Below are 72,089 nucleotides of genomic sequence, written 5' to 3' on the forward strand. Positions count from 1 at the left end.
TAGACAAAACAAACTTTTACCGGCACTGACCCTGTACATAGCTTCCTCGCTTATTTCTTATTTCTCGTGTTTATAAAGTACGAGTTACACTTGTTTGACATTGAAGTACTACACTGTTGGGTTGAGCTCGCAAGTTAAGCATTTCACTCTACTTGTGCTACGTGACAAATACAAGGTGAACTTGAGTTGTAGAGGAGGTTTCTGGACGCTGGAACGTGGCGTGGGGAAGGTGTGTAAGACTTGGTGACAGGGAGAGAGAGGGGACAATGGTCTTGCTGTGTAAGAATAGGAGCATGGTTGGGGACTCAAGGGTGGTAAAAGAGGATTTGGCTCAGATTGGCTCAGATTGACATGTCTGCAGTAACGTTCCAGGCTTAAGAAAGCTACAGCAAAGTTGATACTGTGAAATTTCAAAACGTTTCAAACCCACGACTAGAGAGACTGTCAACGAACACAGCATGGAGCTGCTGTTTTTATGACTGAGTTCACGTCTAAATTCTTACTCAACACAGTCAACACTTTGTATTCAACACTTTTATAAGGCATAAAATGCGCGTTTCCTATTTCCACTCAGCGCTACAACAAGCACTGCAGCAGTAATGAATGAGGAGGAAAGTGTAGCTATAGACTTGCGTTGTTGTTATTATTAGCAGGTTGGGGTGTTTTTTCATATCGGGGGAATATTTCCCTTTCTCTGTTCATCGGAGTAACCACATGAATTAGAGCATGAGACAGGGATAATGCGAGGGATAATGTCTCTCTCTCTCACTCCCTCTCTCTGTCCCTGTCATTCTGTCTCTCTCTCCCACTCTCTCACTCCTTCTCTCTGTCCCTGTCATTCTGTCTCTCTCTCTCTCTCTCTCTCTCTCTCTCTCTCCCTCTCCGTCTCTCACTCCCTCTCTCTGTCCCTGTCATTCTGTCTCTCTCTCTGTCTCTCTCTCTCTCTCTCTCTCCCTCTCTCACTCCCTCTCTCTGTCCCTGTCATTCTGTCTCTCTCTCTGTCTTTCTCTCTCTCTCTCTCTCCCTCTCTCACTCCCTCTCTCTGTCCCTGCCATTCTGTGTCCCTCTCCCTCACAAAGAGGAAAATACATTATAAAAAGAAAAGGAGAATGTGAGAAATTAACTGGTTTGGAAACGGCATAGTGGAGAGATAAAAGAGAGATAAAATAAATTGAGGAGAGACTATCCCTCTGTCTGCATCCTCTGGGAGCTGTTCTGTCTTGCCTTTTGTAAAAATCAGAGATATTCTTTTCCATTTCTCCCTAACTTTCTTCCCGCTGATGCTATTCTAGGAGCACGGCCAGAGGTTGGCGTTCTTCCGATCCCCTTCTCTATCCCTCTGTCTTCTCTCCTCTCCACAACCCCTCTCTCTCCTTCTCCTCCCCCAATATGTGGGTCTCTCAGAGAGACTAGCCAGGTCAGGAGACTCCAAGTCCAAATGCTATTTTTGCCAAATTAGATTGTGATGGCTGTCCATGATATTTAGGATCCAGCTCTCTAGTTATGGGACAGTGCTATAGTGTCTTGTGAGTTGATAGAGGGAAGACGTCACTCCTCTTCAGTTGTATGAAGGTGTCAACAATAACCCAGCATTGACGGGGTTAAACACAATTAAAGGACCATTAGAATATGGACACCAATTCAATATGTCCAACTAGTTTGAGTCGGGGGTTATAATGCATTGTGGGAACACGAGAGGGAGAGAGAGAGAGAGAGAGAGAGACAGAGAGAGAGAGAGAGAGAGAGAGAGAGAGAGAGAGAGAGAGAGAGAGAGAGAGATCATTCATTGATAAAGGGAGAGAGAGAGAGAGAGAGAGAGGAGGGAAGGGGGAGGTAAGACTTAAGTGTGTTTCATGGAGGAGTATATATTAAAAGCGTCATCTTTTAATCCCGTAGCTGGAATGCAGTCAGTCAGTGTGCACTGTTAAAAACTCCCTAAACCCCGGCTCCACTTCATTCTCTCAGCACCGGACTGCACACAGCACAAAGAAACCTTTGTTCTTTACTTTCCCTCCTCCATCCTCTCTCTCTCTCTCTCTCTCTCTCTCTATCTCTGTCTATCAGCTTCCTTATACTCTCTCATGCCCCCCCTCTCTCGCCCCCCCTCTCTCTATCTCTGTCTATCAGCTTCCCTTATACTCTCTCATGTTCCCTCTCCCCCTCTCTCGCCCCCCTCTCTCTATCTCTGTCTATCAGCTTCCCTTATACTCTCTCATGTTCCCTCTCCCCCTCTCTCGTCCCCCCCTCTCTCTCTCTCTCTCTCTATCTCTGTCTATCAGCTTCCCTTATACTCTCTCATGTTCCCCCTCCCCCTCTCTCGCCCCCCCCCTCTCTCTCTCTCTCTCTCTATCTCTGTCTATCAGCTTCCCTTATACTCTCTCATGTTCCCCCTCCCCTCTCTCGCCCCCCCTCTCTCTCGTCCCCCTCTCTCTCTCTCTATCTCTGTCTATCAGCTTCCTTATACTCTCTCATGTTCCCTCTCCCCCTCTCTCGTCCCCCCCTCTCTCGTCCACCCCCTCTCTCGTCCCCCTCTCTCTCTCTCTCTCTCTCTCTCTATCTCTGTTTATCAGCTTCCCTTATACTCTCTCATGTTCCCTCTCCCCATCTCTCGTCCCCCTCTCTCTATCTCTGTCTATCAGCTTCCCTTATACTCTCTCATGTTCCCCCTCCCCCTCTCTCGCCCCCCCCCTCTCTCTCTCTCTCTCTCTCTCTCTGTCTCTGTCTATCAGCTTCCCTTATACTCTCTCATGTCCCCCCTCTCTCTCTCTCTCTCTCTCTCTCTCTGTCTCTGTCTATCTGCTTCCCTTATACTCTCTCATGTTCCCTCTCCCCCTCTCTCGTCCTCCCCCCTCTCTCTCTGTCTCTGTCTATCTGCTTCCCTTATACTCTCTCATGTTCCCTTCCCCCCTCTCCCCCTCTCTCTATCTCTGTCTATCTGCTTCCCTTATACTCTCTCATGTTCCCTCTCCCCCTCTCTCTCTCTCTCTCTCTCTGTCTATCTGCTCTATCTGCTTCCCTTATACTCTCTCATGTTCCCCCCCCTCTCTCTCTCTGTCTATCTGCTTCCCTTATACTCTCTCATGTCCCCCCTCTCTCTCTGTCTATCTGCTTCCCTTATACTCTCTCATGTTCCCTCTCCCCCTCTCTCATCCTCCCCCCTCTCTCCCTATCTCTGTCTATCTGCTTCCCTTATACTCTCTCATGTCCCCCCCTCTCTCGTCCTCCCCCTCTCTCTTTCTCTCATTCGTACACGTAAAACATGCACACAATGATACATGGAAGGATATATTTTCAGTCCAGCAACACGAATACATCATCTTAATAATACCAATCTTACTGTCAGACCTGTATGGGTAACAAGGCAGCCAAAAGATGAGTCTAAACACCTCCACAAAATCCACAGCTCTACTACCCTCCATGCAGGGGTGCAATGTTCACTGGGGATGGGGGTTATGCCCCCCACCCCCCACACATTCTGAAATTGCACTTTTGTCCACCCCCAATTTTATAATTGCAATGTGATGCAAAAAGCGTCAACATTGTGCTTTAGGACCATGCAGACACCACAGAGCGAGCGGACAGGCTGTGCGAAAGGCAAAGCTTCTGGAAGGCTGGCTGGACCAGCACGGGAGACTTGAACAGAGGCAGCTGCTGGCAGTGTGTTGCACTCTTTCTCTGAGTTGTAAAAGCAAGCAGAGTAGAAACTGTCTACACTTCAATTGACTGATGTAGCTGGCAAGGTAACTGCTGTTTAACTTAACAGAAAAAAACGAAACTAGTGTTTATTCTCAGTACTGAGATATTAGCTAGTGTAACTGACATGTGACGTTAGCTAATGTTTCATCCCCTGTCGACTTAGGTTAATGAATTAGCTAGCTAGTGGCTAACTTACCATAAGCCAACTCAGCTCTAGCCTCTAACTACCTGTCATATAGCGATATGAGGTGGCTATTGTTACTATCTAACAGCTGATGTTAGTTATGAAAATGTTTTGTAGCCTTAGTTTTGTCCCGTTTCAACAGAAGTCAATTAACATGGCTAGCTTTTGCCAGTTGATGTACCGTTAGAGAGAGAGAGCGGGCCAAAAGTTGGCTAACGTTAGCTATTCTTTTTGACTCAGTCACACTGGACCTGAATCAAATTATGAAAACAGCGGCCAAATGATTGAAGACCAATATTGAGACTTTTTTTCAGAGCAATGAGAGTTTTAATAGTCAGTATAGCAATGTAACATTATCTGGGATTTTCCCTAGCGAATTCCCTACTTTCCACACAGTAATAAACAGCTCTACACTATGCTCATCATGTCTTAGCAGGATCAGATGGTGACGGGTGTCCCAGCAGGGCCAGACAGCCAGGGAAGACCAATCTAAGGAGCTCGGGTGAATTTTGCAGTATAATAACAATATAAGTGAATGATACAAGTTCCATCTTGAGTTGATGGATAGACCTACAGAAGCTACAAATCAAATCAAGTCAAATCCCAGACTGTACAGGACAGTAGCTTAAGTTTAAAGCTACAGTCTGGGATCTGGGAATAATGGCCATTTCAATTACTGAACCATTTGATATATGGCATTTTATTAGGATTCCCATTAGCTGTTGAAAAAACAGCAGCTACTCTTCCTGGTGTCCACACAAAACAGGAAACATTACATAATACCAAACATCATTAGACAAGAACAGCTCAAGGACAGAACTACATACATTTTTTTTTTTAAATATGCACAAGTAGCCTACATATCAATGCATACACACAAACTATCTAGGTCAAATAGGGGAGAGGCGTTGTGCCGCGAGGTGTTGCTTGATCTGTTTTTTTTTAAACCAGGTTTGCTGTTTATTTGAGCAATATGAGATGCAACAGAGTTCCATGTAATAATGGCTCTATATAATACTGTACGCTTTCTTGAATTTGTTCTGGACTTGTGGACAATGAAAATACCCCTGGTGACATGTCTGGTGAGGTAAGTGTGTGTGTCAGAGTTGTGTGTAAGTTGCCTATGCAAACCATTTGGGATTTTCAACTCATGAATGTTTCTTATAAAAAGAAGAAGTGATGCAGTCAGCCTCCTCAACTCCTAGCCAAGAGAGACTGGTATGCATAGTATTTATATCAGCCCTCTGATTACAATGAAGAGCAAGACGTGCCGCTCTGTTCTGGGCCAGCTGCAAGCTTTCCTTGCAGCACTGGACCACTCGATAATCAAGATTAGACTAAACTAGAGTCTGCAGGACTTGCTTTGTGAAGTGTGGTGTCAAAAAAGCAGAGCATCTCTTTATTAAGGACAGACCTCTCCCCATCTTTACAACCATTGAAACTATATGTTTTGACCAGGACAGTTTACAATCTAAGGTAACACCAAGTAATTTAATCTCTTCAACTTGTTCCACAGCCACACCATTCATTACCAGCTGAGGCCTAGAACTTAAGGAATGATTTGTACCAATTACAATGCTCTTAGTTTTAGAGATGTTCAGAACCATTACTGGCCACCCATTCCAAAACAGACTGCAGCTCTTGGTTAAGGGTTTCAGTGACTTTATTAGCTGTAGTTTCTGATGCGTATATCGTTGAATCATCAGCATACATGGACACACATGCTTTCTTTAATGCCAGTGGCAGGTCATTGGTAAAAATAGAAAAGAGTATAGGGCCTAGACAGCTGCCCTGCGGTACACCACACTTTACATGTTTGACATTAGACAAGAATCCTCTAAAGAAAACCCTTTGAGTTCTATTAGATAGATATCTCTGAATCCACAATATGGCAGAGGTTGAAAAGCCATAACATAAATGTTTTTTCAACAGCAGGTTAGGGCTCCCGGGTGGCGCAGCGGTCTAAGGCACTGTATCTAAGTGATAGAGGTGTCACTACAGACCCTGGTTTGATTCCAGACTGCATCACAACCTGCTGTGATTAGGAGTTCAAGGGCGGTGCACAATTGGCCCAGCGTCGTTAGGGTTTGGCCGGGGTAGGCCGTCATTGTAAATAAGAATTTTTCTTAAGTGACTTGCCTAATAAAATAAAAAATAAAATGTTCAATAATATCAATGGCTGGACTAAAATTGAACAGTACAGCTCCCACAATCTTCTTATTATCAATGTCTTTCAACCAATCATCAGTCATTTGTGTCAGTGCAGTACATGTTGAGTGCCCTTCTCTACAAGCATGCTGATAGTCTGTTGTTAATTTGTTTACAGAGAAATAGCATTGTATTTGGTCAAACACCATTTTTCCAACAGTTTGCTAAGAGCTGGCGGCAAGCTCATAGGTCTGCTGTTAGAACCAGTAATGGCTGCTTTACCACTCTTGGGCAGCGGAATTACTTTGGCTTCCCTCCAGGCCTGAGGACAAAGACTTTCCTCTAGGCTCAGATTAAAGATATTTTATTTTATTTTATTTAACCTTTATTTAACTAGGCAAGTCAGTTAAGAATAAATCATTTTTTACAATGACGGCCTGCCAAAAGGCAAAAGGCCTCCTGTGGGGACAGGGGCTGGGATTCAAAATAAACAAGGTAAAAATATTGGACAAAACACACATCACAACAAGAGAGACAACAAAACACTACATAAAGAGAGACCTAAGACAACAACATGACATGGCAGCAACACATGACAACACAGCACGGTAGCAACACAACATGACATCAACATGATAGCAGCACAACATGGTAGCAGCACAAAACATGGTAGCAACACAACATGGTAGCAACACAACATGGTAGCAGCACAAAACAGGGTATAAACATTATTGGGCACAGACAACAGCACAAAGGGCAAGAAGGTAGAGACAACAATACATCACGCAAAGCAGCCACAACTGTCAGTAAGAGTGTCCGTGATTGAGTCTTTGAATGAAGAGATTGAGATAAAACTGTCCAGTGAATGTGTTTTGCAGCTTGAAGGTGTAACACAATATGTATTATTGAATTACCTTTGATCTAGTTTTGTCTTATCAATCACTTAAACATATTTAATAATGACATCTTACTTAGCTTGATGACTGTGAGAATATTTGTTCTAAATAGACACAACATATTTGATTGTGTAGAAATGCAGGAAATTAGTTTTGTTTGGCCAAATAAGTCCTCCCCCAGACCCCCCGCCAGGTTACGCCCCCACACTTCTAAAACCAAAGTTGCGCCCCTGCCTTCATGTCTCCTCTCCTCTCTCTCTCTCTCACACACACACACGCACGCACACACGCACACGCACACACACACACACACACACACACACGGACAGAGATATTGTACACTCACAGATACTACATTCAGGATTACAATGGGTTCTGATGCAACACACCCGATCATGCTGATGCATGCCTGCTGCTCACTCACATATGTTCACCCAATGTTCGCACAAACTTCCCACAACCTTAGAGCAACCTTTCCCATGTTGGGTTTCAGACAGCTCCAGGCCTGTAGAAGCCTGTCTGAAACTGATCTGGCTGCTTTTTTTTACCAATAACATCTTCTGTCTCCTGTGTCAATAACAGTAACAGACACATAAGAGGGAGACCCTATCTATAACAACAAGAGATAGATGACCAACTGCTCCTGTCTCCTGTGTGTAACAGTAGCAGGTAGATCAGAGGTGTACCGGGTGAATGGAGACACTGGTTTGAGATGGTACTGATCTGAGATGTTTGAGTCTATTACCCTTGTTGTTCTAGACAGGTGGAAAGGTAAAATGCCCTGCAAACATATGTTGAACTCCCAGCCACTCCCAGTCCTATCCCATTGGGGCGGCAGGGTAGCCTAGTGGTTAGAGCGTTGGGCTAGTAACTGAAAGGTTGCAAGTTCATGTCCCCGAGCTGACAAGGTACAAATCTGTCGTTCTGCCCCTGAACAGGCAGTTAACCCACTGTTCCTAGGCCGTCATTGAAAATAAGAATTTGTTCTTAACTGACCTGCCTAGTTAAATAAAGGTAAAATAAAAAAATATATTTAAAAAATTCACAGGTCAGAGGTTTATGAGGTTGTACTGTGCGTACCGTGCGTTGTACAATGTATGCAGGTCACCCATGATACAAGTCAGTATACGACGTCCATCCATGTCTGAGGTCGTTGGGAGATGATGTGGAAATGGGCCACTAGGGGCAACAGTGTGCACTGTTACCTTCAAGTAGGTTTGGTATTGGTTAGGGCGTTGTTTGTTTTAAGCCTATCCCAAACCTTAACCTTTAACTGAACCATTCTGAATTAATGCTAAACCTTAAGAATTCAGAGTTAATGCCTAACCTTAACCCTTACCTTAACAATTCTGTGATAATGCCTAAACTTAACCTTAAACACTGAAAAATGGATTTACTGCTAATTCTGACATGAGACTGTGAGAGCTTGTAGGTACAATGAACGTGGTGTGTGTGTGTGTGTGTGTGTGTGTGCGTGCGTGCGTGCGTGCGTGCGTGCGTGCGTGCGTGCGCGCGCGCGCTTGTGTGTGTGCTTGTGTGTGTGCTTAGATAAAATACTTGTAGTTTTTTAAATTATTTTGCCATGGAACAAATTTGAACTTTACAACAACACAATGCATACGATCTTAGGTCATTTCTCAGTGCTGTATCAACAAATAGTAGTTATGTTACGAGGTCTAAAGGCTGAATTGCCAGTGAAAGAAGGAGGATATGAACTGAGCATAATACTAAATACTATTTGAAATCTTTTAAATACTTGGAGTGTTTGCTTTAGGTTGCCTGGAGTGCTAGGTGGGTGGGGTTTACACTTTTGGGACTTTTCTATTGGCAACAGACAAGCTCAATCGAACACAACAAAAGTGTAAAATGATTACAAGTAGTATTTGAACCCAGGTCTGATTGGGAAAACAACAGTCTACTCACCTGGTCTATGTAGTACAGGAGTTACGCAAGTATTGTGTGGTATTACGCAACACTCCATAGGAGTCTTGGTATCAAATCAGATCAAATCAAATTGTATTTGTGACATGCGCCGAACACAACCAGTGTAGACCTTACCGTGAAATGCTTACTTACAAGCCCTTAACCAACAGTGCAGTTCAAGAAAGTGTTAAGAAAATATTGACCAAATGAATTAAAGTAAAAAAGAATAACAAAGTAACACAATAACAATAACGAGGCTATATACAGGAGATACCGGTACCGAGTCAGTGTGCAGGGCTACAGGTTAGTCGAGGTAAATTGTACATGTAGGAAGGGGTGAAGTTACTATGCATAGATAATAAACAGCGAGTAGCAGCAGTGTACAAAACCAATGGAGGGGGAGGGGGGGTCAATGTAAATAGTCCAATGGCCATTTGATTAATTGTTCAGCAGTCTTATAGCTTGGGGGTAGAAGCTGTTAAGGAGTATTTTGGACCTAGACTTGGCACTCTGGTACCGCTTTCCATGCGGTAGCAGAGAAAACAGTATATGACTTGGGTGACTGGAGTCTCTGACAATTTTATGGGCTTTCCTCTGACATTGCCTATTATATAGGTCCTGGATGGCAGGAAGCTTGGCCCCAGTGATGTACTGGGGTGTACGCACTACCCTCTGTAGCGCCTTATGGTCAGATGCGGAGCAGTTGCCATACCAGGCGGTGATGCAACCTTTCAGGATGCTCTCGATGGTGCATCTGTAGAACTTTTTGAGGATCTGGGGGCCCATGTCAAATCTATTCCATCTCCTGAAGGGGGAAAAGGTTTTGTCGTGCCCTATTCACGACTGACTTGGTGTGTTTGGGCCATGATAGTTTGTTGGTGATGTGGACACCAAGAAACCTGAAACTCTCGACCCGCTCCACTACAGCCCCATCGATGTTAATGGGGGTCTGTTCGGCCCACCTTTTCCTGTAGTCCACGATCATAACTGAATGATGGTGCTGGAGTCGTGTTTGGCCACGCAGTAGTGGGTAAACAGGGTGTACAGGAGGGGACTAAGTACACACCCCTGAGGGACCCTAGTGTTGAGGATCAGTGTGTTGTTGCCCACCCTTACCACCTGGGGATGCCCGTCAGGAAGTCCAGGATCCAGTTGCAGAGGGAATTTAGTCTCAGTCCTTAGCTTAGTGATGAGCTTCGCGGTCACAATGGTGTTGAACCCTGAGCTGTAGTCAATGAACAGCATTCTCACATAGGTATTCCTTTTGTCCATATGGGAAAGGGCAGTGTGGAGTGCGTTTTCAGTTTGCGTCGTCTGTGGATCTGTTGGGGCGGTATGCAAATTGGAGTGGGTCTAGGGTATCCGGGAGGAAGCTGTTGATGTGAGCCATGACCAGCCCACTTCATGGCTACCAATGTGAGTGCTATGTGACGGTAATCATTTAGGCAGGTTACCTTCGCTTCCTTGGGCACAGGGACTATGGTGGTCTGCTTGGCTCAAACACATTAAGAAGGAAAGGTACTCCACAAATGAACTTTTAAGAAGGCACAACTGTTAATTGAAATGCATTCCAGGTGACTACCTCATGAAGCTGGTTGAGAGAATGCCAAGCGTGCGCAAATTTGTCATCAAGGCAAAGGGTGGCTACTTTGAAGAATCTAAAATATTAAATATATTTTGATTTGTTTGAAACTTTTTGGGTTACTACATGATTCCATATGTGTTATTTCATAGTTTTGATGTCTTCGCTATTATTCTACAATGTTAAAAAAATAAAGTAAAACCCTCGAAAGAGTAGGTGTGCCCAAACTATTGACCGGTACTGTATGTTAATATAGTTTTTTAACCTTCGTGCTGAGAATAGTTCGACCAACAATTTACTTTGTTTGGCTTCTTTTTGAAGGTCTTTTTGAAGGTCAGTTTGAGAGTTAAACTAATCAGGTTACCATTTTCCATCATTAATCTAGTTCAGGAGGCAGCTCTTGCAGGGTGGTCACTAGCTGGCACAGCCACAAAGCCATAACATCTGATAGAAACCTAACCCTAACCTTAACCTTAACCTTAACCATAACCGTAACCACACTGCTAACTCCAATAAGTAACCGTAACCTTAGATTAAGACCAAAAACTACACTTTAGTTTTCATAAATGTTTACAATATAGCCAATTTTGACTCTGCAGCTGGCCTATCTAAAAGGAAACCGCTCAGTTCTGCTTCCAGGACAAGACTCATGACAATAAATGTCAATACACTAATGCATTTCCCCATACTGAACAAACTTTAAGTGGTTAATTAAATATAATAACTTATTTGATTATTTGCATACAGGATTTGTTTTCCTTGATCTTTCATTTTAAGAGTTTGTCCTGAAAATATAGTGCTTCGACAATATGTTGAGCCCAACCCTGGAATAAAGGAGTACCTCCGTGTGTGTGTGTGTGTGTGTGTGTGTGTGTGTGTGTGTGTGTGTGTGTGTGTATGTGTATGTGTGTGTGTGTGTGTGTGTGTGTGTGTGTGTGTGTGTGTGTGTGTGTGTGTGTGTGTGTGTGTGTGTGTGTGTGTGTGTGTGTGTGTGTGTGTGTGTGTGGAGAGACAGAGAGAGAGAGAGAGAGAGAGAGAGAGAGAGAGAGAGAGAGAGAGAGAGAGAGAAAGTGTTTAAGAGAGAGAGATTTGATACAATGGCCTACATTGTTCCATTCCCCTATAATCAAAGCAGACACTGAACTTGGCCTAAAGAGAGACACAGCTGCTGCCGGAACTGGCCTTCATAGTCACACTCCCTGGGATTGGGAAATGGCGGAAGTTGGAGCTGCATGGGGACTGAGGCTGGAGGTGTAGCTGGGTGTACCTGGGGATCAAGGGTGGAATAAGCGTTCAACCACATCACAGCAATGCAGTAAAACCACTGCCTTTCACACATTTCTCAACACCATCTCAACATTTACAAGCAAAATGATCACAGTGACTACACCTCCTTGAAGTCAAGTGAAACAGGTTGTTACGTTATAGACTCATTGTAAAATCTTTTCCTCATCAATCTACACACGACACCCCATAACGACAAAGCAAAAACGGGTTTTTAGAAATATTTACAAATAAATACCTTATTTACATAGGTACTCAGACCCTTTGCTATGAAACTCACAATTAAGCTCAGGTGCATCCTGTTTCCATTGATCATCCTTGAGATGTTTCTGCAACTTGATTGGAGTCCACCTGTGGTAAATTCAATTGATTGGTCACTCTGATAGATCTCCAGAGTTCCTCTGTGAAGATGGGAGAACCTTCCAGAAGGACAACCATCTCAGCAGCACTCCACCAATCAGGCCTTTATGGTAGAGTTACCAGACGGAAACCACTCCTCAGTAAAAGGCACATGACAGCCCACTTGGAGTTTGCCAGAAGGCACCTAAATGACTCTCAGACCATGAGAAACAAGATTCTCTGGTCTGATGAAACTAAGATTGAAATCTTTGGCCTGAATGCCAAACGTCACTTCTGGAGGAAACCTAGCACCATCCCTACGATGAAGCATGGTGGTGGCAGCAGCATCATATTGTGGAGATGTTTCTCAGCGGCAGGGACTGGGAGACTAGTCAGCAATGAGGGAAAGATGAATGGAGCAAAGTACAGAGAGATCCTTGATGAAAACCTGCTCCAGAGAGCTCAGGTCCTGGACTTCCCGACGGCTGCCCCCAGGTGATGGTGAAGGTTGGAAACAACATCTCCACTTCGCTGATCCTCAACACTGGCTCCCCACAACGGTTCGTTCTCAGCCCCCTCCAGTACTCCCTGTTCACTCATGACTGCGTGGCCATGCACGCCTCCAACTCAATCATCAAGTGTGCGGACGACACAACAGTAGTAAGCTTGATCACCAACAATGACGATACAGCCTATAAGGAGGAGGTGAGGGCACTCGGAGTGTAGTAACAGGAAAACAACCTCTCACTCAACGTCAACAAAACAAAGGAGATGATCATGAACTTCAGGAAACAGCAGAGGGAGCACCCCTCTATCCACATCGACAGGACAGCAGTGGAGAAGGTGGAAAGTTTTAAGTTCCTCAGCGTACACATCATTGTCAAACTGAAATGGTCCACCCACACAGACAGTGTGGTGAAGAAGGCGCAACAATGCCTCTTCAACCTCAGGAGGCTGAAAAAATGTTGCTTGTCACCTCAAACCCTCACAAACTTTTACAGATGCACAATTGAGAGCGTCCTGTCAGGCTGTATCACCGCCTGGTAGAGGCAACTGCACCGCCCACAATCTCAGGGCTCTCCAGAGGGTGGGGCAGTCTGCACAACGCATCACCGGGGGCAGACTACCCGCCCTCCAGGACATTTCCAGCACCCGTTGTCACAGGAAGGCCAAAAAGATCATCAAGGACAACAACCACCCGAAACACTGCCTATTCACCCCGCTACCATCCAGAAGGCGAGGTCAGTACAGGTGCATCAAAGCTGGGACCGAGAGACTGAAAAATAGCTTCTATCTCAAGGCCATCAGACTGTTAAACAGCCGTCACCAACACATTAGAGGCTGATGCCTACATACAGACTTGAAATCATTAGCCACTTTAATAAATAGATCACTAGTCACTTTAATAATGCCACCTTAATAATGTTTACATATCTTGCATTACTCATCTCATATGTATATACTGTATTTTATACCATCTATTGCATCTTGCCTATGCCGCTCGGCCATCGCTCATCCATATATTTATATGTATATATTCTTATTCCATCTCTTTACTTAGATTTGTGTGTATTAGGTAGTTGTTGTGGAATTGTTAGATTACTTGTTAGATATTACTGCACTGTCGGAACTAGAAGCCCAAGCATTTAGCTACACTCCCAATAACATCTGCTAACCATGTGTATGTGACCAATACATTTTGTTTAATTTGATTTAACCTCAGAATGGTGCGAAGATTCACCTTCCAACAGGACAACGACCATAAGCACACAGCCAAGACAACACAGGAGTGGCTTCGAGATAAGTCTCTGAACGTCCTTGAGTGGCCCAGCCAGAGCCCGGACTTGAACCCCATCGAACATCTCTGCAGAGACCTGAAAATAGCTGTGCAGCGACGCTCCCCATCCAACTTGACAAAGCTTTAGAGGATCTGCAGAGGAGAATGGGAGAAACTCTCCAAATACAGGTGTGCCAAGCCTGTAGCGCCATACCCAAGAAGACTCGAGGCTGTAATCGCTTCCAAAGGTGCTGAATAAAGGGTCTGAATACTTATGTAAATGTGATATATTCCGTAGTTTTTTTTATATACATTTGTCATTATGGGGTATTAACGTAGGCAGTAACGTAACAAAAAGTGGAAAAAGTCAAGAGGTCTGAATACTTTCCAAATGCGTTGTACCTCTGGCTGTCCCCTCAGATGGAGTCTCAGAACAGTCTGGAGATCAACAATGGAAAAACACAGGCAAGGAGGGGGTGTTTGGAACTACCAGAGTTTTAGAAGCTTACAGCTACCTCCAAGAGGCTATTGGGTTTGGCCCAGTGACACAGCAGCCATGTTTATAATAAAAGCCCTTTTAATCAGTCAGCTGGGATGTCTAGAGTGTTTTGGAAGAGATAGAGACCCGCACACTGTCTGGTGCATCGTCATCAGCAGCACATACAAATACAACCCGTCAGCTGAGTGTGTGTGTGTGTGTGTGTGTGTGTGTGTGTGTGTGTGTGTGTGTGTGTGTGTGTGTGTGTGTGTGTGTGTGTGTGTGTGTGTGTGTGTGTGTGTGTGTGTGTGTGTGTGTGTGTGTGTGTGTGTGTGTTTGAGGGATAGAGCTAAAAGCAGCTAGTAGCCTAGGAACTATAGGACCATTGGCTGCATGGTGACTCAGTGTTCCTACACAGCATACAGACCTGGCACACAACACCTCCAATACATTACACCACGCCACTCCAGAGGGAGAGAGTTTGTGTGTGTGGGAGTAGGAGGTTGTGTGTGTGTGTGTGTGTGTGTGTGTGTCATTTTATAGCCCTGTTATGGGGCAGTGGTCTATATGCTCTCTCTATACTTTCAAATTGAGGCATGTCAGAGCCATGTTGAATTCTAATATTTGCACCGCAACTTCTCAAATTGATTTGATTCTGTGCAGTGTTTATGTTGGCTGGTGTCTGCTCTCTGTGGTTGTGGGCTGAGTGGAGGAGAGCCAGGGGAGTGCAGAGTGGGGGAACTGGGGAGGTGTGTGCATGTGTCTCTGGTGGGTGTGTGTGACTGAGAGAGGGTGGAGGTAACCAACTGATCAGGATCTAATTGAATCAGGTCTCCGGTATCAGTATCCAACTTTGATTTTCCTTCCATGGCAGACGAGAGGAGGGAACAGGATCAGAGAGACGGAGGGAGACGGTCTTGAAATGAACACCTTGGTGAAACCTGTTGCTGTATAACGTATCAGAGGTGGGCCTCTCCCTGGAGCAGTGCCAAGTCCTCACTACGATTGCATCCCTTTTGACCAGTGCCCTATAAGACATAGGAGGCCATTTGGGATGCAGCCATCCATTAATAACAGCCAGGTCACTTGAGATCCAAGGCGATATTCGACCTCCGTCCAGGTCCCAGGACGTCGGGAGATGAATTTGAAAACCGTCCACTAGCGGCAACGGTGAGCACCATTACCATCAAGTAGCCTCACATGATCTATCCCCGGGCTAGGCACTCATCTTTGTTTTGTTGTCATTTTCTTTTTTTTACCTTATCCCAAACCTTCCGTACCATAACCATTCAGAATGAATAACTAAAAGTAAAAGTAGGGTGAAGGGGAGGGAGGGGTTAGGGTGCAGGGTGAAGGGGAGGGGAGGGGTTAGGGTGCAGGGTGCAGGGGGGGAGGGGTTAGGGTGCAGGGTGAAGGGGAGGGGAGGGGTTAGGGTGCAGGGTGCAGGGGAGGGGAGGGGTTAGGGTGCAGGGTGCAGGGGAGGGGAGGGGAACAATACATTACCTGACAATTACAGAGTGCGAAAGTAGGGAGAAGGAGGTGGGGCGGAGAGGTGGGGAAATGCAGACCATATGGGAAGCTATGTGAGAGGCCACCTGGCCCAAGGGGCCTACAACTCTCACATCAACACTCTGAGGTAGACTGGGCCTGTTTCTAGTCTTACAACACACACACACACACGCACACACACACACACACACACACACACACACACACACACACACACACACACACACACACACACACACACACACACTTCTCCAGAACCCCTACCCACCTCTCCCTTTTCTTTCTCCCCTGGCTCTCCTCCACTCAGCCCACAACCACAGAAAGCAGACCTCAACCAACATAAGACGCTGTACAGAATCAAATCAATTTGAGAAGTTGTGGTGCAAATATTAGAGTTCAACATGGCTCTGACAGGTCTCTAGAGACAACTCACCGTGAGGGTAGAGAGAGAATGTGTAAACACACACACACACACACACACACTACAACCCCCTCTTCATCCCGTCTCTTCTCTTCATAACGGTGTCCACGAGGGCCACGATCCTGATTTAGGAATTTATGCCAATGCTTTTCCGCATTTCTCAATATTTGGTGAAGCACTCTGCAGGTGTGGCTACCTTGCCCGCCCTGAATAAATGTCATTCAACTGCTGAAAACTGTCCCACTTGCTGCCCAACAGATTTCCATTCGGTGGGGTTTTCATTCAACTGGGTTTCAGTACATGTCTTCAGCCATCCCTTTAAATACCGTGCACCTTTCAGCTAGAATGTTTTGGTTCAGCACCAATTGGTAGATTTAAAAATACCCTGACCTTGTAGATTATTTAGGTTTAGGAAAGTATTTATGAATTTAAAAAAAACAGGCTTGGAGAGCCTTTTACGGACGAAAGACAGAAAACGGTGGTTTGATTCATTCAGAAAATTGCACGTTCAGTTCTTCAGAGCATAGTAATGTTGTAAGATTAGTGTACATGTCATTATAATAGGGATAATAGTGTACAATAGTGGGCTATAACCTCGTATATTGCCTGCACTAACCATGGAACTGTGTGATGACACGGCCGAGTATTCAAACTATTACGGCTTTGGTCTGCGCTCCGTAACGATAGACTGTTAGTCATTATCCTCAGCAACAACCAAACGGCTGAGGCAGCGTTTACACAAACAAAAGAAGGTGAAACGAAACAATGTAAATAAATGGAACAGTGACGTAGGCTACTCCAACTGAAGGGGAACTATATTCAATTGACAGTTGAACACGTGTGGTTACTAGGCATGCCGATACCGTTACTTAACATGATCGAAATAGAAGACAGAGAAAGTCAGGGAGCCTATAACGAAGATATTCGAGAGGGCCCGCCCCTGCAATTTTAAAGGCCATGCCATTTTAAATTGTGCATAATGGCACAGCATTTCCTCAACTTTACTGTGGGAAAGATGATATGTTGATATGCTTCGGTTTGCTGCCCTATGACTGGTTCCACGTTCGTCTCCAGCGATCATAAAGGACAAATATACCGAAAACAAGTGCCATTTTTTGATTTACAATCAGCCCCTTTATCCAAACGGATGACTCATTTACCTAGCTCTTATCAATGGAGTTGATCAAGTTGTAAATGACAGTGCGGCGAGAATGGTGTAAAGTAGATGCCTTTTTCCCACCTGGAACCTGTAAGCATGCTAGATCTTAATCACGGTTTCCTCACATGTAAAAGTGGCAGAATTATTAGGGATTTAACCCTCCTGCTGTGTTCTGGTCGAATTGGACCGATTTACAAGTTTTCACTCTGAAAGACGTTAGTTCATTTAATCTGATTGTCATAAGGTTCCATAACTTTGTCCACACAGGGCATCTGAAACAAACAAAATACATTTGGATGATTTTCATTACATTTCTGGGTGTTTTATTTCACTTTTGTACACCTGTGGTGTTCCGGGTCAAAAATGACCGGTCATTAGAAATGAACCGGTGAGACTACAATAAGTGTATAAAATTAAGTTCAGGCACATGCCCATTCATCAGACAGACACACTTCCCCTTCCAGACCCCCTCATGCATGTGTGTTTGAGCACAGACACACACACACCTCACCCCTTCTTGGCTTCCATGTCAAACCCCACGGGAACCTTTCCCCAATAGAATCTTTCTCCCACGGGAACCACACCTGTTGATATTCTCACAAACAATCGCAACATTGTCTCAATAATATATAGAACTTTTCTAGCAGCTCTGGTATACAAAGCTTTTTTTAAGCCTTTCTCAAAAGGAATTATGTTCCATTTACACACACTTAACTCGGGTCTGAATTCCCCCCTAACTGAATAACCATACTGTCTGTACTGGTCTGGACATATGTTTATGATCAAGCTGTTCTCAGATCACATCACAAACTGTTTATACATCGAATCATGTTCAAAACCAGATGCTTCCCTAAAACGTACACCCCATTTAGCCATTGCTTCTTCATGTACCCTGTGGGTTGCAGTATATTAGCAGCAGTGTGCTGTCAGCACATATAAACGTGTACTGCTTGTGAACGTTCTATGAAATCCTTGTTGGCTTCCTTCAAATGAAGAGCTACAAACGAAAACAACAGGCTTCAGTCCCTTCTAAACCCAGTAGTGTCTTCTTCACTAGCTGTCTTTCCATCCTCCAGACAGAGTGAGGCAGACTGAGATGGTTACGGTGTCCTGGCTGAGCCTGGCTCTAGTGTAGCACATGGAAGAGCAATTACATAACTTTGACTTTCATTAGGCTGCTCTCAGCTCCCAGTGCTCAATTTCACTGGCATCTCTGCTGGGAGACTTCCAGATGTGACTCCTCGATGTGAGCTTCTCTTCCCTTACTGCTCTCCTCTCACTGTAGCCTCCTCGCTCTCTTTCTGCTCTCCTCCTCTCTGTCTATCTCCCCTCCCTCCCCGCAGCAAGAGAGGTTGGGGTAGAGGGAGAGATGATAGGCAAGAAGAGAGGGAGAAAAAGAGGAAACGAGAGAGACTTCTTACAGTTTTTTACAATCACTTTGGCGCTAATTTCGGAACCTTGATGACGTTTTTCAAAACTCTGGACACAAAACTCACAACCAACGATCAAAATGCACATTTTTCAAAACTCTAACACTTTTTCCAATTGCTTGGATACAAGACACATAAAGCTAAGATCATTTGTTCATTGAACTAAAATCACCTGTTCAAAATGACACAACTTAACATCAAAGTATTACCATTTCAAAATGCTTTTCACACATTACTTCTGAGATGACTGTCTATTCATTTCATTACAAGGATCTAACTATCAACTGATACAACTGCTCAAAACGATAAGTAGCTGTTTTATGGAAACAATATGGAAACTATATTCCATGTTTAGATCATGAAAGTTTCAGGATAATGAGATCCATTGACACCGATTACTGTGGAACATAAACCAACTGGACTACATTATCTATGGATGTAATGTTTCATCATCATTCTTTATCAGACACTGTTTCTATGGTCCCATGTACCACTTTTCCAGACCATGTTTTCAGATTTGACATTAACGTACACTCACCGGCCACTTTATTAGGTACACCTATCTAGTACTGGGTAGGACCCCCTTTTGCCTCCACAACAGCCTGAATTATTCACGGTGTTGTACGTTAAGAGATGTCCTTCTGCACACCACTGTTTAAACAGCTGTTATTTGAGCATTTGTGGCCTTTCTGTTAGCTTGAATGAGTCTGGACATTGTCCTCTGACCTCTCCCCTTAACAAGGTGTTTTTGATCACAGAACTGCCGCTCACTGAATGTGTTTTGTTTATTGCACCATTCTCTGTAAACTCTAGAGACTGTAGTGAGTATAAATCCCAAGAAGGCAGCTGTTTCTGAGATGCTGGAATCACCATGTGTGGCATCAACAATCATACCATGGTCAAAGTTGCTTAGATTACGCATCTTGCCCGTTCTAATGTTAGGTCGAACAACATCTAAAGGTCTCTACTCTATATACTCTATATATTGAGTTGTTGGCAGCCACACGATTCGCTGTTCGAATGTGACCTTCCTTGATGAGCTAAATCAGGTCTGTAGAGCTGATGGCGTGACCTATGTCATTGTGTGGGATAATGTCAGCATCCACCATGCTCAAATGGTGCAAGCATGGTTTCAGGCCCATCCACAATTTACCACCCTGTACTTACCCCCATACTCTCCTTTCCTTAACCCGATTGAGGAATTTTTCTCCTCACGAGCAAGCCACCCTTCTCCAGGCCATGGGTGACGCATGCAATGACATCACGGCAGACCAGTGTCAGGCCTGGATCCGCCATGCCCTGAAGATTCTTCCCAAGATGTTTGGCTAATGAAAGAATTCATTGTGATGTGGATGAGAACCTGAGGGAAATATAGAAGTACGGTAATCAACCTAAGTTTAGCTTTTTACAGTAAGCCAGGTGAGGAACACTGCAGTGATGTTTTACAGTAAGCCAGGTGAGGAACACTGCAGTGATGTTTTACAGTAAGCCAGATGAGGAACACTGCAGTGATGTTTTACAGTAAGCCAGGTGAGGACCGCTGCAGTTGATGTTTTACAGTAAGCCAAGTGAGGAACACTGCAGTGATGTTTTACAGTAAGCCAGGTGAGGAACGCTGCAGTTGATGTTTTACAGTAAGCCAGGTGAGGAACACTGCAGTTGATGTTTTACAGTAAGCCAGGTGAGGAACACTGCAGTTGATGTTTTACAGTAAGCCAGGTGAGGAACACTGCAGTTGATGTTTTACAGTAAGCCAGGTGAGGAACACTGCAGTTGATGTTTTACAGTAAGCCAGGTGAGGAACACTGCAGTTGATGTTTTACAGTAAGCCAGGTGAGGAACACTGCAGTTGATGTTTTACAGTAAGCCAGGTGAGGAACACTGCAGTTGACGTTTTACTGTAGTTTTTTTCTTTTTTTGTAGCTAATTATTTTTGCTTTGATTCAGAGAAACCTATGTTGTGATTTTATTGTATTTCATCAATAAATGTCAGATTTTGTTCAATGATTCCACTGTCTCTCTACTAGTCCTTTTACAGTGATCTATTTACGTGTAGTACCATAATGAAACATGTATCACATCATTTGTATTACAATATTTAATGATTGTTTGAACAACTTCATCGTGAAACTATCGGTATCTTGTGTGTGGCGGATCTAAATGAATGTTCCTATGGTATTTCATGATACATTAGTTATTTGAACCTATGATTCTGCAAGTGCAAGGTTTCTTTAACGATATGAATGCACAATGCAATGTTTTGAGCATTGGACAGCCTGTGTTAGAAGTAATGACTGTTTTGAGTTTTGTGTCTAGAGTTTTGAAAAATAACCACAAGGTTCTGAAATTAGTGCCAAAGTGATTGTTAAAAACTGTAATAAAAGCCATTAACATCCATCACCCCAAGCCCCAGCCCAGTCCCAACTCTATCCTCCCCAGTTCCAGCACCACACCCCCAATCCCCGCTGATCCCATAGGGTGTGTAAAGCAGGCCACTAAGTATTTTACCATGTGGGCCCCTGTGAGGCTGCGATTGGGCTAGGCTGGGCTGACTAGGTGTGTGTGTGTGTGTGTGTGTGTGTGTGTGTGTGTGTGTGTGTGTGTGTGTGTGTGTGTGTGTGTGTGTGTGTGTGTGTGTGTGTGTGTGTGTGTGTGTGTGTGTGTGTGTGTGTGTGTGTGTGTGTGTGTGTGTGTGTGTGTGTGTGTGTGTGTGTGTGTGTGCTGCTCCAGGCAGGGGAAGGGGCAGGAAGTGGAGCGGGCCAGGAGAGATGACGCTTTCTGAGAGCCTGTCCAAGTAAACAACCCCCTAACACACACACACGCGCGAGCACACACACACACACACACACACACACACACACACACACACACACACACACACACACCCATGCTGCTTGATCCCACAGTCTTGCCTCTTGTTTATTGTTTTGCTCCTTTGCACCCCAGTATCTCTACTTGCACATTCACCTTCTACACATCTATCACTCCAGTCTCTATCACTCCAGTGTTTATTGCTAAATTGTAATTATTTTGTCACTGTGGCCTATTTATTGCCTTACCTCCCTTATCTTACCTCATTTGCGCACAACTTTATATAGACTTTTTTTTCTATTGTGTTATTGACTGTATGTTTTCTTAATTCCTTGTGTAACTCTGTGTTGTTGTTTGTGTCGCACTGCTTTGCTTTATCTTGGCCAGGTCGCAGTTGTAAATGAGTGTGTGTGTGTGTGTGTGTGTGTGTGTGTGTGTGTGTGTGTGTGTGTTTATGCCTGTGTCTGTGTGTCTGAGCAAGTCCTTACCTGCGTGCCTGCGTAGGTGTGTGCTTATGCGTGTGTATGCAGGTATAGTAACGGCAGGATGAGGCCTTGCTGATCCCAGCCAGGTTGTGGTGTGTGCGTCAGAGAGTCTCCTGGTAGACCAAGTGTTTCTGGGAAGCTAGCGGTGTAACAGACACAGGTGGGGAATCAGTTAGCTTCTCTAGTCTGATTTACAGATACCTCCTCTTCTGCCTCCCATTGTGTTGCCTTCCTCTGGGATCTCCTCTCTCTCTCTCTCTCTCTCTCTCTCTCACACACACACACACACACACACACACACACACACACACACACACACACACACACACACACCACTGACTGGATACTTCTCCATCTGCTGTTATTCTCTCTCTGCATGCTGCTGGATAACAACGATGCCTGATTTTGTATTGTCTCCTTATTGTACATATCGTCATGAATTTTACTTGTCATTTCAACTTACAGAATGCCATTGTACCTAGTGTTGATCGAGACTGTGATACTATAAACTCCCACAGACAACAAATGGATGTGCCACTCAGTTCGACCTGAGGTGCATTGGAAAACAGTTGACAGTTGAATTTACTTATCCTTCCCTTCGGGGCCAGAGCGGGGATTATTAGAGTTCAACATCTCACCACAGTAAAAAAAAACACAACTGAGATTGTTTTGTAAATGTGTGCTCAGATTTCTCACAGAGGCCTTCCATCTAGGTAAAGGCCGTACCTGGAACCTGTCTGTCAGGCCTGTTCCTGTCCTTCTACACTAACCCTCATGGTTAACCTGCTAACCTGCTGAGACACGCACACACACCCACACACACACCGCATGTGTGTGGGTGTGAGATCTTTGTTTTCTCAGGCTCAGTCCTTATCTCTCCTCTCAGGGTCTGAGTGCCAACAGAGATCATTGTGAAACTCAGACAGAACGCCCTTTAGCTATTCCTCTATCCCCCAGGTCATATCTGTCTGTTTCCAACTCAAACACACCAATGATACAGTTTTGTTTATACTTGATAGAGAGAGAGGGGGGGGACAGAGAGACAGAGAGAGAGCGCGAAAGAGAGAGACAGAGAGAGAGCGCGAAAGAGAGAGACAGAGAGAGAGAGAGAAAGAGAGAGACAGACAGACAGACAGACAGACAGACAGACAGAGAGAGAGAGAGAGACAGACAGACAGACAGACAGACAGACAGACAGACAGACAGACAGACAGACAGACAGACAGACAGACAGACAGACAGACAGACAGACAGACAGAGAGAGAGAGAGAGAGACAGACAGAGACAGACAGACAGACAGACAGACAGACAGACAGACAGACAGACAGACAGACAGACAGACAGACAGACAGACAGACAGACAGACAGACAGACAGACAGACAGACAGACAGACAGACAGACAGACAGACAGACAGACAGACAGACAGACAGACAGACAGACAGACAGACAGACAGACAGACAGACAGAGGGAGAGGGAGAGGGAGTTTTACTGCTTTCATTCATCCTCATCATTTTCTATCTTTTGGTTTATCATTTACAGTGGTGGAAAAAATACTAAATTGTCATACTTGAGTAAAAGCAAAGATATCTTAATATAAAATGACTCAAGTAAAAGTTACCCAGTAAAATACTACTTGAGTAAAAGTCTAAAAGTATAAATAATTTCAAATTCCTTATATTAAGCCAGACGGCACAACTTTCTTTCCTTTTGCCAGAGGCACACTCCTGAACTCAGATAAAATTTACAAACAAAGCATTTGTGTCTAGTGAGTCTGCCAGATCAGCAGTAGGGATGACCAGGGATGTTCTCTTCATAAGTGTGTGAATTTGACAATTTTCCTGTCAAAACGTAACGAGTACTTTTGGGTGTCAGGGAAAACAAACGGAGTAAAAAGTATATTATTTTCATTCGGAATGTAGTAAAGTAAAAGTAAAAGTTGCCAAAAAAATATAAATAGTATAGTACAGATACCCCCCCCAAAAAAAATACTTAAGTAGTACTTTAAAGTATTTTTAACTGAAGTACTTTACACCACTGATCATTTATCATTAGCTTTTTGAACTGCGTATATTTCTATGACAACTGGTATCTACAACCATGAGAATTTATTCTCTCTTTATGTCCCGATCTGGAAACAGTCATCTGTTTCTCATCTCTAAATATAAACATGATCTGTAGGCTACTTGTCAGAGGTTCTGCTCTAGTAGTAAGTTAGTAAGACAGAGGCTGAGCCTGAAATGGAACCCCCAATTCCCTGCATAGTGCACTACTTTTGACCAGAGCGATATGGACCCTGGTCAAAAAGTAGTGCACTATGTAGGGAACAGGGCGCCATTTGGGACTCAGGCAGTCACATCTTCTCTGGGCTTCCTCTTTGAAGTTTGAACTTCGTCGGTGATGTCATCCTCCACAGTATCGGTTGTTTGTATCAAAAGTCATTTTTTACTACTTTACTCGGGTCCCGTGTGTGTTTGTGTGTGTGTGTGTGTGTGTGTGTGTGTGTGTGTGTGTGTGTGTGTGTGTGTGTGTGTGTATGTGCCCGGGTATATAAATAATTGCCCCAATTACACCTTTCCCTACGTGTTGTCTCTCTGCACCGATGCCGTCAGGAAACAGATGCAACCAAACCCAAATGAGAAATCTCAGAAAGGACTCAGTGATGGAATGAAACCAATCTAATTTGCTGTTACTTCATATCAGCTATTTGACTGGCTACCGCATCTTATTCTTCATCATTTCCCATCCATCCATTGACCCAGGCTTAGTGCTTTGTGACAGAATCATCACCCAACCATTAGGGAAGAACTCAACCCCAGAGCTCAATGAGAGGCAAGTGTTGGGTGTTTGTTTTGTGTCACTAGGTAGAGTTGCTGGGTCTGTTTCCACCAGAGGAGGCTGGTGGGAGGAGCTATGCGAGGACAGACTCATTGCAGTGGCCGGGATAGAATTTTTGGAACCGAGTTAAACACGTAGTTCCCATATGTTTGATGTGTTTGATATCGTTCCATATATTCATTTCCAGGCATTATAATGTCCTCCTATAGCTCCTCCCATCAGCCTCCGTTGGTTTCCCTGTGAGACGGACATCTATCTCTTACTCAGCGCCCAGGGAAGCTTCCTCATCTCTGCCTCTCCCTTCCAGACCTGGGTTCAATAACAATTACAAAATATGTCAAATACTTTATCTGTGCTTGATTGAGCTTGCCTGTTGCAATGGAACTGATAGATAAGCCCCAGACAAACCCAACCTACCTGGCTCTCTGGGCAGGCTAAAGCAAATGCTGAAAAGTATCTGCAAGAGTTCAAATACTATTTGAATCCAGGTCTTCTCTCCTACCCAACGTGTTTTCTCTCTCTCCTTTTTAGGTCAAGGGTAGACACTTGAAAAATCATGTGACACTGGATACTGTCAGCTAATGTGCATGACTAAAGTCAGCATGGTGTCACAGTCATAGGCCTGCTGCTGCATAATAGGTGTGTGTGTGTGTGTGTGTGTGCGTGTGTGTGTGTGTGTGTGTGTGTGTGTGTGTGTGTGTGTGTGTGTGTGTGTGTGCGTGTGTGTGTGTGTGTGTGTGTGTGTGCGTGCGTGCGTGCGTGCGTGCGTGTTCGTGTGCTTGTGCGAGCAACAGGAGTGTCTAGGTTACGTAAACAGCATCAATCAGTTGTCTTATTGACCTGCTATCCGTCTAACTCTTACCACCACAGAGCTACAGAGTTTAGGAGATAAAGAACCAGGCCGTGTCTCTGGTTCTCATAGTCCTATTCCCTGGCAAAGTAGCCTAGCTCTAGCTTGAGTAACATTGTGTCCTCCAGAGGCATGCTATGCAAGCAGTGAGAACGCTAAGAGTTCAACAGTTTGTTTGTCTGATCTCTACACTCTGGACTCGGATTGTTTCCGATTGTGTCCTTGACGTTTTACCCAGTTTGAAAAAACTGATGAAATACCCACAAGGCTCTGGCTCTGGCACAGTCCTCTGGACAGCCCTTAACCTTACCCTTCATTCATTCTTCATCTGACCCATGTAATGTGGGTACACACACTTGCATACATCCATGCGGCACGTACATGTAACAGTGTAACTTTCGTCCAAGGTCTCAGAGCGAGTGACGTGACCGATTGAAACGCTATGAGCGCGCACCACCGCTAACTAGCTAGCCATTTCACATCAGTTACACACACACACACACACACACACACACACACACACACACACACACACACACACACACACACACACACACACACACACACACACACACACACACACCAAGGAGAGGCTGCTGAGGGGAGGACGGCTCATAGTAATGGCTGGAATGGAGTCAATGGAATGGTATCAACCACACGAGAACCACTTTTGATACCATTCCATTGACTCTGTTCCAGCCATTGTTATGAGCCGTCCTCCCCTTAGCAGCCTGCCCTGACACACATAACCACACTCCAGTTACCCTTACACTCTCGCTCAGCTGTGACCAGAGATAAGGGGAAAATAGTGTTAGCACATTCAGCTCTCTCTCTGTTTGCTCCCTCTCCTTTCTCAAACAGAGAGGGAGAACCAACCACTGATATGACCATTACAAAGTTGTACCCAGAGCAGGACTGGCTGTGGCACAACTTAAGCCTGGCATCAGCCTAGCTATTTTGAGCTCGGTCGGTTTTCCAGACAGATTCTACTGTCAAATAAATACTCTCCTACTGTACGTGTTGGCTGCCACCGCGTCAGCATAATGGAAAGTCAACTGCAGAGGTGGTGTCATTATGGAAGGCGTCAGCATGTTTCAAAGGGTTGTTGCACCCCCGAGCAGAGCGCCCCCCTCAACTTCGTCCTTCTTGAGGTTTTAAGTGTGCATGCGTGCGTATGTACGACCACTTCCTGTGCACGTACGTGATGCCGCTACAGTCTATGTAGGCAAATTACCAGCTCATAAACAGGATGCTCTTGTATCACACATACAGTATGCAGATTCATTTCCCTTGAAAGGCCGCAAACGGAAGGAAAGCATGGATGGTGAGCACAAGCTGTTCTCACCTGGGCTGGCTTGAGTAGAGGGAGATGGAGAGAGAGGTAGAGTTTTCGGTCACAAAAGTCTGCAGGTGTAATGCATTATGATGTACGCACGGGCGGCTGGTGGCACTTTAATTGGGGAGGACGGGCTCATAGTAATGGCTGGAAAGGAATTCATGCAATGGTGTCGAACACATCAAACACGTGGTTTCCGTCGGTTAGAGACTATTCCAGTCACCCCACTCCAGCCGTCCTCCCCACACCAGCCTCCTGTGATTGTAAGACATGTCATGAGCATGTATAATGTATAGTTTTCTACTACTTTGTTCTATGGAGAAGTTAAGAGCGTTCACTTTGTTTCTTAAACTGCTGCTCTGTTCTTGAGGGATTCTTAGGGTTGACTGCCAAAATAAAGTAAACACTTGAGTAAATGAGGGATACAACGTTTTGTACATTGACAGCAGGTGCTTCCCACACAGGTGTGGTTCCTGACTGAATTAAGCCATTAAAACATCCCATCCTGCTTATAAAAATGGCCAGTCGCCTATAATTGTGGCTACTCTGGCTTGAAGGAGAAGTCTCAGTGACTTTGAAAGACGGGTCTCAGATGAGCATAGGGCGTTTCAGGGGTGCGTGTGCGCGTGCGTGTGTGTGCGCCCAGTCACCAAATCTCGATCTAACTGAACACTTACGGAAGATTTTGGAGCTGCGCATGAGACAGCGTTTTCCACCCCAAACAACAAAACACCAGATTAGGGAATTCATCATGGAGGAATGGTGTCGCATTCCTCCAATAGAGTTCCAGACACTTGTAGAATCTATGCCACGGTGCATTGAAGCTGTGCTGGCGGTTTGTGTTGGCCCCAACGCCCTGTTAAGATACTTTATTTGGGTGTTTCCTTTATTTGAGCAGTTACTTGTACATTTCCTTGGGGCTACACAGCCTGGTCTCATTGATTAGACCCATAGTAAATGTAAATCTGGGACACTCAAATGATATGTTACATTTGGTATAACATGAACGTCTAACAACCCAAAGGTTGCGTGTTCGAATCTCATCATGGACAACTTTCGCATTTGAGCTAATTAGCAACTGTGCAACTGCATGCTACTTTTTAGCTACTTTGCAACTATTTAGCATGTTAGCTAACCATTCCCCCTAACCCTTCCAGCTAACTCTTCCCCTAACCCTTTAACATAAGTCCTAACCTTAACCTTCACCCTAATACCTAGCCAATGTTAATGTTAGCCACAATAAATTGGAATTCGTAACACATAAGTTTCGCAAATTCATAACATATTGTACGTTTTGCAAATCCGTAACGTCATATGAATTGTAATCCGCAACATATACGAAATGGATGATGGACATCCACAAATGAATACATACCATGTGAAACTTAACATACCATCCTAAATAAATGGAATGTCTCGAATTTACGCACAGAACAATACGAAATGATCTGAGGCCAGGTTGCTTTACAACACTGAGGTAAAGGCTACATGGCACCCAAAGATGTTTAAGCAAACCTTGTTTGCACAGGTGGGCAGTCTCATCTGTCTACCTGTCATGATTTGAAAGAGGGGGAGGTAGAGGCCTGGGCCTAAAGTAGTACCAGGTCCACAACAGGTGCTCCCTCTCCCCTGGCCTGTTCAGGGCAACACAAAGGAACAAGATAATCTATCAGAAGCAACAACCTGAACTGAGGAAACAGGAAGGGGCTTATGGGTCAACTGACTGGGGCAGCACTCGGCATGGTAAAAGTTAGTTCCATTAGGAGTTAGTTCCTGATCTTCTCTGGACTTCTCTGTCATCTAATACAAAACTGAGGGTAGAGGTGTCTGCCTGGTGCAATCAGAACAAATAAAGTAGTCCGGTAGTCATGAAACAGGAGAAAATGTTTTTTTTTTTTACGATGGGTGAATTGAAGCGGTAGGTAGACCAACTATCTGTAGTCCAATAAGAAATGCTCATTTTAATTTGGGATTTCGTAACATTTTTGTGCCCTACTGAACATGACCCGTACCATCGTCACTACACCCATCTCTATGTTTCTTCTCGCTGACTGACTGGCTCGCCATATCAGCCTCTCATAACCTTAATGACCTGATCGACATTTCCAGGTAAAACAGAGCATGGTTTCAGTCTGTGTAATCAAACCAGCTCATTCAGAGTTTGATCACCCTGGGACAATCTCCTAACAGGTCTGTCTAGTCCACCAATCACCAGGCTGCTCCCTCTCCTGTCTACCAATCTGCTCTCTCTCATGTCCACCAATCATCAGCTGGCTCATTGAAACTCCCTCCACCCCACATACGGTACGCACTGATCTCTTCCTGTGCCATGTAATGTTTAACTAATGGAATCAATAAACGATACCGTTTTCAGCTATTTATTGGTATTGAGTATGTATTAACGTGTCGTAAATGTAACAGGCTGTCTGTGCTTGGTAAGGTTAAATCAGTGTCCACATCTGTCACCAAAAGATAAGCTGTCTGCGGGACATTTTGTTATGGGACGTGCTGCAACAGGAATCTCTTTTCATAAATGGTCATTTTCCCCTCAGCAACAAATAGTCTGACATATGGCATCAAAGTCTACTGGTGCAGCAAGGTAAACATTGTGTACGAGCTCTGTTAAATGTCCTGTCAATCAAGATGTCTTCTAATCAGTTCACTAGTGGGTGAATGAATGAGTACACAACTATTGCTTCAAAAATACAGGGTTTATTGGTTAACTGCAATCAATAGTTACAAAAAGAGAAATCAGTTTTTAATATAAACTCACATAGAAATGACTGTAGTGAAAAACCATGGCTGGAAAAATACATTCAACAGTTGTACTTTCTTTGTGTCAATAATCCGGTTTAACCTTGCTCAAAACTTTAAGGAAACACGGAACTAAAACAATTTCACCATCTTCCATCGTTTAATATAAAAGTCCTTAGTTTTGCTACCTGGAATGTATTCAAAAGTAGGCCCTTTATAACAGTTGCAAGTGAATCAAACATCCAATCAAAAACACAGATGTCTTCTCCTCAACCCATTTGGTCACTGCTATTGCTTGTAATACAAACAGTATTTTCCCTCTAAATCCTTGGTTAAGTGTATTACATAACATTCAGCCATAACCTTCCTTTAAACCCTACACTTAAATCAGGATGTGAGAGTGAACATGGGGATACTCATCATTATGTGTTGTAACTCTTGGTTTTACCACTTTAGTCATAATTATGAACGAGAATCCTGATTGGTCTCCATATGGAACCAAGCTGGTGTGATTTAATAGAATATACAAACAGCTGAACAAAGTAGGAACAGTAAAGTACTGTTACGGTCAGAGAAAACGTTCTAAAGAGTAAGGGAGGATAGGACAGTCACGGGATGATAATGCAACAGGTATTATTTTGCTAGAATTGCAGTCCAATAAGGGGCAAAACAAAATAAATAATCAAAATGCTAAAAAAAAGAAAGAAAATCCTGTATTTTTTTTGTTGCTTTAAATTAAGTTTTATTTTAAACAAAGTGTAGTTACAAATATTGTTGCAGTCATTGTAGTACAATATATTAAACTGTGGGAGAAGAAGAAAAAAGGAAACTGACAAAAACATCTTCACAATCTTTAGATTAATACCGAAGATCATAATTTAACATAAAAAGAAAATATATTCTATTGTTCATTATCCAGATAAATACAAAAATTAACAAAACAAAAAACTAAATGCATATGATCACCAATAAATATGTTTCGATAAGTTAAATAAGCAGTGACAAGCACCAATGCTTGGAAAGTTTTAAAACAAACAATAACTATAATAATAACAATAAAAAATGATACATCAAAAACCATAGAAGGGAGCAGGGAGATGTCAACAGTTGCTCCTCAGAGCCAGATTCTGATTCTATAGGGGAAAAGGAAAAATAAGATAGCTTAGAGATCCCATCTCAAGTTGCAGGAAGTGGAAGAACTGCACCATGGGAATGCTGGAATTCCCTGCTGCCTGCAGAACAGCATGGACGGAGGCGGGCTGGGGAGGAGAGAGGGAGCGGGACAGAAACCAAATCGTCGTCAAGGTTTAATAACCAGTTAGACATTAAAGACATCCTTCATTCCCAGAAACACAACTGCCAGTGACCAGCAACACTTCCTGTGTCTGTCAGTCACTTCCTGCTCCGGTCCTGCTCCGCTATTACATCAAATGAGACTCAACAAAGAATGCTTGAGAAGAACTATGACGGGACAAGTCGACGTTGAATCAAAAACTCTGACAGTAGTCCATCCATCCATCCATCCAATCAACTCTCGCACATGCTACGCACGAACCAACTGCCCCTGGCACTTTGTTTTAAAACTATTCATATCATTTCAGTTTATGTATTTTTTGTTGTTGCTCAAAGTCTGTAGTAAAAACAGCTGTGGTTGATCTGAGGGCAGAGTAGACCAGGGAAGTGCGCTTGAGAGGTGGTAACGTCAGAGGATGGTGGAAGAGTGGGGCGTGTGGTGCGATGATACACTCCCCGTGCCAAAGGCCCACTAGCACTGCTAAGTGTTCAAGAACAGAAAGACAGGTGGCACCTGGCAAAACAACAGTCTAACAATCTCTTTTTTTTTCTTTTTTCTCACACCATCATTCTCATTGTTCATTCATTTCCTCTCCCATTTTGGCACTACGCCAGAAGACAGGGTAGGCTGTATGGGGGGAGTAAACAGCAGGGAAGAGATTTCTGGGGTGATTTGAAAACAAGTTCCCTTAATTAAGTCACTTTATCCTTAGATCATTCAAACTTGGAACTAAATTGATATTGTTTTGTGGAGGAAAGGGGCAGGGGACCATGGTAGAGGGGAGTGCCATTGTCCATTCATTTTCTCTTTCTGGGAGGCGACGGCTAACGTACATTAATTAGGAGCAGTCTAGTCGTCAGAGACAGAGAGGCGGCTAAAGATGGGGAGGCGTCTGTTGGTGTCCAGGCTGGGGGACTCTGACCCGCTGAGACTGCCCCCTGAGCTACTCTGATACCCCTCCTGGTCTGACAGGGAGTCCTGTGGAGGGCTGGACGGAGACTCAAACATCTGAGTGGGGGACTCCGACATGGGCCTAAAGAAGTAGGGGGTGTTGGTCGGAGACAGGGGTGCAGGGGTGTTGGGTTCGGTCCCCGCGGGGCCGCCGGATCCCAGGCTGGGGCCAAACAGGTTGGCCAGCTCCTGGCTGGAATATGTGAAGGGGTTGCAGCTTGGCCACTCAGGCATCTCTTCTGGGGAGAACATGGGTGTAGGGGTGAGGCTGCCCTCTCCTCTCAGACCCCCGGAGCTGGGGAACCCTGCAAAGCTGTAACTGTGCTGCAGACGAGGACGCTCCAGCTTATTGGAGGAGAGCGGGGAGAAGGAGGATCCGGGAGGGGGTCCACGGCGCTCCTCTGCATTGTGGATGAAGTGACAGCGGGGACCGTAGGGGCAGAATCCGATGGTGTGGAAGGTGCGACACAGCTCGGTTTTGTATTTAGGGTGGCGGCTGAGAGAACGCAGCTCATGGATGCCGTGGGCGAACTGACACTTGTCGCCATACTTGCAGGCTCCGTTCTCCTCGAACGGACGGCACAGCTCCGTCTTGTAGCGGCTGGAGTTGACCTGGCTCTGCTGCTGGCTCTGGCTGTTGCATCCCAGGCTGGTAGGACTAGCCGGCCCCAGGCACTTCTGTAGGAGCCTCTCGCCTGTCTCAGAGAAGGAGCGGTCTCTCATGCGGTTCTCCTTGTTGCTGCCACTGATTAACCCTGAGGTGACGGAGCAGGAGGAGGGGTCTGATATCTTCAGGCTGTTGAGGAACTGGTTCTGGTGGAACTTGGAGCTGGGGTTGGGAAGGGTGACCGAGTGGTACACAGACACCCCTCTGCCCAGCGAGGGGGTCCCCACAGCCTTCCTGTCCCTGTCCAGCAGGGCTCCGGTGGGGGTGGACATGGCATGATGGGGGGAGCTCAGTATGTTGTTGTTGTTGTAGTTCAGCATCTTGTTGTTCTGGAAAGAGACAAAATATTAGATCTAAAGTCAATACAAAAACAAATGTATTTATATGCAAAGACCACAAGAAAGAGTGTTTTACATTTCGTAAAGGGAAGGAAAACATGTATAAAGAAATCCCTGAATGACCATTGATGTTCGTTTCGCATTAAATCCTAAGGCGGATGCAGACCTATAGAACAGAACAACAGCTGGTTTGGCAAGTTGCCCTACTGAGGAATGTGTGCCTGCAAAGTAAATGGCGCAAAGGAAGGAGAGCCTGAGAGCGATCATGGTCCCGGTTACAAAGGAGCTGCTGAATCTTTTTTTAAATTTAAATTTGAAATGAAAAAGCGAAATGAAAACGTAGTGTGAAGAAACTCATAATGGAAGGCATAGTAGGCTAGTAACGAAGTTCTCGTCAAAAGAACACTCGCATCAGGCCTAGATTTGCACGACTAGGTGATTAAATGGAATAATTTCGAAAGCATGTTTTGCCTCACACACAATATGTATGTATAGCTAACGTTACGTGGACCCTTATGCACAATAACATCAATTTAACTTCAAAAGTTGTTAAACATAAATACAGTACAACAACCCATGGGCTATGCGTTTCAAAACTGTAGTTTCAGGCACAAGTATATTGAAACTTGATTGAATGAATGCAACATCACGTCAAATATAAATCGTATTCATGTACATGCAATTATAGCATCTTACTTAGATTTGAATGACGTGTTGGTCAGCGAAAAGATCCCAATTGATCCAACTGCACACTACAAAATTAGTTTCGATCGCTAGGCTAACTGTTTCCATTGAATTAAATCATCAAAAGCACTCGTGGTTAACACTTCTTTCCTTGAGCAAAAGTAGCAGGCCAGCAAGTTTCCCGTTATATCACTCGAGTTAACCCGGTCGGACTCACTCTTATGACGAGATATTAGCAATCAAACAAGGAAACGAAAGTTAGTCAACAAAGTAAAAAAGAAAGAAAAAAAATCACAACAAGAGACATCATGCATCAGAGGCGAACACTGCGCTTGGCCCGAAAGCGCATCATGGAACTCACTCTCGGGTAAAGTTAGTTTGCAAGCTCAATGAGCAAACTACAGTAGTTACACTTTCGTGTCTTATCTACATGTCAACGGGCCCCTTTAATGCATTAGAAGAAAAGCGTAAACATTTTAAATTAAAACCACACAAAACTAGCCTAGTGAAATGTCGAATTCCAGCACTGACTTGCCTCCATACATTGGCTTGGAAAGAAAAAGCCGAGTAGAGGACTTTTTTTGTAGCTAAAGTTACCTTGTTCATTACTTCGCTGAAGTCGAATGGCGAAACCACTGCCATAGTCATCTTGGCAGCGTAGAAAATCAAATCCAAAAGAAGTTTTTTTTTTAAGTATGTTTTTTTAAAAATTGAAATTACACAGGATGGTAAGTTCTGTTTTGTCAACTTTTTTTGCCCTAACTACTAGTACACCCCCTCTGCCTCGCACCAGTTCCGCGCATTTCCTTTATAATCGTGTGCAGGAGGAGCTTGTAGTGACGCGGCTTTTCTTAGATCGAACCCTTTTTGTGTGTGTGTGTGGGGGGAGACAGTTGCACCAGTTGCAAAGCATTCTCTCAGTGCACATGTTGCATTGACTTTGAAACTCTAATAATACTTTTCTCCAAGTTTTCAAAACAAACTGTAATGCGTTAGACTTTCCCCTCTCATCTTGTTCAGTCTGCAGAATGAAGTTACAGCACAATGTTACATTCAATATATTGGAATCATCCAGGTAGGAAAAATGCCAACTAAACAATTTCCTATTCCATTTACATTTACATTTACAACATGCAGACTTGCACTTACAGAAACACTCGTGAATACATTTTCCAATGTAAGTGTTATGAGTCATGAGCCTAAACCCTTCAATCCATCAAGAAGCTTAGGCTTGTCAACGGTCTGCAAGGCCTATTGACTTTTGTTTGTTCAAAGTTGCAGGTTTTCTGCATGTCACGTTTTTGTTCAAGCAAGTTTTGAAGCCTAGTAGACACAGCGTAGCCTACTATCCCATCCCATCTTACTGTATTATAATCAACCACATACTGTACATTGTATTATTTGTCTAGGCCTACTTTATTACAAGTTGGGATGTCTAGTTTGAAGGTGTTCTAAACTTCCTCAACAACACTTTCCTCCAGCTCTTCTAGGCAAACAGTCAGAACTTGTTTACTTTGTAACCCCCCTCTCTCTCCACCCTCTTTTTCTCTCTCCCGTCTCTCTCTCTCTCCCCACTCTCTCTCCCTCATCCCTCCCCCCCATCTCTCTCTCTCTCTCTTTCTCTCTCTCTCTCCCCCTCTCTCTTTCTCTCCCTCTTTCTCCCCCTTCCCTCTCTCTCTTAATTCAACGGGCTTTATTGGCATGGCAAACATATGTTTACATTGCCAAAGCAAGTGAAATAAACAAAAGGGAAATAAACAAGGGAAATAAACAATCAAAAATGAATAGTAAACATTACACTCACAAAAGTTTTTTAAGTGTTATATTATTTGGCAATGTTTTAACAATATGCAAATAGTTGAAGTATCTTTCTCCCTACATAGTATCCTCAGGCTCCCTTCTGCTATCATCCTATTTCACACACACAACACACAGAAACACACACACACACACACACTGTCATTAATTTACTCTTAATTGTCCTGTTGAACAACCGACTTTCCGGTGGATTCTGTTAAGGCAGCCAGAATTAGTTTAACCCTTACCTACCTCGCTCAACTCCAGCCATACGTGCGCACACGCACGCAGGCAGGCAGGCAGGCAGGCACGCACACACGCATGCACGCACAGCACAGCCACATGTAATGCAGCAGAATTAGTTTAACTTGCTTCTACACCTGCATTGCTTGCTGTTTGGGGTTTTAGGCTGAGTTTCTGTACAGCACTTTGAGATATCAGCTGATGTACGAAGGGCTATATAAATACATTTGATTTGATTTGATTTGAGCCTGCAGCCTTGGCTCAGTTTACAATGAAAACCTGCTCTGTTATTTGAAATTCACGGACTGCTCCCTGATGATTGAACAGGAAGTCTCATTGGAAGTTACAGCATGAGAATAGGCATCCACTGTTCTACCATCTATTCAGTGCAGTTGCAGTGTTTCAAATCTATATTTGCACCATAGATGTAGGCTACATACTCTATATAGTGTAGGGCTATAATATTGTAGCCTGGGCAAACAGTGACCATGATTGAACAGGAAGTCTCATTGGAAGTTACAGCATGAGAATAGGCATCCACTGTTCTACCATCTATTCAGTGCAGTTGCAGTGTTTCAAATCTATATTTGCACCATAGATGTAGGCTACATACTCTATATAGTGTAGGGCTATAATATTGTAGCCTGGGCAAACAGTGACCATAGGAGTTGGCAAGACAGCACAAACAGATCTGGAGCCAGGCTAATAATATCTAGTAATATTGTAATCTTCTCTATTCATTCCCCATCAGGTTATTTACAGATAGGTAGGCTATAGGCCTGTAACCTAATACCATAGTGATCCCACCATGTTCAGACACATAACAGGCAGCCACAATCAAGTCGTGTATGCAAAAAGAACTAGGTAACCCTATATGCAAATCTATGTAGTCTGCCCTGCCTCGACTAACCTACACACACGCACGCACGCACACACGCACGCACGCACACACACACACACACACACACCTGTAATCCATGACAGAGCAAGAAAGAAAGAAAGAAAGCTGAGGGTGAAGGAGGGAGGAGAGGAGAAGAAAAGGAGCTGTTAAAAAGGTTGGAGGAGGGGGGGGGGGGTGAGGGAGGTGTAGATTTATAGAGGACGTTTATTACTACACACTGGCCTGGGGGGAGAGGGGGAGGAGGAAAGGAGAGGGCCAAAACATTCATCCCCCCCATTCCTTTCCTGCTTTCCCTTCTCTTCCTTTCTCTTCCCTTTACCCAGCAGCCATGCAACGCAGCGGGGCCCTAGGGACTTAGCTATGTTGACGTTTGTTTTCAATTGAATTATTCTATTTGAGTTGAGAGATCAGGAGACAAAACAGAAACATTCTTGGAGCTCTCACAGGGACTGGGAGGGGAGGCTTGGGCTTGGAGTCTAGGCTGAGGAATGACTGCAGTTATTTTGGAGACAGTGAAGAAGAGGAGTGTGTGTGTGTTGTGTTTTACGAGGACTCTGAGCTGTATGGAGTTATCTCATCTCATCGCCCCCTGGAGTGGTTTTAGCCTACAGACAGACCGGATGGAATGACAGACATAGCTGAGGGAAAACATGTCTGTCTGCAGTTCAAAGAATGTTCCTGATTAATAAGGTGGATCTGATCCATTGCCTCCTGAGGAAGAAGCCTGTGTGTGTGTGTGTGTGTGTGTGTGTGTGTGTGTGTGTGTGTGTGTGTGTGTGTGTGTGTGTGTGTGTGTGTGTGTGTGTGTGTGTGTGTGTGTGTGTGTGTGTGAAGAGAGGCTTCACTGTATGATGTATACTGTATGTGGCTTTCTTCCTGGTCTTTGGATAAGGCACCTGCTTCCTCCCACCACCACAAACAAGCAGGCTGCTCGGTCAGAGGATATCAGATATGACCCTTACAGATCCAATCCTTACAGCCAGCCAGTCAGCACTGGTTTGAATTGCTCACACCCAACTCACAGGCAAAATAAATCAGTGACTCTCTATCGGTTTCTATCAGCTCCTCTGTAGGCAAACACCACGGTCTGGAAGTGGATGCGAGCTTCGTCATGCGGCGGCAGGCTTCTCTTCGCAGTGTCATTCTGACTCCATCCTCCTTGATCTCGCTGTCACCCCTCCATCCTCCCTTTCCACAGTAAGGTCAAGGCTGTCTTCCTTTGCTGCAGGCTGTAGGGCTTTAAATGTTTCCTATGAGAGAAGAAGAGGGAGCTGAGCTCCCCAGCCTTTCCAGCCCTTATCTGACTGTTTGGATATGTTGTGATGTCATCCTCCTGTTTGAATCATCCGGTTGCTGGGGAGGGTAAGGAGGGTTGAGACCTGAAGACACTGATCATGTTTTCTGATGTTATGAAGGGGAAAGAATCATGTGAATTGAGATGAAAGGAACATCCAAACTTGGTGTTATCAGAAGAGACCGGGGATGTGGATGGCACAGGGGGTTGGTGGCACCTTCATTGGGGAGAACAGGTTCGTGGTAATGGCTGGAGCGGAATTAGTGGAATGGTATCAAATGCATTAAACATTTGGTTCCAGGTGTTTGATGCCTCTCCATTTGCTCTGCTCCAGACTTTATTATGAGCCGTCCTCCCCCCAGCAGCCTCCTGTGGTGGATGGAATAATATCCTGACTCGCTGAGAGGCATGTCAACAGTTGATTGCAGTTCTCTGTTCCATCCTGTAGAGGGTGTGCTTCTCCCTTGTCCACATTCAATCACTTTCCTTTAGTCTCTGTCTCTCTCTCTCTCTCTCTCTCTCTCTCTCTCTCTCTCTCTCTCTCTCTCTCTCTCTCTCTCTCTCTCTCTCTCTCCCGCTCTCTTTTTGCGAGTCTCTCTATTCCCCTGTGTTTCTACCACATCTTCTCCTCCTACGCACCTTTCCCTCCTTCCTCCCCGGGTTCTGTTCTTCAGTTCTTTCCCCTGCAGGGGATGAGAGAGAAGCCCCTGTGATTGTCTCCTTTCATGTTTAATGTGATGTTTACTAAGTCTCCGTCCCAAATGGCACCCGATTCCCTATATAGTGCATTATTCCTCACTAAAGTAGTGCACTATAAAGGGAACAGGATGCCATTTTGGACACCGTTTCCATGGGAAGAGTTGGTTCGTCAGGATGACTGTGGTCTTCTTGCTCTGTGTTTTGTGTGGCTGGGGGGGATAGAGGAAAATAAAAAAGAGAAGAAGAGATTAATTGTCCATAAAAGAGTAGCCACAATATTGTTCGCGGCGTACCACCAGCTGCTCTTACTGTTCCCATGAAACACCGCCTCCTAAATGACCATCTACTACCACCCCTACACACACACACACACACACACACACACACACACACACACACACACACACACACACACACACACCTTGCATGTGTTCCAGTGGCAGAGGTGGTAGGGTGGAGCATTGTGTATATATTATTTTATGATCATCCTGACACACAGCACAGCTCACCCATGACCTCTGGGAAACACACATTATGAACATGATTCGCTTGGACCCTCTCAGTGTCTATTCAAAGCAACATTATACAAGAGACAGGATTGTGGAATCTGAAAGACAGAGGAAATGGAACATCTACATGCATAACTTCCCTCATGGGAAAAGAACGTTCTTGAATTGAATTCTGTTGAGTTAAGTTGAATTGAATTCTGTTGAGTTAAGTTGAATTGAATTCTGTTGAGCTAAGTTGAATTGAATTCTGCTGAGTTAAGTTGAATTGAATGTTTACCCACTTTTGAAAAGCAGATACTGTTATAACTGATGAGCATTTCACCTATCCTGACAGTTTTCTTTTTGGAAACGCTTTGCTCGCGAGAGTTTGTAGACTGGCAATTGATAGTGTGCAACTTTGTACAAATCTGTATTTGATTAGAAGACACCGCGTCTTTGTGAGATTCATTTGATTGGTTGTTCTTCCTCGGGGAAGAAAGGAGAGGAGAGGAGAGAAGAAAAGAGGAGGAAGTGATTACGTATTTTTGAGCTGTCCTGAATCAACCCAAGGCGTGGAGTTGTAAGACAGATCACATCATCTTCTGACAACTTGTTTGGTTTAGTTGGTCCAACCTGTGATTTCTCCCAGTGCTGCATCTCTCCCTGCTCTCCCTCAAGGTGCCCATCCGTCTGTATTCCAACAACTGTCATTATAGTTATCCTCAATCTGTCCAAATAGAGCTCAGCTCCTAAACCTGCAACTAATGTTCCACACTTGCACGTTTGTCTCACGTTGTGTTTTATGGAGAGACTGAATGTCTGTAGGTTAGCCTGTAATACCCTGTAAGTGAAGACTGCATTGGCCCTAAATCTCTTTGGGCCAGGTTAGATTCAGGCATGTTAGTGAGTGGTTAGGGTAAGTGGTAGGGTAAGATTACGCCTTGGCATGCCAGTAGGCTATGTCTGCTGGTATGCATGTGCCTATTGCTGTATGGGAACAGAGTCTCTTTAACATCAGATAATAGAGGATTGTGGTCATCTGTAGTGACTGAACCCAGTGGTCTGTGTAAAGACAAAAGGTGTCTCTAGCCTGGTCTTTGAGATCTGTTTGGGCTGTACAGCCAACTCCTATGGTCGTCGTCCGAACAGATCTGGGACCAGGCTAAGGTGTCTCGGCTTCCGTAAGTGGCAGGTCATTGGTCGGACAGCGTCTTTGAGAATCCTCACCCAGTGGTGAAAAGTCTTTGTCTTGTTTTCCAACTGTCTCGTCAACTCAGTGAACTGTTGAATCTCCCCGGGAGGTGTTCTGTTCTTGTGAAACAAATTGACTCCTGTGCGTCTCAAATTGCACCCTATTCCCTATATAGTGCACTACTTTTGACCAAAGAGCTGGTCAAAAGTAGTGCGCTATATAGGGTATAGGGTGTGAATCGGAATGGAACCTCTGTTTAATGGAGAGATGATGAGCAGGAAACGACCCAGATGAGCAACAGCAGAGGTATGTGGAGAAAGATCAGGGGGCTATAATGCCAGAAATCACTCCTCTTTCTCCTTTTTCCACTTTTTCCAAAATGTCCAAATGTCTTCTCTCTCCCTCTCTCTCTCTCTCTCTCTTTCTCTCTCTCTCCCTCTCTCTCTCTCTCTCTCTTTATCCCTCAGTGAAATGAGGGATGAGGACCAGCTTTTTATGTTCATAAAGGAGCCAGAAAAGATCAATCCCTTTACCTCTTTCGATTATTATTTAACAAATGTGTTTTCAATCATCTCTTTGAGAGACTTTTTAAGACCCAAATGAGAACACATGATTGGCTACAGCCGGTGCGTGGATGGAGAAACACAGTAGCTATAGGAAATGGGTTTTGATAAAAGTGTACTATGTCCAGTCCAACAGGGGTTTGAACACTATTCTTTTGGTAAAGGAACACATCCAAACCCTCTTAACTACCATCTCTGAGTCTTTGACAATGGTCCAGTCCAACCTCTGCCCATAAACTGTTCTCTCTCTGCCCCCCCCCCCCCACCCCAAATAAAACTTTTACGTGTAAAAATCTCACTTTCACATGTGGAATTGCAGAATCGCATGCGGGGTTGAACTAGTGTTATTCCCCTCACATGTGAAAAGATGGTGTTATTAACATGTTTGAAAAGTTTCCACTGGTGGAATTAGGGTGACCACCTCTAAAAAGGAAAATGCGGGACAAGGGAACAATTTTGCGGGAACAGGGGGGGGCAAGTTAATAGATTGCATTCAAATGGCGACGTCGTTCTGCCGTATGAAGGTCACTGCATGATAAAGGGGCAATCCTTAGTTTCGACATCCATTTTTGTAAATTAATGATAATACCCCCATTGATTCTTGAAGAACACAACGTAATAATGCTTCTGAGCTTAGTTCGAACTGTCGTACCCCAACAGAACCCCAAAATATATACGTTTTGTTTTACTCCAATGTTTTGCAAGCAAAGTAAACGTAAACAACCACTTGTATAGCCTTAAAACACAATCAAAACTACCGTCCTTGCATCCATAGCGACGTGTATGGATTTGAGAGCGGTTGCATTTCTCCAGCCCCAGCCTTCATCTTTTTACTGAAACAGTGGTGGGGGAAACACGTTGTTCATGTTTCAATGAAGGATTTCTGCTTTAAACACCTTTACTAGAGTCATAGTGTTATTATATGGTGCAATCGTCTAGTAGAGTGAGTTCCTTTTGTGCCTTTAATATTAGGCAAAACTTCTGAAGTCGGGAACAACATTGTTAGTATTGTGAACAAAAAGAATGAAAGCAAAAACATAAACCCAAAGGTATTGATCGCAAAAGGAAATATTGTCAAGGAAAATAGATGCAGAAAAAATGTTTTCTGTGAAAAATGTGACATGATGACGTAATTAAATGAAACACCTCCCTCTTTCCTGCAACACCTCCCTATTTTTGGTTGTTACCCCTGCTTTTTATGCCTTTTCTTCCTGTTGCAAGTTTTTGCACATTCATTCCAACAACATAGTGTCTTTCATCCCACTGCTGGTTTACCTCTGAAGCTAAGCAGTGACGGTCCCTGGTTGAGAGACCAGATGTAGCCAGATGTGGTGAAAAAATAAGCATGTAACTTCACACATATCCACACATGTCAGACTCATGTGAACAAAAATACAACACTATATTTTTTCTTCATGTGACATTTCACACGTGTCACGGACACCAGGGTTTGGAACAGAAATGATGTCCCTAATTGTTTAGTTCTGAACAGAACCAGTATTAGTTTTGTTTTGTTCCACTGTTCCAACCAGCAAAATAAAGTTCTTAACCAGTTCGAATTTAAAAAAAAGTTTTTATATTGTTCCTTTCGGTTCCTTTTTTTACCTGTGAAATTAACCGTTTTTTTCATATTTAGTTCATTAAATGACTTCACCAATCAGTGAGGAGAGAGCAGGCAAAGCTAAAGTTGTTTACATGCGTGACTGACATTAATCCATTCATCTCTAGCTAATTCAAAATCTATTTTCCTATCTTCTGAATCACGATTGTAAACTCTAATACAGTGGCCTATGCTTCGTAGGGGGAAGGGGCATGTAAGCCTAAACAGGCACACACACTGGCAAAGATGTTCTGCTTGCAGGCAGCCACTGGAATAAGGTTCAGAGTGACAGAGTGAGGACTTAGTTGCATTTTTTGTTTTTGTGGAACTAGAAAAAAAATCACTAGAACGTAAAATAACATTATTAACCTGTTCCCATGCTTTTAAAATAACTGTTCTGGTCCAGAACAGTATGGGTCACTTTCGTTCCCGGTTCCATTTCTGTTCTTTGAAAACTTTTGTTATTTTCTGGTTTTCGGTTCTGTTCCCTGAAATAGTTTCAACCCCTCCTGAAAACCACGTGTTTTTTTCACGTGATTATCTCATGTTTTCTTTTGTAAGGGCACACACACACCAGCTCAGTACTCTTCCAGTAAGCCCCATTACCGTCAGATCAGTCCCAAATGGAGGCCCGCGTGGCTTTGTCAGCCCATTTGTGTCCTCACATTATGACCATGTTGTGTGACAACCCAATATGGAAACACTTTTGGGCTTGTTAAATAGTTTCTGGTTTGCGTTTAATTTTTTGTGTGCTTATATGCTCGGCTAAATCTAGTAAAATATAATGACTTTCCCAGAAATGAGAGTTTAGGAGTTTACAGTCGTCGTCGTCCCCCCCCCACCCCACCCACAGCCCACACCAGTCATCAATATGCAGGACACATTTACCAAATCTCATGCCCCTTACATTACCCCCCCAACCCCAACAACATCACCCCAAGTAGTCTGCCAACAACACCCAAACAAGCCTTTATTCTCCTCATTGGAACCATCAAACTCTGTGTTATGTGTTTGCACAGAGGCAGCCAGTAAGCAGCGGAGGGCTTTACCTCCACCTCCTTCACCATACGCCTGGCTGTCAGGCCTGAAGAGAAACTCTTTGTAATCGAGCTGCTTCTATCTCTCTAGGTAATCTGTCAGACCCGAAGTAAACAAGCCTGTATAGAAGACAGAGACAAGACCGTGTACAGATGCATCTCTCTCTGTTTATTATCGTTAATCAGTATCTCTGATATAGCCGGTCCAACATTAACCCGTTAATTAACCCGTGGCCCGTTAACCACCGGTTGGTGTGCTGTTGTGGTGTGCTGTCTCTCAATCTCAGGTCCGCGGGCCAGCACTGGGATGTTGACTGGTCCCTTAGATAGTTATCTGACACTGATTTGGTCAGTTATTAAGTGCTAGTTTTGATGTAAGTGGACCTCAGAGGAGAAAGGACCATAGCTTATCCAGCGCCCCTAAAGTATGATAAACATTGCCGCAGCGAACTGAGCTCACTCACACCGAGCGCCTATGGCATATCACTTCGATGACTCTCCCAAGCTGTGGGACGTAGCCTCTTGTTTGTTGGAACCCAGCGAACCCCGTCCGTATCTCTTTCTGATGCTCTCTGGCATTACCTTTGACCGCCCCCGGATCCTAGACGATGTCCAATAAAATCAAACTGAAGACGTTCTGAAAAGGAAATGTGATGCAGATGACCGCCATCCCTGCAGGGAGAAAGCTAATGCGTTTAGTATGTTGACCTCGATGTCGCACCTTTTTCAATCCAGCTCTGTACTGTGGGATCCTGGGCTAGGTTCTTGCACATGCTTGGGCGGCACTCCAAATGGCACCCTGTGCCCTACATAGTGCACTAATTTGCCTGGAGCCCTATGTCGAAAGTTGTGCACTATGTAGGGAGCAGGGTGTCATTTTGGGATGCACAGCCTAGGTTCCCTGCTGCAGATGCTCTGCTTGGCCTGCTCGGCTGTTTCCAAGAACCAGGAGGGAAGGAGTTCACCATGACTCTTCTTAATGTTTCTCAATCGATGGAGACAAGTCACTGCAGAATATACGACAGCAGCAACGCCTTTCCTGAACCACAAACACTCGCACACTCCTCAATATCACACTGGTAATAATTGGCAGCACTTTAATTAAACTGTCAGTCAACTGTAAGTCATATTTGGATAACCAATGTCATAAGGTGTGTGTGTGTGTGTGTGTGTGTGTGTGTGTGTGTGTGTGTGTGTGTGTGTGTGTGTGTGTATGTGTGTGTGTGTGTGTGTGATGTCTAAATTCTATAATTTCCCTTTGGGGGTGGGGTGGGGGTGGTGGTGTGGGGGGGGGTGAAATGAGTTGTACTGTAGTCTGTATATTCAGAAATGTCAAACTGTGGACAGATATAGAGAGGGCTGTGGAAAGCTGATGTTGTAGACAAGGAAAAACAGATCGCTTTAGTGTGAGAGACCGTGAGTGGTTCGATGTGTAGGTGTGTGTTTTTGGAACCGAGAGGTACAGTATATAGCACAGGACATTCCACTGTGGGCAGAACGTCTATTCTATACATGACTCACCCAACCACATAACACTGAATGATCTCTGCCTTTGCTTAGTTTTCTTTTTTAATTTGATTTATTTGACAATTCAGACTTCTTAAAATGTTACACCAGGCAACAGATTTTATTTTATTTTATTTTATTTGGATCTCTTTTAGTTCCAATTTGGACTAGTCTTCCAAGAGTCCTTAAACATTCAAATACAATTTATAATACCATCACATTTTCACATATAAACACACTGTTACATAGTACATAGTACAGTGACATATTGACCAGATAAATACAGTTTTGTTCTGTGCAATCTGCAGCCTCCTAATTTCAGTTGCCTTTACCCAGACCACAGAAAAGTAGTTCACCTGATTCCCAATTAATGCTTGGGTTGTTTGCTTAACAATCTTTCCCGGTAAATATTTAACTATCCTTCTGATCGTGCATTCAGTTTAATATATATCTTTTTTTAAATAGATGAGTTATTTAAGATGACCATGATAAGCTGTTGTCTACAGTTGAAGTCGGAAGTTTACATACACCTTAACCAAATACATTTAAACTCACTTTGTTTTAAGAATGTGAAATGTCAGAATAATAGTAGAGAGAATGATTTCTTTCAGCTTTTATTTCTTTCATCACGGTCCCAGTGGGTCAGAAGTTTACATACACTCAATTAGTATTTGGTAGCATTGCTTTTAAATGGTATAACTTGGGTCAAACGTTTCGGGTAGCCTTCCACAAGCTTCCCACAATAAGTCAGGTGAATTTTGGCCCTTTCCTTCTGGCAGAGCTGGGGTAACTGAGTCAAGTTTGTAGGCCTCCTTGCTCGCACACGCTTTTTCAGATCTGCACACAAATTTTCTATAGGACTGAGGTCAGGGCTTTGACTCAAATGATGTCAATTAGCCTATCAGAAGCCATGGCATAATTTTCGGAAAATTTCCAAGCTGTTTAAAGGCACAGTCAACTTGGTGTATGTAAACTTATGACCCACTCGAATTGTGATACGTGAAATAATCTTTCTGTAAACAATTGTTGGAAAAATAGATGTCAAAGTAGATGTCCTAACCGACTTGCCAAGATTATAGTTTGTTAACAAGACATTTGTGGAGTAGTTGAAAAACGAGTTTTAATGACTCCCAACCTAAGGGTATGTAAAATTACGACTTCAACTGTAGCTGCACCCGTAGTAGTTTGGTTTCTGCCACTTCCTCAGACACAGATACGTATACTGACATGGTTGAGGATGCATAAACAACAAAGTCAAGAGACTTATTTCCATTGTGATCCTCACTCCCATACCATATGAAATGGGCCGTGGCAACACATGCTGAGACGGTCAGAGTAAGGGTCAAATAACTTGGCTCTGTAGAAGAGCGAAGAGACTAGCTCTAACAAGACGTCTCGAGACAGATGACGAAAGATATATATATAGAGAGAGAGAGACAGAGAGACAGAGAGAGACAGAGAGAGAGAGAGAGACAGAGACACAGAGAGAGAGACAGAGAGAGACAGAGAGAAAGAGAGAGAGAGAGAGAGAGAGAGAGAGAGAGAGAGAGAGAGAGAGAGAGATAGAGACAGAGAGAGAGAGACAGAGATAGAGACAGAGAGAGAGAGAGAGACAGAGAGACAGAGAGAGAGACAGAGAGAGAGACAGAGAGACAGAGAGAGAGACAGAGAGAGAGAGAGAGACAGAGAGAGACAGAGAGAGAGAGAGAGAGAGACAGAGAGAGAGAGAGAGAGAGAGAGAGAGAGAGAGAGAGAGAGAGACAGACAGACAGAGAGAGAGAGAGAGAGAGAGAGAGAGAGAGAGAGAGAGAGAGACAGAGAGAGAGACAGAGAGAGATACAGAGAGAGAGAGAGCGAGAGAGAGAGAGAGAGAGAGAGCGAGACAGAGAGAGAGAGAGGCAGAGAGAGAGAGAGAGAGAGACAGAGAGAGAGAAGACAGAGAGAGAGAGACAGAGAGAGAGACAGAGAGAGAGAGAGAGAGAGACAGAGAGAGAGAAGACAGAGAGAGAGAGACAGAGAGAGAGACAGAGAGAGAGAGAGAGAGAGAGAGACAGAGAGAGAGACCCAGAGAGAGAGAGAGAGACAGAGAGAGAGAGAGACAGAGAGAGAGACAGAGAGAGAGTGAGAGAGACAGAGAGAGAGAGAGACAGAGAGAGAGAGAGAGACAGAGAGATATAGACAGAGATACACAGAGAGAGAGAGAGAGACAGAGAGGGGAAAGGGGAAAGAAACACGGACACCAATGTTCACTAGCTACTTTATTAGAGAGAGAAGAATAGAGATGGCAGAGACACAGCAGAACAGACTGAAAGGAAGCATTCTTATTCTAAGCTCTAGTTCGAAATCCAGCTAATGAGATGGAGATAGCAAGGTTTTCTTGCTCTCAAGAAATACAGTTGTAAGACGCAGTCAGAACTCAGTAACAACAAATTCAGACAGACGCCATGTCGGCAACTTGCCTGTTTTCCAGTGACTCAGTCAGTCGAAGCAAGAACAGAGTAGAAGTGGAGAGGTTGCTGTGTGTAAAGAGGTCGAGAACAGTCAAACCACTACCCCTGCTTTTAAAGACCCACACTCCCCAAGACAGCCCACATCTTTCTATGCCATTTGTCTAAAGCTACTCACAGTAGGCCTACAGCGAGTGAATCCATTTTTAGTATGTATATGTAATCCCTGCGGGAATGGAACCTTCAACCTTGGCATTGTTAGTAGTACCATGTTTTTTACCAACTGAGCCACATCTGACACTACTGCCATTTCATCCGTTTCCTCTCACCACTGGTTCTTTCATGGTGGGACGACAGGGGAAGGAAGAACAACCACCATGTCCCAACCCGGTAAATATCAACAGTCTTCTGTTGAGGGAAATGGATAGAGTCTTTAGTGGTTTTTCTCTGAGACCAAAGTTGAACAAACAAACAAGAACATGAGGACAAAACAGAAACATCTCTATCGAACTCCACTCACCATGTTGGAGTGGTTATGGAGTCCTGGGTTCGGTGTCCCAAATGGCACCCTATTCTCCCATGTAGTGCACTACCTTGGACCAGGACCCATAGTGGACTATATAGGAAATAGGGTGCCATTTGAGAGGTCGCCATGAAGTTGTGTAATGTGCCGTAAACATCATAGCCGAAAGATTAGGTATGATGGAGACGGAGTGTGTTTGCTTGTGTGTGGGCTGGATTGGGTTAGGTTTTGTCTTTGTTTTTCAGTTGTCTTCCATGCGTTACGGAGGCAGGCATTACATAGTTCGGAGGCTGAGTGAGTGGGTGCTCCCCTGCCTGGCCTGTCTGATCTTAGATGCATCATTTGAGAAATGGAACCACTCTATCCTCTTTCCCTCCCTCACATTCAAAGCATTTCTCAGTTCCATTTTATTCTATGCAATGTTCTCCCTCCCTCCCTCCCTCCCTCCCTCCCTCCCTCCCTCTCTCTCTCTCTCTCTCTCTCTCTCTCTCTCTCTCTCTCTCTCTCTCTCTCTCTCTCTCTCTCTCCCTCTATCTCTCTCTCTCCCTCTTTCTCTCTCTGAGCAAGCACATACAAGCAAATGTTTAAAAACATCTCGGACCAGTTTACACACGACAATCATACGCTCCCGTAACGTATCTTATATCTTAGTCCTTACCACACACGATATACACACACTAACATCTCATCTAGCTAACCACTCTGTCTCTCTCTCTCACACACACACAAGTTATGCACCGCACTCCCTAATGCTTCACATATATATTTTATTATCCCGTTCACTCTTACACACACAAGACGAGGGGGAAGGGTAGAAAAAGCCAACATAACGTGAAAAAGAAAGAGAGGGAGAGATGGTGAGAGAGACATAAAGCAGAGAGGGAGAGAAACAGAGAGAGGGGGAGAGAGTCAGAGACAGCGCCAGTAGGGAAAAAGTTGCGCAGTCATGCTGCAGGAATGCTGGAGGGGGGTTTGCTGGCGTGACTGCCCCATTTTTCACAGCCATAATCAGAGCCAGCTGTCAAGATGAGGGCCCAGCGGACGGGGGCGGAAGGGTGGAGGGAGGGGGAGGGGGGGTGGATGGAGGAGGTGGGGGGAGGGGAGGGAGGCCGAGGCAGGAGGAGGGTGGGAGGAAGACAGAAGGGGAGGAGGAGGGAGAGAGGGAAAAGTTGGGCGGATTGGGAGGGATGCAATTGGTAGAGGCTGATTTATCATCATTTTAAATGTACTTTTCTTATGTATAGTTAATAAAGGACGATAGAAAGAGGGAAGGGTGGGCCTTCCTTCCTCCCCTCTGCTCCTGTGCGCTGGCCCATACTCAGCATTGTAGAATGAGAGCGTGAACGGCACTAGAGTGAATGTCAATTCTTCCCTTTGTCTACAGACTGTTCAGTTCCACATGTGGTGATGGTGTTATGTCTCAGCAAGTCGCTGACTAAAGGGAGTGAATGTTCATTGTTAAACATGGATACCGATACATACTAACTCAAAAATAAGGAAGCGATGCTGAAATACCATTCTGGTGGTAAACCATGAAGAGTTACTGCACATAATGACGATTTTCCATGTTGAGGAGAGAAATGCAAAAAAGTTGACTCTTGTAAACAAGCAACATTGACACAAACAGCTGCGATCCAGTTGTGTGTGTGTGTGTCACGCCCTGACCTTAGTATTCTTTGTTTTCTTTATTATTTTGGTTAGGTCAGGGTGTGACATGGGTGATGTATGTTTTTGTCCCTGTCGAGGGGTTGTCTATGTCTATGGGTGTGTCTGGTCTAGGTGGTATGTATGTCTATGCTTGCCTAGATTGGTTCTCAATTAGAGGCAGCTGTTTATCGTTGTCTCTGATTGGGAACCATATTTAGGCAGCCATATTCCTTGGGTATTTCGTGGGTTATTGTCTATGGTTAGTTGCCTGTGACTGCACTTGTTTATATAACGAGCTTCACGTTCGTTTTGTTGTTTTGTGAAGTTTGTTTAGTGTTTCTTCGTTAATAAATAGAGGAATGTATTCACATCACACTGCGCCTTGGTCTCCTCCATTCAATGAACGTGACAGAATCACCCACCAAACAAGGACCAAGCAGCGTGATAAGGAGGAACGGCGATTTGTGGAAGAATGGACCTGGGAGAAGGATGAGTGGGTAACAACCTGGGAGGAGATAGAGAGGTGGTTGATCGATCCAGGGAGAGTACCAGAGCCCGCTTGGGATTCTATGGAACAGTGCAAGGAGGGATACAGGAGAATGGAGGAACGGTGACGATATAAGGGTACACGGAAGCCTGAGAGGCAGCCCCAAGATTTTCTTTTTGGGGGGGGCACACGAGAAGATTGGCTGAGTCAGGTAGGGGACCTAAGCCAACTCCTCGTGTTTACCGTGGGGAGTGTGTTACTGGTCTGGCACCGTGTTATGCGGTGGAATGCACTGTGTCTCCAGTGCGCATTTCTAGCCCAGGGCGCTCTATTCCAGCTCCTCGCATTTGCCGGGCTAGAATGGACATCCAGCCAGGAAGGAGGGTGCCAGCTAAGCACTCCTGGTCTCCAGTATACCTCCATGCTCCTGGTCTCCAGTATACCTGTTCATCTGTTCCAAGATGGCATAGCAATTCAGACGTCTTTTGTCCTCGTCTTGTCGTGTCCCATATATATATATATTTACAACTTTTTCGCATACCTTTTTATATATTTTTTTTAATTTTCCATAAACTCATCTTCAAAACACTCTCCTGCAACCCGCCTTACCAATTTATTTTTATAAAAAAAAGAAAGTATTATTTACCTCAAATCTGTAATCCTCCATAGAAGCTAGCCAGAAGCTAGCCAGAAGCTAATCCAGAAGCTAGCCAGAAGCTAATCAGAAGCTAGTTAGCTTCTTTACTGGCTAATTGTTAGTATTCAGCTAAACACGGTTTGTGGTCATCAGCTATCCTTTAGCTCGAAAATCTATCGCCAGTTTTGTACGGCGCGGCTCGGAGCGGAACATACCGGACCTATTTTTCTCTCCCATGTCCCTGGATTTCAACAGCTAACTCTGGACATTCATACCTGGATCTCGCAGCTAGCTAGCTGCTATCCGTGTCACTATCGGCTTTCGTCGATTCCGGAGCAAACATCAATTATTCCGGAGCTAGCCAGCTGAAGAGTTCCATCAATCACTCCTGGGCTACAATCACCTATCCGGACCCGTTTTACTGCCAACGCGGAGCCCCACCGGGCCTTCACAACTGGACTACCGACGTTATCTACCCGAAGGAGTTATCCGGCTGGCTCCTCCGTCGCGACGTTATCTGAACGCCCATCTGCGGTCCGCCAACCGTTAGCTGTCTTATCGGCTGCTATCTGAATAGACCTATCGGAGAATTTATTTTTATTTTTTTTCTATTTTATTTTTTCTTGGGCCTCTATAACTATATCTATTGTTTATTTTTTTTGTGTGATTTGGATTCATCCCCTCTACCACACGGAACCCCACTAATCCTACCGACAGAAACGCACAAGGTGGCTAATAACAGACCTCCATCCTATGCTAGCTTGCTACCGATGGCCCGGCTAGCTGTCTAAATCGCCGTGACCCTAACCAACCTCTCTACTCACTGGACCCTTTTGATCACTCGACTAAGCATACCTCTCCTTAATGTCAATATGCCTTGTCCATTGCTGTTCTGGTTAGTGTTTATTGGCTTATTTCACTGTAGAGCCTCTAGTCCTGCTCACTATACCTTATCCAACCTATTAGTTCCACCACCCACACATGCGATGACATCTCCTGGTTTCAATGATGTTTCTAGAGACAATATCTCTCTCATCATCACTCAATACCTAGGTTTACCTCCACTGTATTCACATCCTACCATACCTTTGTCTGTACATTATACCTTGAAGCTATTTTATCGCCCCCAGAAACCTCTTTTACTCTCTGTTCCAGACGTTCTAGACGACCAATTCTTATTGCTTTTAGCCGTACCCTTATCCTACTACTCCTCTGTTCCTCTGGCGATGTAGAGGTGAATCCAGGCCCTGCAGTGCCTAGCTCCACTCCTATTCCCCAGGCGCTCTCTTTTGATGACTTCTTTAACCGTAATAGTCTTGGTTTCATGCATGAAAATCTGGGAGCAGTATTTCATTTTTGGATGAAAAACGTTCCCGTTTTAAACAAGATATTTTGTCACGAAAAGATGCTCGACTATGCATATAATTGACAGCTTTGGAAAGAAAATACTCTGACGTTTCCAAAACTGCAAATATATTGTCTGTGAGTGCCACAGAACTAATGCTACAGGCGAAACCAAGATGAAACTTCAAACAGGAAGTGAGCCAGATTTTTGAGGCACTGTGTTCCAATGTCTCCTTATATGGCTGTGAATGCGCCAGGAACGAGCCTACACTTTCTGTCGTTTCCCCAAGGTGTCTGCAGCATTGTGACGTATTTGTAGGCATATCATTGGAAGATTGACCATAAGAGACTACATTTACCAGATGTCCGCCTGGTGTCCTCCGTCGAAATTGGTGCATAATCTCCAGCTGCATGTATTTTTCCATGTGATTCAGAGGAGAAACCAAACTTCCACGAATGATATATCATCGAATAGATATGTGAAAAACACCTTGAGGATTGATTCTAAACAACGTTTGCCATGTTTCTGTCGATATTATGGAGTTAATTTCCCCTACACAAATAATATTTTTGGAAAAACTGAACATTTGCTATCTAACAGTCTCCTCATTGAAAACATCTGAAGTTCTTCAAAGGTAAATGATTTTATTTGAATGCTTTTCTTGTTTTTGTGAAAATGTTGCCTGCTGAATGCTAGGCTTAATGCTATGCTAGCTATCAATACTCTTACACAAATGCTTGTTTTGCTATGGTTGAAAAGCATATTTTGAAAATCTGAGATGACAGTGTTGTTAACAAAAGGCTAAGCTTGAGAGCCAATATATTTGTTTCATTTCATTTGCGATTTTCATGAATGGTTAACGTTGCGTTATGGTAATGAGCTTGAGGCTATAATTACGCTCCCGGATACGTTTTTTTTTTCTTAGCCAAACGTGATGAACAAAACGGAGCGATTTCTCCTACACAAATAATATTTTTGGAAAAACTGAACATTTGCTATCTAACTGAGAGTCTCCTCATTGAAAACATCCGAAGTTCTTCAAAGGTAAATGATTTTATTTGAATGCTTTTCTTGTTTTTGTGAAAATGTTGCCTGCTGAATGCTAGGCTTAATGCTATGCTAGCTATCAATACTCTTACACAAATGCTTGTGTAGCTATGGTTGAAAGGCATTTTAAAAAAATCTGAGATGACAGTGTTGTAAACAAAAGGCTAAGCTTGTGAGCCAATATATTTCTTTCATTTCATTTGCGATTTTCATGAATAGTTAACGTTGCGCTATGGTAATGAGCTTGAGGCTGTAATTACGCTCCCGGATACGGGATTGCTCATCGCAACAAGTTAACATTAGAAGCCTCCTCCCTAAGTTTGTTTTATTCACTGCTTTAGCACACTCTGCCAACCCGGATGTTCTAGCTGTGTCTGAATCCTGGCTTAGGAAGACCACCACAAATTCTGACATTTTCATCCCAAACTACAACATTTTCAGACAAGATAGAACTGCCAAAGGGGGCGGTGTTGCAATCTACTGCAAAGATAGCCTGCAGAGTTCTGTCCTACTATCCAGGTCTGTACCCAAACAATTTGAACTTCTACTTTTAAAAATCCACCTCTAAAAACAAGTCTCTCACCGGTGCCGCCTGCTATAGACCACCCTCTGCCCCCAGCTGTGCTCTGGACACCATATGTGAACTGATTGCCCCCCATCTATCTTCAGAGCTCGTGCTGCTAGGCGACCTAAACTGGAACATGCTTAACACCCCAGCCATCCTACAATCTAAACTTGATGCCCTCAATCTCACACAAATTATCAATGAACCTACCAGGTACCCCCCCAAAGCCTTAAACACGGGCACCCTCATAGATATCATCCTAACCAACTTCCCCTCTAAATACACCTCTGCTGTCTTCAACCAAGATCTCAGCGATCACTGCCTCATTGCCTGCATCCGTAATGGGTCAGCGGTCAAACGACCTCCACACATCACTGTAAAACGCTCCCTGAAACACTTCAGCGAGCAGGCCTTTCTAATCGACCTGGCCGGGGTGTCCTGGAAGGATATTGATCTCATCCCGTCAGTAGAGGATGCCTGGATATTTTTTAAAAATGCCTTCCTAACAATCTTAAATAAACATGTCCCATTCAAGAAAATTAGAACCAGGAACAGATATAGCCCTTGGTTCTCCCCAGACCTGACTGCCCTTAACCAACACAAAAACATCCTATGGCGTTCTGCATTAGCGTCGAACAGCCCCCGTGATATGCAGCTGTTCAGGGAAGCTAGAAACCATTATACACAGGCAGTTAGAAAAGCCAAGGCTAGCTTTTTCAAGCAGACAATTGCTTCCTGCAACACTAACTCCAAAAAGTTTGGGGACACTGTAAAGTCCATGGAGAATAAGAACACCTCCTCCCAGCTGCCCACTGCCCTGAAGATAGGAAACACTGTCACCACTGATACATCCACCATAATTGAGAATTTCAATAAGCATCTCACCATACCTTCTCTGCTATGCAATCTGGTTTCAGAGCTGGTCATGGGTGCACCTCAGCCACGCTCAATGTCCTAAACAATATCTTAACCGCCATCGATAAGAAACATTACTGTGCAGCCGTATTCATTGATCTGGTCAAGGCTTTCGACTCTGTCAATCACCACATCCTCATCGGCAGACTCGACAGCCTTGGTTTCTCAAATGATTGCCTCGCCTGGTTCACCAACTACTTCTCTGATAGAGTTCAGTGTGTCAAATCGGAGGGTCTGCTGTCCGGACCTCTGGCAGTCTCTATGAGGGTGCCACAGGGTTTAATTCTTGGACCGACTCTCTTCTCTATATACATCAATGATGTCGCTCTTGCTGCTGGTGAGTCTCTGATCCACCTCTACGCAGACGACACCATTCAGTATACATCTGGCCTATCCTTGGACACTGTGTTAACAACCCTCCAGGCAAGCTTCAATGCCATACAACTCTCCTTCCGTGGCCTCCAATTGCTCTTAAATACAAGTAAAACTAAATGCATGCTCTTCAACCGATCGCTGCCTGCACTTGCCCACCTGTCCAACATCAATACTCTGGACGGCTCTGACTTAGAATACGTGGACAACTACAAATACCTAGGTGTCTGGTTAGACTGTAAACTCTCCTTCCAGACCCACATCAAACATCTCCAATCCAAAGTTAAATCTAGAATTGGCTTCCTATTTCGCAACAAAGCATCCTTCACTCATGCTGCCAAACATACCCTTGTAAAACTGACCATCCTACCAATCCTCGACTTCGGCGATGTCATTTACAAAATAGCCTCCAATACCCTACTCAACACATTGGATGCAGTCTATCACAGTGCAATCCGTTTTGTCACCAAAGCTCCATATACTACCCACCATTGCGACCTGTACGCTCTCGTTGGCTGGCCCTCGCTTCATACTCATCGCCAAACCCACTGGCTCCATGTCATCTACAAGACCCTGCTAGGTAAAGTCCCCCCTTATCTCAGCTCGCTGGTCACCATAGCATCTCCCACCTGTAGCACACGCTCCAGCAGGTATATCTCTCCAGTCACCCCCAAAACCAATTCTTTCTTTGGCCGCCTCTCCTTCCAGTTCTCTGCTGCCAATGACTGGAACGAACTACAAAAATCTCTGAAACTGGAAACACTTATCTCCCTCACTAGCTTTAAGCACCAACTGTCAGAGCAGCTCACATATTACTCCACCTGTACATAGCCCACCTATAATTTAGCCCAAACAACTACCTCTTTCCCTACTGTATTTATTTGATTTATTTATTTATTTTGCTCCTTTGCACCCCATTATTTTTATTTCTACTTTGCACATTCTTCCATTGCAAATCTACCATTCCAGTGTTTTACTTGCTATATTGTATTTACTTTGCCACCATGGCCTTTTTTGCCTTTACCTCCCTTATCTCACCTCATTTGCTCACATCGTATATAGACTTGTTTATACTATATTATTGACTGTATGTTTGTTTTACTCCATGTGTAACTCTGTGTCGTTGTATGTGTCGAACTGCTTTGCTTTATCTTGGCCAGGTCGCAATTGTAAATGAGAACTTGTTGTCAACTTGCCTACCTGGTTAAATAAAGGTGAAATAAATACCTCCAGGGACCAGGATATCCTGCGCCGGCTCTGCGTACTGTGAGTCTGCACAGCCCTGTGCGTCCTGTGCCAGCGCCCTGCATTTGCAGGGCAAGTATAAACATCCAGCCAGGACAGGTTGTGTCAGCTCTACACTCTACTGTCACACACTGACCTTAGTATTCTTTGTTTTCTTTATTATTTCGGTTAGGTCAGGGTGTGACATGGGGGATGTTTTTGGCCCTGTCTAGGGGTTTTGTATGTCAATGGGTGTTTACTAGTCTAGGTGTTATGTATGTCTATGGTTGCCTAGATTGGTTCTCAATTAGCGGCAGCTGTTTATTGTTGTCTCTGATTGGGAACCATATTTAGGCAGTCATATTCCTTGGGTATTTCGTGGGTTATTGTCTATGGTTAGTTGCCTGTGTCTGCACTTGTTTATATATAGTGACATGTTCGTTTTGTATAGTTTGTTTAGTGTTTCTTCGTTATTAATAAATAGAAGAATGTATTCACATCACGCTGCGCCTTGGTCTCCTCCATTCAACGAACGTGTGTGTGTGTGTGTGTGTGTGTGTGTGTATGGGGCTTCATGGCTAGGAAATAGGGAAGGGTGGGCCTTCCTTCCTTACTTCCTTCCTCCTGCACCCATGTGTTGTCAAATACTCAGCATTGTAGAATGAAAGGGTGAACTGCGCTGGATTGTTGATCCCTACGATGTCTCAACATGTTGATGAGTCCCACTGAAGGGATGTTAATGTCCTTGATACGCTGGGCACAAAAGTGAAGGTGTCACCCGCGGACCCCGTTCAGATGTTCACTGTTCCTAAAGAGGATGCTTTTCCATGGCAATATGATGTTGTTGGACAGAGTAGAATTGGAAACACTTCAAATGTACACACTATCAGGTAAGGTTGTCACCCACAGCTGTGTACCAGTTGTTTTCGTAATGTTGTGAAGTAGGAGAGGTTTTATCGCCCCCCCCCCCTCCCCATAGAAACACTGTATAATGTTTCTGTGTCTCGGTCAATCTATTTTAAGCCTGACAGAACTCCCCTTTCTGCCCACTTCCTCTATGCAGGTCGTTATCTGATGCTAGGATTTCTCTAATGTGTGGTCCCCTAGCTGCTTGTCAAAATAATGTCACGGTGTGTGTGTGTGTGTGTGTGTGGTGTGTGCGTGTGTGGGAGAGAGACAGAGAGAGAGAAAGACAGAGAAAGAGAGAGCGAGAGAGCGAGCTCATACGCTCACCTCTCTTGGGCCTTCATCCCCAATTAGCCCATATCACCCTGGGGGTCGCCAGGGTCATCCAGTCCAGACTTTGTTCCTTGACACCATGCTCACTGTGTCCTCATGTGGCCTGGCTGTGCTGTCAGGGAGAAGGGGCACAGTGACCCTCCATGTTGATTTTGGAAGTCTGTGACCTAGAGAACAAAAGCTAAAAATAGTCCACCACTGGATTTGGAACTTGGATATTTGTTTTAAACGGACTTAATGGACATGTCTGTCTCTCTCTCTCTCTCGGACCTGCCTTCTCGACCTCTGAATGCTCGGCTATGAAAAGCCAACTGACATTTAATCCTGACGTGCTGAACTATCGCACCCTCTATAACCCCTGTGATTATTATTTGACCCTGCTGGTCATCTATGAATGTTTGAATGTCTCGAAGAACGCTCTGGCCTTAATGGCCATGTACTCATAATCTCCACCTGGCACAGCCAGAAGAGGACTGCCCCCCCCCGTCATAGCCTGGTTCCTCTTTAGGTTTCTTCCTACAGTATGTTCCTGCATTTCTAGGGAGTTTTTCACAGCCACTGTGCTTCTGCATTGCTTGTTCTTTTGGGGTTTGGATATCTGTATAGCGCTTTGTGACATCTGCTGACGTAAATAGGCCATTTGATTGATCAACTGTTACTTGTTAGGTTACTTTAGTGTTGTGTGTGTGTGTGTGTGTGTGTGTGCGTGCGTGCTTGTGTGTCACATTAATGACTGACAATTGTGACTGACTCATTCAGCCTGTGACCTTAGATGGCACTCATCTCAGTCCTCTAGAGTTTCTGGGTTCAGGGTAAACACACAGTGTTTCACAACACGTCCCCTCTCTCCCTATTGGCGTTCTGTCTCTCTGTCCTGTGGTCCCAGTACTCCTTAAAGTCCCTACTCAGAAACACTCTCTAGCCAGCCGGTGCTTGCGTGATCGACGGTGAGAACTGAGTCACTGATGGTGGTATCTAGCCTCAGCAGAATGGCAGGTTCATGTCCTCTCATTGTGTGACTCCGGGTCAGTTTGTTACAGTGCATCTTATCTATATGGAGCTGTCTATGACTAACCGTCTATATGACTGAGGTGATCTATTAAGTGCTGTATTTTATAGCCTGGCCTTGCATTCCCATGCTGGGGGTTATCAATGAAAGAGAGAGGATGTATAAAACCTATTATCCTGGTCCCAGATCGGACTGTGTTGTCTTGCCAACTCCTGTGGTTATTGTTATGAGTGGGTAAAACGTTCTAATAAAGTTCTATTCTATTCAATACTTATTCTGAAGTACTGAAGGAGCTTCAGGAAGCATCAGACATTGATAAATGATTGACACAGTGATTCCTGTAAATGCAACAATCGTAGATCATTTACCTAACTGAACATAATTCACAACAATGTCTTGTTTGCTCAAGTCTGGTGAGTTGCTCGGGGGAACACACATTTCTTATTTTTATATCTCATGTGTTTTTTGTTCCTACCTTGTTATATTTAGTATTATATTATTATATAATAACTCAGGCGTCTTTTGACCAATTCATTAGCTTTTGCGAAGTTGAAACATGGGCCTACGTGGGCCTACATGGGCCTACATTCCACATTTGGTGTTATGAGAAGTATTTTAGAAGTATTTTTAGCATATTCTACTGGCATAGCGTGGCCATCTTTGAATGCATCAACATTATTTTCTCAAACTCTTTAGGGACTATTGACCAAGTCCCAAGACCAAATCTGGAGTGAAATCTGACTTTTAGTCTATAATAAGAATTGTTTGTGGTCAAAATTGAATTGTTACATAGTCAAAAAGTGATTTGTTAATAGTTTCCTTATATTTTTGAAGATATAAATGTCAAACTTAACATAGTTCTTCATGGTAATGTATTTGATGACCCCGACAAGTTTCAAGTTGATAGGCCGTTGTGGAGTGGATTTACAAAGGATTTAAATGTCAAATCAGATTTCCTGATTTATCCCCCCAAAATATTCAGTGCGACACAAACAACAACACAGAGTTAAACATGGAATAAACAAACGTACACCCAATAACACAATAGAAAAGTCTATATACAGTGTGTGCAAATGGAGTAAGATTAAGGAGGTAAAGGCAATAAATAGGCCATAGTGGAGAAATGATTACAATTTAGCAGAGAGCCATCTCTTAGCCAATCCCTTAGCTTTTCCCAAATTAAGTTAATAAGAGATGTACCATGGGCCTACATACAGTACAAAAAGGTGTTATTTAGCCTTATGGTTCATGAGAATACATTTTTCAAAGGTTTTCAAAAATGTCCAAGATTGAGGAAAATCTGTCCTGACAGACCTTATGGGTCCTTGAGGCAAATTTGTTCAGCATGAGGAATGACACCTACATACAAGGTTTCAAGTCTCTAGGTCAAATGGGGGGTGGGTATGAGGGTTTATGTGAGACTGCTTATATGTGCCATTCTTTTTGACCAAGTTACTCAAGGCCTCTAGTTTCTGTGTGCCAAATTAGAAAAAAGTTATATCTATGCTTGAGTTATTTGACCATATCAAGGAAATGTTTTATCTAAGAATAACAATAGGTTTGCTGTGAAACCCTAACAAGGCTCACTCTCAGTTTCCTGTGGTTGCCTTGAGGCATGTTACAGGAAGTGATGTCACTGCTCCATCACATCAGTGTGGAAAGTAGAAGCCCCCCAAATGTCCTCAGATCCTAACAAGACTCACTCTCAGTTTCCTGTGGTTGTCTTGAGGCAAATAACTCAAAACAAATAACAGGAAGTGATGTCACTTCCTGCTCCATCACATCAGTGTGGAAAGTAGAAGCCTCCAAATGTCCTCAGACCCACTTCTGATATATACTGAACAAAAATCTAAACGCAACATGCAACAATTTCAATTATTTTACTGAGTTACAGTTCATATAAGGAAATCAGTGAATTGAAATAAATTCATACGTCCCTTCCGTCTTCAAGAGAGCGAGAGTTGCACCCCTTCTGAAAAAACCTACACTCGATCCCTCCGATGTCAACAACTACAGACCAGTATCCCTTCTTTCTTTTCTCTCCAAAACCCTTGAACGTGCCGTCCTTGGCCAGCTCTCCCGCTATCTCTCTCAGAATGACCTTCTTGATCCAAATCAGTCAGGTTTCAAGACTAGTCATTCAACTGAGACTGCTCTTCTCTGTATCACGGAGGCGCTCCGCACTGCTAAAGCTAACTCTCTCTCCTCTGCTCTCATCCTTCTAGACCTATCGGCTGCCTTCGATACTGTGAACCATCAGATCCTCCTCTCCACCCTCTCCGAGTTGGGCATCTCCGGCGCGGCCCACGCTTGGATTGCGTCCTACCTGACAGGTCGCTCCTACCAGGTGGCGTGGCGAGAATCCGTCTCCTCACCACGTGCTCTCACCACTGGTGTCCCCCAGGGCTCTGTTCTAGGCCCTCTCCTATTCTCGCTATACACCAAGTCACTTGGCTCTGTCATAACCTCACATGGTCTCTCCTATCATTGCTATGCAGACGACACACAATTAATCTTCTCCTTTCCCCCTTCTGATGACCAGGTGGCGAATCGCATCTCTGCATGTCTGGCAGACATATCAGTGTGGATGACGGATCACCACCTCAAGCTGAACCTCGGCAAGACGGAGCTGCTCTTCCTCCCGGGGAAGGACTGCCCGTTCCATGATCTCGCCATCACGGTTGACAACTCCACTGTGTCCTCCTCCCAGAGCGCTAAGAACCTTGGCGTGATCCTGGACAACACCCTGTCGTTCTCAACTAACATCAAGGCGGTGGCCCGTTCCTGTAGGTTCATGCTCTACAACATCCGCAGAGTACGACCCTGCCTCACACAGGAAGCGGCGCAGGTCCTAATCCAGGCACTTGTCATCTCCCGTCTGGATTACTGCAACTCGCTGTTGGCTGGGCTCCCTGCCTGTGCCATTAAACCCCTACAACTCATCCAGAACGCCGCAGCCCGTCTGGTGTTCAACCTTCCCAAGTTCTCTCACGTCACCCCGCTCCTCCGCTCTCTCCACTGGCTTCCAGTTGAAGCTCGCATCCGCTACAAGACCATGGTGCTTGCCTACGGAGCTGTGAGGGGAACGGCACCTCAGTACCTCCAGGCTCTGATCAGGCCCTACACCCAAACAAGGGCACTGCGTTCATCCACCTCTGGCCTGCTCGCCTCCCTACCACTGAGGAAGTACAGTTCCCGCTCAGCCCAGTCAAAACTGTTCGCTGCTCTGGCCCCCCAATGGTGGAACAAACTCCCTCACGACGCCAGGACAGCGGAGTCAATCACCACCTTCCGGAGACACCTGAAACCCCACCTCTTTAAGGAATACCTAGGATAGGATAAAGTAATCCTTCTCACCCCCCTAAAAGATTTAGATGCACTATTGTAAAGTGGCTGCTCCACTGGATGTCATAAGGTGAATGCACCAATTTGTAAGTCGCTCTGGATAAGAGCATCTGCTAAATGACTTAAATGTAAATGTAAATGTCTAATCTACGGATTTCACATGACTGGGCAGGGGCACAAGCATGGGTTTGCCCTGGGAGAGCATGCGCCCACCCACTTGGGAGCCAGGCCCAGCCAAACAGAATGAGATTTTCCACACAAAAGGGCTTTATTCCAGACAGAAATACTCCTCAGTTTCATCAGCTGTCCGGGTGGCTGGTTTCAGACAATCCCGCAGGTGAAGAAGCCAGGTGTGGAGATCCTGGGCTGGCGTGGTTATGGTTGTGAAGTTGGTTGGTTGGACGTACTGCCAAATTCTCAAAAACAAAATTGGAGGCGGTTTATGGTAGGGAAATGAACATTCTCTGGCAACAGCTCTGGTGGACATTCCTGCAGTCAGCATGTCAACTGCACGCTCCCTCAAAACTTGAGACATCTTTGGCCTTTTATTGTCCCCAGCACAAGGTTCACCTGTGTAATTATCATGCTGTTTAATCAGCTTCTTGGGGCGGCAGGGTAGCCTAGTGGTTAGAGTGGTGGACTAGTAACTGGAAGGTTGCAAGTTCAAACCCCTGAGCTGACAAGGTACAAATCTGTCATTCTGCTCCTGAACAGGCAGTTAATCTACTGTTCCTAGGCCATCATTGAAAATAATAATTTGTTCATAACTGACTTGCCTAGTTAAATAAAGGTAAAATAAAAAAATATGCCACACCTGTCAGGTGGATGGATTATGCTCATTAACCGGGATGTTAACAAATTTGTGCACAAAATTTGAAATATGCTTTTTGTGCGTATGGAACATTTCTGGGATCTTTTATTTCAGCGCATGAAACACAGGGCCAACCAATTTTTTGGGGTGTGTTTTTAGGGGGTAGATCAGCTTTAATATTGCAGATAGATTGTAGCTTCCATCGACGTAATTGTCTGCCTCATTTCCAATCCCCCATATATTTTTGGGATGTAAATCTATACATACATACATAGCACCAACACTTAACATGCTGCGTTGATATTTTTGTTCAGTATAATAAATATAGGACCACAAGCTTTAATTAGGAATGGTCGGTTTCCGAGGTAACGTAAAAAAAAAAAAACTAAATATTCCACCCAGTACAGTACTGACCCACAACATGATACATAGGATGACCACAAGCTTTACTTAGGTAAGGTGAAGTACAATAACCAACATTTCTCAGTAGCCCAACCACTGTAGCTAATCATATCACAGTTTCCTCATTGCCACTGCAGTCTTCATCTAGGTTGTCGGTTAAGAGACACGCCATGTATGTAATTATGTACACAAGTCTGTATTTCTGCGTGTGCGTGTCTGTGTGCATGCATGTGTGTTTAGAAATGGGGCCAGGATGTTGTGTGTAGGATGTTCTTGTGTCTTGCGTCCTCTGCAGCAGACATCTTAACGTCTCATCCAACCAGAGTTCCGGTGTCTTAAAACCAAGACTGTAGATTGCCGCTGCTGTATGTGGAACAAGCAGGGGAGGTGAGATGTTCTCCGGTCTTTGATGTCTCTTTAGACGTGGCCCACGTACACGTACGTAATGTACACGTGCAGGCACAGCTCAGAGCAGAACAGACGTTTTCATTTAACCCATGCATGGCCACATAGGAATTAGTCAGCTGCATACACGAAAGGGCATCCAAACATCTTCTGTAAGTGTGTCACTTGATTGATTTACTGTAACAAGGGGCTTTGTTCCTGCCGGAAATAAATGGAAAGTGCAGACTCCACAGAGCGTACATCTCCATAATAAACCCAGTGGTGGGGAAAAGTACCCAATTGTTATAGTTGAGTAAAAGTAAAAAATACTGTACGTTAATAGAAAGTACCTTTTACTATGTGAGTAAACGATTTTCATCCGGACGTGAAAATTCTGCCCTTTTAGCCCAAAGAGGTGAAAGGAAAGGCTCACCCATGTTGAATGATATATTGCTTTTGTGCACCTCTGAGTGGTGTTCTATCAATTCTCTGAGTCATTTTATGCTTTTATGTGTACTGTGGAGCCAAAGGGGACATCACCATCGATGGCAAGAGGGTTAGCCTTTTCCCGGATATGAAAGCGGATCTCGCCAGACGTTGCAAGCAGTTCAGACCTGCCGCCAAAGCACTGAAGGAGAAGAACATCATCGGCTACCTCATCCACCTTGCGCGGATGAAAGTTCAGTACAAAGGCCGAAGCCATCTCTTCAACACACCGGGAGAACTGAACAGTGTCTGAGCCAGGACGGTCTCTCTGGGGGATAAGATGCAACGTCTGAGCCAGGAAGGTCTCTCTGGGGGATAAGATGCAACGTCTGAGCCAGGAAGGTCTCTCTGGGGGATAAGATGCAACGTCTGAGCCAGGACGGTCTCTCTGGGGGATAAGATGCAACGTCTGAGCCAGGACGGTCTCTTTGGGGGATAAGATGCAACGTCTGAGCCAGGACGGTCTCTCTGGGGGATAAGATGCAAGGTCTGAGCCAGGACGGTCTCTCTGGGGGATAAGATGCAACGTCTGAGCCAGGACGGTCTCTCTGGGGGATAAGATGCATGGTCTGAGCCAGGACGGTCTCTCTGGGGGATAAGATGCAACGTCTGAGCCAGGACGGTCTCTCTGGGGGATAAGATGCAGTTTGTTTGTTTTCGCTTATCCGGACTGAACTGTTGATATCTTCCGGTCACTATAATTGATTTGTACATTTTCAACTAACCGTATTTTTCCGGGGTGAGTTCTATTATATTTACAGGAGAGTATATTTTGGTTTAGTCCATATCCACTGGGCGAAGCAAATAAGTGGGCTTAGGCCCACTGCCCCCCCATGTATGTTAATCTTTCGAAAAGAGACTCAAGCAGCCCTTGCCGTGGGCAGTAAATATTCAGTCATAAATGTCTATTCACAACGTTTGTTTTCAACTTAGAGAGCTCGCAGGTTTTTAGTTTACGCCAAGGTTTAGCTAGTAAGAGCAACATGGAAAGCGAGCAGCAACGTATCTCTACAAGTGTATTCATGTTTGATTGTTGGGATTGTTGTTTTAGTCTGACAATCGGGGTGGGTGAGATTTTCTTTATTTTCTTTTTTCTATGTTTATTGTTTCCTTCCTAAAGAGACACATAGGTCACTTCAGTGTTCAAACCAAAGTTTAAACATTTCCTAACTATTTACATATGATAGATTTCCATTCAGTTACATATTTGAAAGACAACTGCTTTCCAGAATCTTTCTCTCAAGCAGTGATTATTGTAATCCACAAGAAAGGGAAAAACCCGCTAAAATGTGCCTCCTATAGACCAATCTCTCTCCTTAACACAGATTGTAAACTGGTCACCAAGATGCTATCTAAGAGACTGGAGTCATGTCTTCCCCTGTTGGTCAACCCAGATCAGACTGGCTTCATAATTAATAGATTGTCCTCCAATAATCTCAGAAGATTCTTTGATATAATTCACCTTGCTAACAAAAACAAAATACCTAGTGTCGCAGTCTCCCTCGACGCTGAAAAGGCCTTTGATAGGGTTGAATGGCCATACCTCTTTCGCATCTTGGAAAAGTTCGGTTTAGGTACCGTGTTTGTAAATTTGATAAAATCACTCTACAAATCTCCTAAAGCTAGGATTGCTACCAATGGGATTACCTCCTCCTCTTTCCCTCTCTATAGGGGGAACAGACAAGGTTGCCCAATTAGCCCCCACCTCTTTGCCCTCGCCATCGAACCGTTGGCTGAGGCTATTAGAACGTGCCCTGACATACATGGCTTTGAGGTGGGCCCCCATACCCATAAATTATCACTCTTTGCAGATGACCTTATCTTATTTCTAACAAACCCAGAACACTCCCTCTCTCACTTGCAGATCCTACTACAGTGTTATAGTTCTTTCTCTGGAAATAAGGTCAATTTTGATAAAAGCAAAATCTTACCGTTGTCTGTCTTTGACCATCATACCATCAAGCACAAGTTTCCTTTTAGATGGTCACCTATGGGCTTCACATATTTGGGCATAATGGTGGATGGTAATCTGAACAACCTCTATAAACTCAATCTGGCCAGTTTGTTGCAAAAGGTGGAGGGTGACGTTTGTAAATGGATGGACTTACCTCTCACTCTACTGGGTAGAATCAATGTAATTAAAATGAATGTCCTGCCCAGATTTCTATATTTGTTTCAATCTCTCCCTATCCCTGTTCCCGCAGCATTCTTTTCCTCTCTCGACAAGCTGACCAGACGGTTTATCTGGCACGGCAAAACCCCTAGGGTTGGCCTGGATAAACTGACCCTTGATTACGGTCAAGGGGGCTTAAACCTCCCCAATTTTAGAATGTACTACTGGGCTGCACAGTCTAGGTTTCTGGCTCAGATGTTTGACAATGGTCCCTCTCCCTCATGGTTGAACATTGAAAAGCTTGAGGTAAATGATGACACTGGGGCAGAATTGTTTTACAAATGGGACAGAAAATCTATAAAAACCATCACAGACAACCCTTTAATCATACATTCTTCCCTGGCATGGTGAAAACTGCATGAGCTGTTCGGACGAGGGGGATTCCTTTCTCCTGGAAGAATAGATTGATCCCTATTTTTTTCCAGAATAGTAACTTTAGCCCATGGTCTGATAAGGGGATCACTCTTCTGGAACATTGTTACGAGGAGGGAGTTATTATGTCTTTTGATCAGCTGAAACAGAAATACCACTTGCCTAACAGGGACTTCTTTAGCTACCTACAACTACGAAACTTTATTAGGGTGACTCTCAAGGGACAATGGAACCTACCTAAGATGTCACCTATTGAACAACTCTCCCACGCAGACCAACGACTGTTCAAGACCATTTCCCGTGTATACGATGCTCTTATGTCAGGACTAACACTGCCTGGGCTAGATAAACCCCGATTTAGATGGGAAAAAGATCTGGGTATTGATTTTGATGAGGGTCTATGGAGTGACCTATGCAGGGATGGGGTTACATCCACATTGAACTCCAGATACAGACTGATCCAGTTTAATTTCCTCCATCAGCACTATATCACCGCATCTACACTGCACAAGTTCAACCCAGATATCTCCTCCCTATGTTTTATATGTGGCTCAGATGAAGGAACATTCCTCCATTCCACTTGGCAGTGTTCAAAACGACACGGTTTCTGGCAGGGGGTATGCGATACCATATCCTCAATTCACGGGGTTGCATTCCCTTTAGACCCGGAGGTCTGTCTACTGGGCAACTTTACTAACAACAATCTTAGGCAAAGCCATACTATAAAGCTAACAGAAATATTGCTAGCGATTGCCAAGAAATGTATTGCCTTGAAATGGAAATTGGATTCCTCCGTGCCAGTTGTAATGTGGCTATCGGAAGTTAATAGTTGTATCCCTTTGGAGAAAATCACTTACTACTTGAGGAAAAAGTTAAAGACATTTTACAGAATTTGGCAACCTTTTATTGACTATATGGAAAATCTCCCCCCACTCCCCCCACATCACATTGATTGAATCTCTATATGACCATATGATCCAATGTCTCATTATTATTTATTTTTTTGTATGTTTGTATATATAATATATATGTATATTTTTTGTTACGCTCGTCTGTTACTGTCACTTTGTCCTATTGTTGTCTAATATCTTTTCACTTTTGTTTTGAATGTTCTTAATTGGAAAATGCAAAAAATATATGTAAAAAAACAAAAGATCATGGTTAGATTGTAGACTCCTAAATTGATAGTGTAGTTTGTTTAGCCGATTTTACAGCTAACTATATGCTGATATGGTCTTTGGTATGATTGTGTGTAGCTAAGTTTTGCTAGCTAGCTAGCCAGCCAGCCTGGAGAGAGAGCATTTCATTGTCGATTTTGTAGTCGACTTGATCTGCTGCTTGTTTATTTATATACACAAAGACATACTTTACAAACGAAGCATTTGTGTTTAGTGAGTCCACCAGTTTAGGGGCAGTAGGGATGATCAGGGATGTTCTCTTGATAAGTGAGTGAATTGGACCATTGCTAAGTATTCGAAATGTAACGAGTACTTTTGGGTGTGAGGGAAAATGTAAAAAATAAATAAATAATTTTATTTAGGAATGTAGTGTAGTAAAAGTAAAAGTTGTCAAAAAACATAAATAGTCAAGTAAAGTACAGATTCCCCAAAATCTACTTTGAAGTATTTTTACTTCAGTACTTCACACCACTGAATAAACCTGAAAACAACCAGTCCATACAGCCCTCTGACCTCTGTGATGCCATCAGACTTCATAACCTCAGACCCAAGTGAGTCTTATAACTCAGGGTCATTACACTCAGAGATGGAATCTGCCGGTCACAAAGTTGTTCTAGAACATGTTTCTGGCGACAGCAGCAGCTCTGTGTATCCTTTGTCTCCCTCATCTATTTCCCTGGACCCTCTCCTGGTGCAACACCAGACTGGTCACAGATCTGTTTGTGCTGTCTTGCCAATTATGGCGTTTGGCTATTTCACGTGACAATGACCGCATTAGAGTTGGCAAGAAAGCACAAACAGATCTGGGACCGTGTTGGTGCAACACAATGGTGCTCCCTATACACAAGATAAAACTATGTTCTTACCAGGTAAAGACGCTAAATCACAAATGATGACGCAGGACCAGGAACCAAATTCCACCCGGACCACTCAAACCCATTGCCCAGAGCATTATACCACCCCTCATTGCATAGGCCGTGGTGGAGGTTACATTACATTAAAGGAAGGGCCAGACAGGCTCATTGGTAAGTTTTAAATAGTCCTCCACTACTTCCTCTGGGAGCCTGTTAATGACAGAAACAGTTGAAAACGAGCTTCTGGAAAACAACGAGCCAGAATGTTTTACGGTTCTTTAAAACCCCCGGACAACATGTTGTATTACTGTGACCTTGTGTTGTGTTGTTACTGTTCTCAGAGGTGGAAAGACAAAAATGATGTCGATGCTGTTACTCAAAAGGTCATATAGGTTTTAATATAGTGCATGTAACTGACTACTACTTGTTGTATCGTTTGTTTCTTGAATGTTGAATGTCACATTTTTACTGAAACACAAGTGTTTGGCAGCAAACCTAGAGGTAAGCCTAAGGGTCCTTGCAATCTAGAATCCTTGGGATGTCCCTACGCCATTGAAGTTGACATTTAAAATGGTTACGGTAAGGGTTTACGGTTCAGGTTCGGGTTAGGGTTAGGGTAAGGGTAGGGGGTTAGGTTTTAGGGTATGGACGTCCAGAGGATACTGGATAGCACTATTCCTTGCCGAAGTGGGTCAGGCAGAGGAGGATGTTGAATGTGGCTGGGGCTCACTAAAATGCTAATGTTAAGAAAATAATGTCCCTAATTATACCATCAAGCCTGGATAATTTCCTGTAGTGATGCTTGAACTATGCTATTTCTGCCTGGCTCTATTTATTTTCATAGGGTAGGAGGAGGAGGAGAGGAGGGGGGAGGCTGTGTGTGGACATATCACCCTCTCTGGGAAAAAAAATGTATTTATTTGTTAATTCCAATACAGAACCTCCCATTCCTGGTCTCCTCTTCCTCCTTATTCCCATCTCCTCCCTGCTCTCCCTTCTCCATTCTCTGGCCTGCTCCTTGCCCTGCTTCCAGCTCCCTTCTCTACTCCTCTCACAGCTCCCTTCCTTGCTCCCCCATCCTCTCCTCCATCCTTCCCCATTACTCCCACTCCCCTCCTCCTTCCCCCTCTCCTCTCTTGCGAGTTTAACCGGCCTGCCAGAACTCTGTTGGCTGATGTTTACTGGAATGGATGGGCTATTTCCCATGGTGCACGGTGCCTGCGGTGATATCTTATTTATACAAGGCCCGATATGGTAGAACAGAGGGGTTTATTTTGGTATATTCCCCATAGATGGATCTAATTTCTCCTGATTCATTCGTTTCCCACATACATGCTGCTCTTCAGGTTGGAGAGCCTGCCGGACCGGTCGCCTGGCTACAGTTGACTGGCTACGGTCGGACAAAGTTTGTGGTCAACCGGCAAAGTTAAAAGGGCTGAGTGAGTGGCCTCAAAATCGTAAGGTCGGAAACTCTGTCATAGCATCATAGAGTTAGGTTTACGATAATGGAGTGACTTCAGGCACTTCACAGGAAGTTGACTGTTAAACAGCAACAAAAAACAAACACTGTTTGTATTGAGTTATCACATAAAGCTTCTTATCTTGTGGTGGCGTATAGTTATTGGTCAATAGAATCACTCTATTAAAGTTTATCTGAGGACTACAGTCTGGAATGAATAGATTAGATGATGTACAAGTAACTGCCAAAATAAAGGAAACACCACCATAAAGTGTCTCAATAGGGTGATGGGGCACCACGAGCCAGAACAGCTTTAATGCACCTTGGCATAGATTCCGTAAGTGTCTGGAACTCTATTGGAGGGATGCGACACAATTCTACCATTAGAAATTCAATCATTGGCCTCCTGAGTGGTGCAGTGGTCTAAGGCATTCTGGGTTCGAGTCCAGGCTCTATCGCAGCCAGCCGCAACCGGGAGACCCATGGGGCTGCACACAATTGGCCCAGCGTTGTCCGGGTTAGTGCACGTTGACACGGTCACCAGGTGTACGGTGTTTCCTCCGACACATTGGTGCGACTGGCTTCCGGGTTAAGTGGGTATTGTGTCAAGAAGCAGTGTGGCTCAGTTGGGTTGTGTTTCGGAGGATTCTTGACCTTCGCCTTTCCCGAGTCCGTACAGGAGTTGTAGCGATGAGACAAGACTGTAACTACCAATTGGATATCACGAAATTGGGGAGAAAAAAAAAAATGAAATTCAATAATTTGGTGTTTTGTTGATGGTGGTGGAAAACCCTGTCTCAGGTGTCACTCCAGAAGTGTTCAATTGTGTTGAGATCTGGTTACTGGCATATGGTTTACATTGTTTTCATGCTCATCGAACGATTCATCGACTACTCATGTAATGTGGATGAGGGAATTGTAATCCCATGGAGGTATAGCCATGATCGCCAAAATGAATGGCCTGCCCAGCAATTTTTATACATGACCCAAATCATGACCCTAAGTTAATGTATTAATTAACTCAGGAACCACACGTGTGTGGAAGCACCTGTTTTCAATATACTTTGTATCCCTCATTTCCTTTATTTTGGCAGTTACCTGTACACAATGAGATTGTTCACAATATAGATATTGTTGTTATTGACTGGATGATGTACACAGAGTTATTGGGTTGTTTTCTATTCTGAAATATGCAGTAGTTCAAGAGGGTATGAGAAAAATCCCTAGTTTAAGTGTTGGATTAAAATGCTCTAATGAAGACAAGCAATGATAAGTTATGGGTCTTAAAATACACTTTTTCTACCGCAGCTTGACTCAATATGTGCTCATATATTAAATGATGGAGATAATATTTGTAATGCTTGGCTCTGGCGGTGTCTCTGAAAACGCTTTTGCTATGAAGCACAAACAAGCAGCAACACACACGTGGCACATTTGAAGCATTAGACTAGCATCTGCCTTTTATAACCTCTCTTGTTATAATTAATCTCAGACCACCACTGGCATAGTGCATGATGATGCCAGTTAGGATGAGGTGTAGGGTGTATGATTCTAGGTAGGATTGGGTGTAGGATGTATGATTCCAGGTAGGATTGGGTGTAGGATGTATGATTCCAGATAGGATTAGGTGTAGGATATATGATTCCAGGTAGGATTGGGTGTAGGATGTATGATTCCAGGTAGGATTGGGTGTAGGATGTATGATTCCAGGTAGGATTGGGTGTAGGATATATGATTCCAGGTAGGATTGGGTGTAGGATGTATGATTCCAGGTAGGATTGGGTGTAGGATATATGATTCCAGGTAGGATTGGGTGTAGGATGTATGATTCCAGGTAGGATTTGGTGTAGAGGTATGTAGGAGTTTCCGGTTGTTCTGTTGAGCTGAGTTCTCTCTCTCTCAAATCTCTTCATTCTCGCTCGTTTCTCTCTCTCTCTCTCTCTCTCTTTCTCTCTTTCTCTCTCTATACTTGTCTTTTTCAGGTTGTGGCGTAGTCATACTCCTATGTACTGAT

The 72,089-nt window shown here is 44.2% G+C and overlaps 1 protein-coding gene across 2 annotated transcripts; it reads right to left on the reverse strand.

Moving 5' to 3' along the window:
• Nucleotides 1-29,842: 29,842 nt before the first annotated feature.
• On the reverse strand, nt 29,843-34,641 carry zfp36l1a (zinc finger protein 36, C3H type-like 1a). Of its 2 annotated transcripts, none has more exons than XM_029687645.2 (2): nt 34,432-34,641; nt 29,843-33,141 (listed from the first exon to the last, which is right to left on the reverse strand). In XM_029687645.2, exons 1-2 carry the CDS (start codon nt 34,480-34,482, stop codon nt 32,044-32,046), a joined length of 1,149 nt encoding a protein of 382 aa, XP_029543505.1. In that variant the 5' UTR covers nt 34,483-34,641; the 3' UTR covers nt 29,843-32,043. The 2 variants fall into 2 exon arrangements, with proteins under 2 accessions (XP_029543505.1, XP_029543506.1); XM_029687646.2 differs by lacking the exon at nt 34,432-34,641 and adding an exon at nt 33,847-34,385.
• Between the last annotated feature and the right edge of the window lie 37,448 nt (nt 34,642-72,089).

Source organism: Oncorhynchus nerka, linkage group LG18, assembly GCF_034236695.1.
Source record: "Oncorhynchus nerka isolate Pitt River linkage group LG18, Oner_Uvic_2.0, whole genome shotgun sequence".
NCBI classification, from domain to species: domain Eukaryota; kingdom Metazoa; phylum Chordata; class Actinopteri; order Salmoniformes; family Salmonidae; genus Oncorhynchus; species Oncorhynchus nerka.

Excerpts from the sequence above, each read along its gene's own strand:
- zfp36l1a (XM_029687645.2), bottom strand. The coding sequence starts at position 34,482 with ATGACTATGGCAGTGGTTTCGCCATTCGACTTCAGCGAAGTAATGAAC. Across the intron at positions 33,142-34,431 it reads TCAGCGAAGTAATGAACAAG|AACAACAAGATGCTGAACTA; the intron begins GTAACTTTAGCT and ends GTCTCTTTCCAG.